Consider the following 72,089-nt stretch of genomic DNA (forward strand, 5'->3'; position numbering starts at 1 on the left):
TATTGGGATTTATAAATATATAATTTTTTTAAACTTCTGTTCAAAGTTGACAAAAGCATTAAACAGCATTTTGTTATTACTAAATGACTACTGCATGACTAATGATTGCTCTAATCTAATCTTGGACTTCAGCTACATTGTTCTCACTCAGATTTCTCTCTTTGATACAACAGTGCAAGACCACAGGGGACCTGACTGCACTTCAGCAGGATTTGGGTGACTAGATCGCTGATTGCAGCGTCCCTGGGATATTCAGCACAACATTAGATGAAATCCCTAGGATCTATACATATGTGGTGAAGCACTACATCTTCCTTAGGTAAACACATACACAAATGAAATGAGCTTTACTGTACAATACAATAGTAGTCAAAATAAAACATGTATTTACTGCATGCTATTAGCTGAAAATTTGTATAATGTAAGTATATACTATACTAGTGTCTAGTAATTGTTACATTTTGTTCACAAATGGATAAATATTGTGTCATCAAGGCATTGTGACTTGGTAACATTCAGAAATTTGTAGTCACTGAGAAATGTTTATGTATGTATTTGTTCATTTGGGACAGAGATTGATATTTTGAATCCCTCAATGCAGCACCAAATTGATCAAAAATAATAATGACAATGTTATGACAATTGCACCTGTCATAGGCATTTGTCAGACTATACACACATACTTTTCAACTTGCACAGGTTTCCGTCTGTGCTTTCTCTTGTTGTTCTGTACTAGTCATGGCTGCTGAGACCAGCAAGCCGTTGTAAACATATACATAAGAAACTGATTTCATCCAATAATAGTAATTTGTATTGTTATTATAATTGTATAATTATATGTACATGTTTTGTCTCTGTTGGTTTATAGAACGGCCAAGATGATCAATCAGTTCACAGACGGAATGAATAAGTTTGGGAAACTTTGGGACATCATTTAAGGCAATTCGGATAGCGTTCCTGCCATTATTTACTAACATGCAGGAACCACTATCCAAGGAGGCCTTTTTAAGGCCATCTTCCTCTACACCTACAAAAGCAGTGGAAGCAACAACCATGAGGCAGAGAAGGACACTCTCTACTGCTGGGAGATGCTCCTCAACATGATCGAAGGTACATTGTATTCTTTTGGGGAAATTGTGGTGGCAATAGTTAGGAAATCTTAAATAAAATAAAATAAATTACACAATACATAAACATAGAGGCACACTTGAAACGTACTATGAAAGATGGCAAATATTTATAGTGTTATTGTGGGAGTTTTTTCAGATTTTTAACAAGGCCAGTTATGTTACACCAATGTAGCCAAAGCCATTAGAGCAATGGCAACATTAAAGTTTTTATGTCATCAACTGTACCTTTTGTGTCAAACATGTAAAGCCCGTCATGTATATGAAGCCAGAATAAGACTGCAGGTCCCAACCACACTGCGTTGTGTTCTGGTGCACATTGACATGCTGGACACAGGGATATCTTGCTGAACTCAGGTTTATTCCTGGGATATAACCAAAGAAGCTAAAAGGCTGTCAGATGGATTTAGCTCTTCTCATCAACACTCCTCTCGCAGTCAAATACAGCGCAGACTGATGAGAGACTGGAACTGATGCCATACATACGCTTACCCTCAAAATAAAAGCTCAACCTTTTTGTCAAAAAATTACCTGACAAAAGTAAAGAAATGCAATTTATTTAATACTCCCAATACCAAGAAAAATAAACGTAAAAACAGTTAAACTGGTGAAGGATTTTGGTTTCAATTAATATACATTATAAAAGTAAACAAACCATAAGACACATTTTAATTACTGAGGTTACTTACTGTTACATTCACATAACATTGAGAAAGGTCTGGCATGAAATATAGTCTTGTTAGACAATGAATGCAAATGTTATTAAATTTTAATTTTTTTCATGGCAGACAAGGAAAGTGAACTCAAGTACGAAGACATCCTTATCTTCGTCACCGGAGCGGATGAGGTTCCAGCGCTGGGCTTTACCAACAAGCCCAACATTGATTTTTTTCCAGCAGGAGGCAGGCCAACGTCAGATGGCATATGCATCGAAGTGCATGTTGTGTCTCTACCTGCCGAGAGGCATCACCGAGGAGTAGGAACTCCACCAAATGCTTTTTCAGCCAATAAGAGACTCGATTGGCTTTGCCAAAGTTTAGTCCCTGTCAGACCTTATTGTTTCCATTTGTTTAGCATGTTAATGTGATCAAGTTTTGTGTGTGTTTGTTTCTTCGTACTTATTATGTTACATGTTATCAATGTTCTGTTCATTTATAAAGTTTTGAATCTCCCTTGCACACACCAGATACTTTTCCTTTAAATCTGTTGTTCCATCCATTGCATTCTGCATTTCCTGCTGTTGTTCAAAGCTTAGGTTATTGAGTGGTGGTTACACAATAACTGCTCGTTCAAGATCTTCACTATTTGCTTCTAACTGGGCAAGCTGTATGCCATGTCTTGCCAAGCAAGCTTCCAGATTTTCTTGGCTGTATGGGTCATCTCCAAAGATGTTGTTGAGAGCTGTAGAGTACAGCTCACTGTTGGCTTACATGCCCTCCATCCAAATTTGTGTTTTTGTATGGTTGTGAGCCGTTCTAAGTCTATGGTTGTTCCAAGCACTTCTGAAAAAATGTAGTCGTTTTTGGATTTCTGGCGCATACACTATTTGTAGTGCCATTATCTGAGTGTTACATTCAGGGTTCAATATTTGTTTATCTTCAAACGAATGGAAAAGGGTGTAGAAGTAGTGCACAACCTGCAGGAAAACATCCCTCCAAAGACGTTCAATACGTTGGTTGTGCACTGACCGGCCTGTAATGTGCCTTGCATGTCCAGCTTGTCCCTGCAGAAGGTTCATTAAAAGAGCAACCAGAGTGTTTTCCCCTCCGTGGTCCGATCTCACTCTGGAGGGTAACCCATAAAGAAAGGTGGCTCGAACAAAGTATGTCACAACTGTCAAAGCTGTCTTATCTGTGCTGCAGTTGAGGTAAGTTATTAGTCTGGAGTTCCCGTCACTACCAGCATGCGTCACAAACCCCCACCTGTAAAACAATGGGGGAAAAAAGGAATAATGGTTAACCTCATTACCTATAAACCATTATTACATTTTCACCAACAAATTCATAATGAATAAAAATGTTTTGGATGAGAAAAAGTATGAGATTAAAAAAGTGGAAGAGGAAGGTGATGAAAGACAGAACAAGGCTGGATTTGAAGAGGTCATATTACGTAAGATAGTTGTACTTTAAATGCATGCACAGTGAAATTGAGTCGTCACTAGCCATCCAATATGGCCCCTCATACTCCCAGCAGTAAAAGAAATACGAGAGCTTACCCCTGATTATCGAATTAGACGAGGAGGAACAGCCCAACATCCTTGCCATGGCTCTCGCTGTAAAGCCTTGAGTGAGAAGCAGCTCAATTTGCTCCCTTATAATGTCGAGGGCAGGTCTCCCTCGTCTTCCTAAAATAAGGAAATAAATCAATTGAGGAATATCATTAAATGAATGATCAATATAATAGGCTAATTTAATTAAACATGTCATGAAGCCCAGACAAACAAAGACAAAAGTTGGTTTGCTGCATGCCCTTCCTCTACCACAAATATTGTAATCATTCCACATCTTTTGTCTTCCCAAACAAAGGTAGGCCTAAAAAATTATCAGATTATAGGAATAATGTGTAGGTTACTAGTTGAAACCAGGGCGGTTACATGAATTTGTACCGTTTGGTGTATTTGCATGGCCGAGCTGATAACCTACACAGATTTTCATGTTACAAATCCGGGCTGCTGTCATTTTCCAAATGCTGATCAACTCAGATCTTCCGACCCACAAGCAACTATTTCCCTCAAGCCATTTAGTCGAATTAAACTTTTTAAACATGCATATGCCTACCCAATAAAAAATGTCAACTACAACTGAGTCACAGAATAAGAGTCTTGAAATCTACAAAATGCCAATTAAGGAGACCTAGATTTAACTGTCAAATCCACAAACAAATCAAGTGGATAGGCTCCAATTTTCACAGGTTCAGGTTTAATTCACAATATGTACTCTTTTAAAAGAACAGGTGATTAACAGAGGGGTCTATATAAGTATACCACTACAACAAAATAGCAATACAATGCACATGTCAGGATGAGGTATGTATTTCATTTTAGCATCCCTTTCTACTATAAAATCGAATGAGTCCATATCTGAAGAACAGAGACAGTGAAATATTTGTACATAAGTCAGCCTACCTGTATGCAAACGATGCGCTGCATGGAAACCAACACGGAATGGATTGGAAGCTGAAGGCGCAGCAATGATATCACTGATTCGTGAGATTCGTGAGACTCTGAAATATATCCTGCATAGCCTCAGGGCTAATATTAACTTCAACTCTTCTCAGGTTAGCAATAGAGTTGTCGATAGCATGCACTTCTCTGCGACCTGCAGATCCTTGGTGATATGCTTGTTCGATTGCAATACATCGACTTCTGATACGTCTCAAGACGTCATCCGCCATGTTAAAATCAGATTTTCTTTTAAAATTTAGGCAGGTTTGCCGGGGGCTCTTGCAGCGGGTGGTGGGGGTGTAAGAAGCAGAGTGAAAGTGATTAGCATATGATACAGTAAATGGTTGACATCCTTACATATGTGAAATAATGTTCTGGATGTTAACAAATGTGTAATTCCTGTGAGCAGTGAACACAGCATGTTATAACAAATTTAGTCATTGCCTTATTCCTTTGTATTTGGCAAGTTTTCATTTGAAAAGCAGTAAAGAAAAGCTACTCAGGTCATTTAGCACTACCACCTACTAGATTTTGCAGCAGATCAACATACACTGACCTCCAAACATAAGTCAGATTAGTTGTTCATAATATAATAGCATAACACCTTCAGTGGGCCTTCAATGGAATATTCATGTATTTGGATCATTTCTGCACCTTTTGATAATTTTTTTGTATGAATAAAATTGAAATAGACTTAACTGATGTGGGGTTTTCAAAGAGGAAGGTTTTGACCTCTGGCCACTCCTCAGACTCCCGAGTCCTGAGATTATAAAAAACTTGAAATATCAAAACATTCATGAAGGAGGGGGCTATATTTTGGCCCTATTGTTAGGTGTCTGTTAATATTCACGGACTGAAAACCCTGTCACCTAATAGATTGAATATAGATTATGACTTGAAGTGCTTTCTGTAAAGTACCACGATTTATTATATATTTAGATTAAGCTGTTAATAATGTTCATCTAGAGCTGAGATTTGACTTTTCTGTACATCTATTACAAATCTATTAAAAATAGAAATAAATGCTAAAACATTTTTACCTTTGTTTCATTGTTGTTCAAAACAAAAAATGAATCTGATGCACACACAAATGTACGTGTTTATTCTGTTTGGATAGTAAGCAAGGAGCTGCAGTTCACCGCAGTGAAACCTCATCAGGCTTTATAGGGTTAATATTTTGCTGGCTGGAGCTCTTGCTGAAGAGCCAATAGGAAGCTTCAAATTCAATCCCCTCATTAGCATGTGTGTCCAGAAGTGCCACTAGTAAGCTAGTAGGCATTTTGACTGCCACTAGCTTACTAGTAAGCCCTTTCAGCCTCAATAGTTTGCTAGTAAGGTCACAAAACACTGCAACTAGTAAACTAAGGCCCATTTCAAGCCCACTTACTTACTAGTAAACAGATTGCACCCCACTAGTTTGCTAGTAAGGTGCAAAATAGGTGTTTACTAGTAAACTAGTGTTTTTTTTTACCCCCACTAGTTTACTAGTACACATTTTGCACCTCACAAGTTTGCTAGTAAGGTCAAAATAGGCTTTTACTAGTAAACTAGTGGGTATTTCGGCTGCACTGGTTTACTAGTGTGCATTTGGGCTCCCACTAGTAAAATAGTGCAGAAAATTGGAGGCCACTAGTTTACTAAAGCTGAATCCATGTTTGACTAGCTTACATATCAGAGCTTTTGTAGCTAACTAGTAAGCTAGTAACACTTTCAGCATTACTAGTTAGGTCCAAAGGGCCACTAGTGCAGCAAAAAGCCCACTAGTAGAGACTTTGGCTCTTCTAGTGCGGCACAGAGTGTAACTAGTAAGGTTTCTGTTTTAACTAGTTGAACAAAGTGCCACTAGTTGCTGAAAAAGAGTGACTGGTAAGATTTTTTGTTCAACTAGTTCAGTAAAATGCCGAACTAGTGCGACCAAATGTCCAACTAGTGCTGACAATGACCGAACTAGTGGAGGGGACTGAAACTTGATATCAAGGATATGGAATAAATGCTCACTCAGCTTGCCATACTCCAGCATGGAACTGTCTGCCGATACAAACAGATCAGAGCAGCGTCTTGAGACAAACCTGCACCCAAATTATCCCCTTAATCTCTGTGTGGCAACCTGCTTAATGTTATTTCATGCATACATGCTGACTGATTTAAATACATTTAATTAAGACACACTTTGAACTCTACTCAATCATTAGAGATATCAACCAAATATACACATGAAATATACTGTAAACTAAATAATAACTAGATGTTTCTCCATCAAGGATAACTGAGGAATCATTTAAATCCAAAAGATGTAATTTCACATCTTTGCTTAAATATATACAAATCTAGTTTTAGAGTGCAATCAGGGAATTTTTCTACTTTTACCTTGACGGTGCAGATTAATCAAAACTGAAGATTTGATATGGTAAAATTCAAGGTCAGGAAACAAATCCTGTTTAGCAACGCCACAGCCTGATGGGAACCCTGAATTGAACCCTAAAACCCCCAAATAAGAAATATCAGGTTAAAAAAAACGAACAGAAGCATTCTGTCTGCTGGACACTCCTTGATCCATTTTTATACTGATATTAGGTGGTGGGGTGTTGGTGTACTCCATTTGGATTAGTCAATGAATGTCCCATTAACCTATTCATGAAGGGAGTGAAAACATCATGAAAACACTCTGCTTTAAAGGATAAAACATTTCTCACATGAATACAATCATCACAACACTTTGGTGTTCTGAGAAGCTGGATGAATTCCTGAGTCTTCTGCACACATCAGTTGTCTACAGGAACAATTTTTGAATCAGACCCACTCTGTCATGTACCATCTAAGTGTCAAGAGCTGATGACCACAGAGCTCTCCCTGCTGAAAGGGAAAATCATCTAACATTGCTGAAGCTGGGCTCACACTCACAAACTGATGCTGAATTCCTCCTGGCTCAGAGTCTACCTCCTCTGCAGGGGCACACCACTGGCCATATATTCACCACAGGTCAGCCTCATGCCGTCTGTGCTCACCCTGTGCACCTCTGCTTCATGAACTTCACAACTGCAGTGTTCTTACCCACAGACTCAGCTCCACTCTGAGGTTCATTGCTGTGGTATTGTGAAGGCAGACCTGCTACAATAAAACATGGTGTTTTTGTTTAACTTCAGAGAGAGATTTATAAAAATCCAGCTGTGGTAAAAATATGCCACTGTACAGGGCTCTGTACAGCAAACCTGCAATCATCATCACGCAGTGTGCCAAGCCCAAATTGTTTCAGCTTTAAGATTTATCCACTAAGGCTGGCACCCATAAACCCCTTTATAATTGGAGTGTTGACTGATCCAATCAGACTTGCTGGTCATGATGCCTGCAAATTAAAACACATCACAGCAGTCTTTCTAAATGGTCACAGTCTTTTGCACCACCTATCAAAGAACAAGCTAAGGCTGTTGTATTCAAGTGTCAATGATTAATCTGAGATCTTGCTTTACATAGAGTAGGATACATATAAATATTTGATTGGATAAATAATGACATTGATAGAATTTGCATATGTATGACCATAAAGAGGCTTTCATTTTTGTCCACGGCCATTGTTCAACTGCCTGTGCATTTTTGTGGCGTGAACTGCACAGCTTCCTGATTTGATTATGCTGGTAATACAGCATGCTAGTGGGTGTATGGGGCCTAAGTGATTATGCTAGCATGAGTGGGTATCATTTTGCACGCTCTCACATTTTGAGGCCTAGCAGGAAATTAGAAGCATACAACATGCCTCAACTTTACATCTTCATCCCCTGAAGATCTTGTACAGGCTCATACCAATTTGTTTAACGTTTTGCTGTCGCACACAAAAGTACTTTGTTTGTGCTACAAGACAAGAGTGACTAATTGTATCAGAAAACAGTAAGACAGAAAGTATGAGAGCTTCAACACTAAAATAAGTACAAATATGCAATATGGAAATAATGCTCCCATGGCTGGGAATACGCAAAAAAAGTCTTTTAATTTGTGCCTTCACTAAAGCTCAGAATGTGCCAGGGTTTATATATATCTGAAAAACTCCTCCTATCTGTATTATCCTGCTTGGTAACTGTGTGCTTAAGAATAATTGTCTTGGTTTTGTTTGAAGAGAGGGTTACTGTAACTGTTGCCACTAAATTACTGTAATATGTTGTAAAGGTTTCCAAATGTATATTTTGTATTTGTATATAGCACTACTGTGTAATCAGATAAGACTTTTATTTTGAAGCCCCTGCTGAGCTGCTTGTTTGAGAAGAAACACGAAGAGACATAGAGAAGCAGGCAGATGTAGTTACACACATGTCTAAGAGTTTGTTAATTAAGAGAAGATAAGAAGATTCCTTTTCAGAGCATGCAGCCAACAAGGTATTTTGTCTGTTTGTTATTGACTTTAACCTTGATTGTAATTATTTATACTGTGTTTGCTAACTAGCTAATGTTATATGTTATGTGTTTGTTACCGTGTATAACCTAGTTTTCACGGTCTGATGTGGAGAACATGCCCTGGTGGCAGTGCTGGCAGTTTCAGTGACGTTTGATAGTGAGACTGCTGGACATATATGCACTGTAAGTTAAGACTAGAAAAGCGATATATAAAAACCATTACAGAGTCGATTTGTTCAGGACTCACCTGAGCCAGCCGTAACAATAAACCTTATATAGCTATTTTTTAAGTCTATCTTCAATGATAGAACTACCAGGGATCGCTGTATACCTACACTGTAAAAAAGAAAAGTTGATTCAACTTAAAAAAGTAAAGCAACCAGCTGCAAGGCTTTTTTGAGTTGACCCAATTTAAGGGCTTTTTTGAGTTGACCCAACTTAAGGGCTTTTTTGAGTTGACCCAACTTAAGGGCTTTTTTGAGTTGACCCAACTTAAATAATTAAGTTCACTCAAAATGTTATTTGGAGTAGCTCTGAATGGTGATGTTCTGTTAGACTAACTTAACATCTCCATTCAGAGCTACTCAAATCTACAAGTTAGGAATACTAGATTATATGCTTGCTAATGAATTGAAAACATACATCAACAGAACTGGATAGTTTCAGTCGAGAGAACTTAAGCTTAAACTTGAAATGCTAAGTTAACTCAACTTTGCTGCCTATCAGTTGAGCTAACTCAAATTTACTCTATTCATACTGTTGTGGGAATTCAATAATAAGAGCAAAATTCTATAAAGAATCTGTTTATTAAGAACACAGGGTTTAACATTATAAACATCCAATAACTACAAAAAAGGCAACATTGAAATTGCAGCAGCAGGGATGCTTAAGTGAACTTGGTAACATTATACACTTATTTTCAAAGATAGAATATGTAAACACAAAGTGCAGAACCAGCTCTCAATACTTTAGCTATAATATAGAAAACAGTATGATTGACACTATGAATCAACAAACATTTGTCAGTCAGATACTTGAGGTAACCACTGGCCAAACCCAGCAGTGAAGAAAGTGCATCCATAAAAAAACTTGAAACAAGACACAATTGTGTTTAGTTGCAGAGATAACCAAATCAAGCAGTTAGTAAACATTAACTTGAAATGTGAACATGGCATTCGTAGCAACACTACACAAACTTGTGTAGCTACTACTGAACTTAAAAACATATTTTGAGGAATAAAGTGACATGTCTATAGAAAGTGCATCCATAATAACCGGTTACAAACGTGTTTAGTTGCAGAGATAACCAAATCCAGCAGTTCGTAAACACTAACTTCAAATGGGAACATGGGATTCATGACAACACTAAACAAACTTGTGTTGTTACTACTGAACTTAAAAGCATATTTTGATGAAGAAAGTGACATGTCTATGTGCGTGAGTGTTCATGGTAGCAGGCTTCTTTAACAAGTTTGTTTTCAGCGCCTGAACACGGGCAGAGCACTCTGTGCAGAGGTTCAAAAATCGAATATAAAAAAAAAAGTCTGGTGAAATGTATTGTACTAAGAATCACCTAATTTGTTAGTCACTGATACCTGAGGAAACCACTGGGCAAACCCAGCAGTGAAGAAATTGCTTCCATGAAAAACGTGTAACGCGACAAACTTGTTCAGTTTCGGTGTTTGGATAACCAAATCCAGCTGAGAGCAAATACTTATTACAAATAGGAACACGTGATTGGTAACACTACACAAACTTGTGTAGTTATCACTGAACTTAAAAACATGTTTTGATGAAGAAAGTGACATGTCAATGTGCGCAAATATGTGCATTGAACACATGTCTATGTGTTCATGGTAGCGGGCTACTTTAACAAGTGTTTTTTCAGAGCCTGAACACGGGCAGATCACTCTGTGCCAAGTTTCATAAAAATCTTTTGAAGGGCCTCAAAAGTGTATTTCAACCCTTTGGGGTAGTCCAGGTTGAGGTTGTAGATGCATCCAAAAAGAAGGACAATTGCTGTACTGATGTCAGAGATGTCATCCACAACAACCTTTTCCTCAATGACAAGGGCAATGTTGATTGTTCTGGGCATTGAGTGAGCACTCCCAACATCATCTTCAACAGTGGTGACTATGCCAAGTTGAACCACTGCAACGGACGTTTCCTCCGAGTCTGTATCCTAGAGAAAACAAACAGACATTATTTAAATTTTTAAGGATTTCATCACCACATTTATAAATAAATGATACGCCCCTGCCCATGAGTGCAGTGACATGCACCTTTATCAGTTAAACTTTGAGTGCATGTGACCACTGTTCAAAATATGAAGAAATTTCCTAACGACATATTTAAGATGCATTCAAAAATACATTTTGTAAGGCCACCAGATGTATTTTGACTACCCAGATGTCATCAGTTAATCTTTGTGAAGGGATAATTTGTGCGAAATCTGATTTTTTTTTCTCTAAAAGGTGCTTTTAAAAGTCAGCTGGTCTGCAGTTTAAAAGGTGTGGGATTCCATAAGTGTGAACAATCCAAAAAGGATGGACAATATCCCACCCTGACAGTGCATATAAAATCGGCCACAATCGAAACACGAAGACTTGCAGCAAAATTTACTGATTTAAGTTTTTTTTTAGGTCAACCCTCATAGATTACCTCTTGATAATGTGTTTTTACTTTTTTTGTTAAGGATATCAGCCTTAATTACTTATATTACATTAAAGGGAATATAAATAAGTTGTAAAATTGCATTTTATTGCATATTCCTATCAAATGAGTTTGCTCCCTAATCAGAGATGAACTGGCCATTTTTATATTTATATTGGCCCAGCTATTTAAAAAAATGTTTTCAATGTGAAAATGCACTGTCTCAGAAACCCTTAATTTATCTCCTACTTGCATTACCTGTTCATCAAGGTTGTCAAGGTTGTCAATATATCTAAGAGAGGAGAAATAACAGTATTAGTGTTGATACAGACTCGACAATTACAGAAGGTGCCCACATTGTAGTTATAAACTAAAAGGGTTTGCTACATCCGGAAGCTGAGCAGAATGGTGGATTTGGTAGAGCATTTAGGACATTACACATCATTAAAAAAAAGAAATCGTACCTGTTCACTGCACTCCTTTGTGGGATGTCCAAGCTAAATGAGCTAACTGTTTTAATATTCTGCACTGACAAGGGAGGTGAAAAGAGGCTTGGACCATCTAGGTAATGGGCCATTGTTAGCTGGTGCTTGTTTGCAAGTGTGAGCAGAATATTTTTGAAGTTGTGACATCATGCACAATCTTTTTGAAAGAACTGTGCTTGGCCTCAAATCTCATGGTCCATAAGTCTATTAATGGACCAAAGCATCGAATCAAGTGGGGATAGTGCTCCACAAAGTGGTGTTTTGGTCTTAATCTCAGGTCCGGAAAGGTCTCTCTGAACAACTCCCTTTGGTCAGTAATCTTCCTTTCAAGGAAAGCCAAGATGGCATCCGAAAAGTCTGCAAAGATTGTCCACTATAAAGCTTTCTTGGAAACCCGCTAAACCATGAGCTCCAAGGTTGTCAGCACATACACAGAAAACTGTTCCCCTTACATGTGAATTAAGGGATTTGACGAATACACCTTCTTGCTCTATACGGCCTATATCCTTGAGAAGTGGAGTGAAAAACTTTTCAAACCCAATTTCTTTCACGTCAACACTTTTCCCAAGCAGCGCAAGTTGTATTGATGGAAGAGTTGAACGGAATTTAGCAGGTAAGTTTTGGAGCACCCAGTATACTGCTGTTATCTTGTGTATTTTCCTTGAAGTACCTAGTGGATTACAGACTTCCAAGTCATCTATGTAAAGACCAAGAGAAAGGCAGTTTCTCTGGCCACCTAAAAGTTTGTTCAGTTTGTAATACTGCCCATTCCGAAAAGATCTATATTGTCCGGGTAGGCAGTCTTCGTCAAAAAACACTTTTTCCAAGACATCTGGTCTGTTGAGCAAAACTTCAAGGACTTCAAACAATGAAACATACACAAAAGTGTTCTGATGTTTTCTATCGTAAAGATACTCAACAGGATCTATAACTTTAAAATGTTCTTTAAAATATTTTATCCTTCGATATTCTGTTGAGAGAACGCCCTTTTCTGATGCTGCTAGAAGATAAGGGTTAGTGTTGTATATTGAGTCTGAAATGCGCTCTGTTAGTTCTTCTATAATAGACTCAGTACAACTTGGAAAGGTTTTAAGAACGTCTCTGATTGATTGCGTGGCTGTAAATTTGGAGAGTGACACAATATCAGTAAAACCACTTATAATTAGCTGAGTTGCACTTATTAAAATATGTAAAACAGTTTGCATGTAAATAAATAAGGATGCAAGTTTGTGTTCAACTGTAGAACTGTCTGCAGGTTCTACGTATGAGCTGCTTTCTACCTCAGAAGGATGCTGTAGAACATTGATCTCAGGTGGAAATTCTTCATCTGGTTCTGATGGATTAGTTGGTTGAGGTGTTGAGGATGGTTGAGGTGTTGAGGATGTTACAGATGCTCCAAAATCATTAAGGTTGTATGATTTATGCCTCCTGCTTATATGACTACTGAAGGTTGAAAGCACAGTACTTCTGAAAAGGACAATATACAGTCACATGCTGCCTCAAATGAGTCCTTAGATGGGCTATGTATTTCTTTGGGGCACAGATGTCCTTAAAGTCACACACTTGACAAAAAAAGGTGACTTCTACTTCAGTTTTCTGTACTGTGTGTGTACTCTTGAAAGGTGGCATTTTAACCCACCGCTTGTTTTGAAAGTACAGCAGCAGTCTGTGTACAGGCACGGCAGTGGCCAGAAGCGTCCCCGGTAGTGGCAAAGTCTGTAATGATGGAGGAGAGTATCCCGATTAGGGTGCGAGAATTTGCACTCCTTACACTTCATCCAAATCCTGTGAAACAAAGAAAACACATTTAGTTTGTGAGTTTAACACCACCCAAATGAACAAACTCAATTTGGCTACGGCAGGGGTAGGCAACCTTAACACCAAAAGCGCCATTTTGCACCCTCTTCGCCCAAATAAAATTTGTCTGGAGCTAAGAAACATATTTGATAAGAAAGCTAATAAAGTTTTATTTAAAGTTATACTATACTAAACTGTTTTGTTGCATTTATGAAATTATAAAACAAGAACTGTTGACTTTTAGCTATTTTTACCTGTAACAAAAGGAAAACACCAAACTCTTATGAAGAGAAGAAAAATACAGAGGAAAGTGTAGGTGTACTTTGAAATAAATTAAACACAGAACTATGTAGGGCTATTCGAGTTACATTTCCCCATTTTTGTGGGAAATGTATGAAATAATAAGTAGTTTTTTTGAAATAAATAACACCTGAACGAGCTCTGTATGAAAGCTCAATTGTTAAATTCACCGTTATGCTAAGATTCAAACAAGAAAAGACACCAACGGACGACACATACCCCATCATACACAAGGAGAAGATAATCAAAATTTACCATTATTTTATTGATAACTCAACGTAACACGTTGGTAGTTTATAAACGTAGCACGGTGGTTTGGTCTACAGGTGGCTTAAAGTTAGCCGGCACGTGGCTTGCATATATAGCTGAAAGTTAGCCAACACGTGGCTTTCACGGGTAGCTTATATGGATAGCTTACACATGTAGTTTTGTAAACGTTGTGAATATTTGCATTCGTAAGACAACGGATCGCAGAATAACCAGTAAAATAGCGGCAAGAGACTTACCTAGTTAGTGTTGGAAGAAAGTGAGGAGGACACGCAGCCGTGGGACATGCGGTCGGAGGACATCAGGGGACAAAACTTGCGGTTGGAGGATATCAGGCGGCGAAACTTGCGGTTGGAGGATATCAGGCGGCGAAACTTCCGATAGCAGGACGTGCATCCGATCAACTACACTCTAACATGTCCGGACAAGCCCAGCCTACCTGAGAGCGCTGGCGTCTCAAAACACGAGTGCCCAGTGACACTGACTACGTCACTACGTCGCCTTAACGCCGGGTTCACACCGGACGCGGAAGCCAATCTGAACCGCCCGGCAGCGCTAATAATATCACCCGTTGATCCGTGTTTCCTAATGTGATACATTCGACGCCGAAACGATCGCTGCACGGCTCGAGGCAGCTTTGGTCTCCAGCGTGACCCGCACCATGGTATAACATGGGAGTGGATGGGAGCCAGGTGTTTTTTAAGCCTTGGCGTCGCTTTCGCGTCGGTGTGAACCCGGCATTACGGGGCTGAACACCTAAATAAAGAAATCTGAACATGCTATATATATATATATATATATATATATTTTTTTTTTATATATGTGTGTGTATAATAATAATAAAAGACAAATATATATGTATATGTGTATAGACATGCATATGTATATATATATATATATATATATGTTTGTTTGTGTGTGTGTGTTTATATATACATATCTAAGTAGATATATTCCATATATAAATGCATTCATATCATTTAATCTGAATTTAGTTGCATCCCGGAGCTGGCTAAGCAATATTTGAAGTTCCTTCAACTTAAAATGTTCAGTTGACTGCACTACTTATTTGTAAACTTGAAACTTTGGGTGTGCTCAACATTTTAAAAAAATATTTGCTCACTCAACTTTTAAAAATAAGTTGGACCAATGATTTAGAAGTTGGGCTTTTTACAGTGTAAAACCTGCCAACAGGCTAAATTTACCCTTGGACCTTTTGCCGCAATTCTAGTAGAAGAAAATGTAATCTGTTATTGTATTAAGGCATTGTGTTCGCAAATGGTTGTCTCAAGTCATTAAATGAGTTTGTTTAAATATCACCTCTGAACCTTCTGTGATGATTCTGTGTTTGTTTTTTTGGTGTTCTCTCTCTCCCCCTCTCCTTACTGTTCTTCCCCTGCAGGTCGTATGTGTGGCAGGGGGTGTGGCTGGCTTCCCCGCTGCAGCTGACAAGGCACACCTGCCGACCTGCAGACCTCCTGTGTGCCTTGCTACTCATCTGCATTTTGTTTCCCCTTGCCGTGTCCTTCCTGTTCCTGGTTTTTCGTGTTTGGGTCTCCTTATGGATATTCCAGCCAGCCAGTAGCCTGGCCTGCCTTCTCGGCCTTTTTAAACAATAAACGCTGCTTAAGATCCGATCTGGTTTCCAGTGTCTGCTTCGGGTTCCAACTAAAAAATTAACACAATTATCTGGCCAAAATGGACCACACAGATGCTGATAAAATCAGACAGGCTTTGTCCAACCAAGGAGCTCATGTGGGGTAGCATGAGATGGCTCAACAAGAGGTTATTGAAGTTCTTCGCAACCTGTCCTCCAACGTGGCACAGATCGGGGGCCACATGGACCAGCTTTCCACTCCCCTAACCATGCTGACGGCTCCTGTCCACGCCCTGGCTCCAGCTCAGGCACCCCAACTACCAGCTCCCTCTATCTCTCATCCTACACAACCCCCCGGGAACACTTCATCCCCACGCTCGCCAAGTATTCAGGAGTGTTTGGGTCATTTGGACATTTACTTCACCAGTGTGGTCTCGTGTTCAACCAGCAGCCATTAACTTATTCTTCAGACAAGTAGTGGATAGCCTTTGTTATGAGTCTCCTGTCGGAGAGAGCCATGGCTTGGGCTGTTGCTGTTTCCCACAGTAATTAACCCATTTGCTACTCTTTTCAATCCTTCACAGCCAAATTTCTTTGACCATTGACCATCCCCTGCAAAGTAAGGAAGCCATTTGCTGGCTCCTCTCTTTGCCTCAAGGACATAACTCGGGGGCTACACATTCTATTGACTTCCGCATTCTCGCAGTCAAAACCGTGAGAGAGCGCTACAAGGGTTTTTTCTCCTCGGTCTTAGGGAGGAGCTAAAAGATGAGTTAGTTGCTCGGGATGAAACCACCTGCCTTCTACTTCTGTATGAATCATTTCTTCATGAGAATGGTGAGCCGTCTTTCTGTTAGCTGAACCCGAAGCCCAATGGTTCATGCAGCAAGACACCAACTCAAAATGGTCAAGCAGGAAACAAACTCAATTTAAAAGTTTTGAAATGACCAGGCACAAGGTCTAGATATTAGTCCAATTGAGATTCTCTAGCAGGAGCTGAGGCGAGTATTGAATGCTCAAAAAACATGTGTCTAAGCCCTTCAGCATGTAGGATGTGGCTACATATTTTCATTACAAACCCATTACCCCTTAACATTACTTTATAACTCATTTGGTACCCTTTAGCATACATTTTCAACACGCTAGGTGCATTACAGTTGGAAGTATATCGCAAAACGCTGCTAGTTAAAAATTATATTGAAGGGTACCAAGTGATGCCAAAGGGTCCTGTCCAAGTGGCCAATATAGATGCTAACATTCATCCACACTGAACACTCTCATAGGTCATCAGATGTGATCATTCTGCAAAACCTCAATGCATCTTGCTAAGAAATCATAACCCACCTCCTCTTTACAGTCCTTGTCCTTTCATTTTGCTGTAGGCTACCACTTGTTTGACTTGTTTTGTTTCTGTCCTGCTTAAGTGTCTTGACACTTTTAATAAAATAACTGAAGTGCACAGAGATCAAAAGGGAGAAAATGGCAAACACACTCTCTCTCTCTCTCTCTACACACACACACATACATGATACACACTGAAAGTGACTTGACTAAGGACCAGACAGCGAGAGACACTGACATTTGCAAACACCATGGGGCTGTTGATGTGGAGAGTGCGAGTTGATTTGATGAAGCCTGCAGCCTACAGTTTAAACTCTCACCTCAAAACCCTTGCTACTTTTTTGTTCCTTTTAGGCCCTCTTCCCACCTTGCAACAACATGCATCCGGGGGGATCCAATCACAAATGGATGGCTCGAGGCATGTCATTTCACACCTGACTTTAGAATGCATGGGCATCTTGAGTGACCACTTGTGATTGGATCTCACTCCCCCACTCTATATGCAAATACACACGCACATTGCAAATAATAAATGCTGTGTCTAAGAGAGATGGTCGAGGGAATCAATGCACTGGGCACAGTCATTGTTGATATTGGTCATGGGATATACTGATCATTTATCAAACACAGGTGGAAAGAGATGAACATGGCAAATCCACCCTGCAGAGTTCCCTGGTAAAATCTTAAAGGTAAGATTAAGGCCAAATTAGAGAACGAGTGACTTTACAGACTACTTGTCACTTTTGCTGACATTAGCCAGAAACTGGCTTATCACAGCCCTCACAAAAGAGAACATCCAGTTACAGACACAAATTGTTCACTGCCAATTAGTAGTCAATAAAAGAAAGCACTGTTTCAGAAAATGCATTTCAATCAGGAGAGACTTGATTTCCAATTAACAGATTTTATTCATTCTCTTTTTTACACGCACAGAAATGAGAATGTTAAACAGTCTTTGGCATTTTAGACCCCTGCGAGATGTCATCAGGATTTAGAAGGGGGTGTAGCAGAGCATCGAACAGGAATACCCCCCGGGGTCTAGACACTGGTGGTGGTTTATCGTCTAATGTAAGTTTGGAAGGCAAATCTAATGCTCGTAGTCCTATTGAACTCGCTAGTGTGGCATCCTCTGCCCTAAACCCTCACAAGGGTAAGGAAAAACTACAAAAACCTTGACAGGAAAAAAGTAGAAACCTCAGGAAGAGACGCATGCAAGGGATCCCTCTTCCAGGATGGACAGAAGTGCAATGAATGCCACTAGTAATCGTATCTTGATAGGCAGTTTTGAAAATTCTTTGTCCGCGATCAGCTGCCACCATGATTGGGCGCTGCTCTGATCCTTGATCCATTGGCGTAATCCGCGATCCGTTGAGGTCGGGGTCTGGATGAGGTGAATGTCCTCGAGCCGGGAGGAGAGTGGGGTGGAGGAGGGGTTTCGTGAGACGCTGAATGATGGCAGGCTGAGGGAGAGAGGAAAGGGACTTTTAAAGTTTGACAGCTGCTAAATGACTGGCTGACAGAGCCCGCGCCCGACCTGATTGGATGATAATGCACGCCCCCCAATCAGCTGATCAATAGGCAGGTTAAGACCTCCATTGGGCGTTCCTATGTCGCCGGACCAAGTTAAGCCACGGTGAGAGCAGGGCCTAGATGTGGAACTTAGTAAAAGGTCGCAGGGACCGAACTTAAATGAAAGGTCTATTGACCGAAAGGAAATTAAGGTCCGAGAACCAAATAAAATAAAATGACAACGGAAATGAGAACGATAACACATCTTTAGCTGCAAGGGAGGATTTTGTGATGTCACGAATATGCTATACGATTTTATTTACTATTTCAATTCGGACCGTGGGGCGCGGGGTGATTCAAGCATTTAGTTGGAGAGGGATGCGCCTGACCCTGGGGAACTTGAGAGGAATCACCCAGCAGATGAACTGCAGGACCTCTCAGGTACATGCATCTGACAATTTAAAATTAAGTCAGCTGTTGCACTTGCACCTTGGTCCAGTCAAGCCGTGCCTACTATCTCGCCACTGGAGACCGTTTGTATATAATGCATAAGAGAATGCGTCCATTATTATTTATTTTATGTAAACGATAATGTTTTTAATTTTAGAATTATTATTATTTATCTATATACATTTATTTATTTTTGAAATCGTAAAAGGTCGCAGGGACTTGACATAGTAGCAGACCATAGAGTGAAATACGAGGTACGCAAATGTGTTGTGTATGTTTGGTTTCTCTGGTCATAGCTGCTCGGCTCGGAGCAGAAAACTGCACTGGTTTGTGCCGAGAAGGAGTTTATATGTCCTCCTCCACTCGCTCTCACTTGAACTAATAACCACTCATCCCTAGTTACCAGGACCTAATCGGAACGTGAAGTAACTTATGTTATTTGAACTCGTTCAAGAGTTTAAGCGGAGTCAGCCTTTGAACGTCATTAAATTTGCACGATAATTGCACTCAATACAACACGTGACTCTCACAGTCAGTGAGAAAATGAGCAGAGTGACATGGATTCATGTATTTACCCATTAAACGGGAAACCCTAGCAACCATAACGAAATTGCTGAGAATTTGGCAACTTATTGGTGGTCTGCACCTGAAATCGGGTGCGTAATTCCCAGCGCCGCCAAGGATATATATATATATATATATATATATATATGAACTGACCTTATGTCTGCTTAAGGAGGCTAAGCGCCTTGACCTGCGAGTTTATTTGTTTATTTGCTTTGTCGACCGCCTAGGTCTCATTATTCCTCGTGTTGGAGATACGAGACCACAGAGGTGTTGGAGATCAACGCTTGTCTCCTGCATATGTAAAATCCGTCATGGGATCGAGCGCCCGACGAACTGACTGGGATGAGAGTCTTGTGGCTGTTAGGAACTAGCTGTTGGAATGTACAAACTCCAAAGTTCATTGATTTCAATTTGGGAACTAATTATGCAACTGGGCCTGTCGGTGCGCTGGGGACATGAGGGGAACAATTTGATGCTTGAATTGTTGTGTGCATCCTTGCCAACGTATTACACGTGTTTCCGGAGGATACCACTGGAGGGCACATCTAATAATTCGACTGTGTAGGACTCCTGGAATTGCATGACCTAAATAGCGTGCAACACGCTGGAGGAGGTTACTGTTTTGTTAATTTTTAAGATTTACGCAGAAAAGCCAGCGCGGCCTGTAGATTGTCAATGTGCCCATCCATCGAGTACACGTGACGGCAGTATTTTTCTATGTTCACTGATGCATGAATTTGATGAAATTCGCTACCAGTATTAATTTAATCATTTATTTTACATTTATTTATAGTATATATTTAAGTGCATATTGTGTCTGGCGTTCACCTAGCGTTAGTTTCTGAGGACGTGCACGGCTGACTTCCAATGGACTCGGAATGTGCGAGACAGCCATCGGGTGCATGCGCACCTGTACTCAATTAGAAGATATGTAATTCGGGCCAGTTCAGGTGTGCATAGCATGCTTTGTGCACGGCGCGGATTATGATTCTGAAAGTTGCATTGCTTCCGGTCTCGGATTAGATCGCTGAATACACCGATACGTAGAGTTGTTGACTCTACCGACGAAGCAAACTGTGTTCTCATTAATGCAGAAGCAACGAGGAACAGCTGAAATCTCCGTTTGAAAACGGGACACACTCGCTGAGTGCAACTTATTCGCAGTATAAGCTTCGCTGCGGCGTTCAAGTGTTTTTAAGACGAGTGTAAATGTACTGCTTAGTGAGGACCGTGGACTGGAAAGCGGTCTTCAGAATATTATCTAGGGCTAAAGTAGTAGCATGAGTGTTTAAAGGATGATAATATACTTAGCTTCGGTAGGGGCTTTAGAAGAGGTCGCTTGTTGAAACTTTTCCCGACCGCCACCGGCGGGGTCCGCTGGGGGGGGGGGGGGGTGACCCGCTGGATCGTGCTCCAGCCTGCGATCCGGTAGAATCTCGGATGGTTTACTTGAACCGCTGTGTCACGGAGCCGAAGAGAAGGTCTGAAGCTGGCAAGATGACGCGATGTGTGAAGCTTAGCGAGGAAGAAGTCGCCTCCCCGTGCGGACACGTCGGGTTCGCTCGGCGCAAGCTCCTGCGCCGGCGAACAGTAGAATTGAACGATCTTTTGGCTGATGGATCCGAACCTCTTCAGGAGTAATCCGTGTCAGGATCCGACGTCGAAATGAATGATGTGAATAAACTAGATGATCAACTACGCGCGTCACTGAGAGCCGCTGACGGTTTCGTGAGACGCTGAATGATGGCAGGCTGAGGGAGAGAGGAAAGGGACTTTTAAAGTTTGATAGATGCTAAATGACTGGCTGACAGAGCCCGCGCCCGACCTGATTGGATGATAATGCACGCCCCCCAATCAGCTGATCACTAGGCAGGTTAAGACCTCCATTGGGCGTTCCTATGTATAGGAACGCCCCTGATCAGCTGATCGTCTGCAGGTTAAGTCTACCTGACTGAACTTACGCTAGCTTCATGTTAAATTCATTTTTTCTCAAAGATGGTATCAGTCATTTTAGGTAGTTTTAATCACCTCCAATCATCTGGTCAGTGAGGATTATTTAAAAAAAAATATATTTATATAAGAAATTATTTAGTATAAGCACATGATATTCATAGACTTTAAAATGTACCCAATGGAGTCCTTGAGATGAGGTTTTTTGTAGAATACTACTTCGTACATTACGACTGAAGGTGCAGTTATTTTAATTATTCCCATCAATGTTCATCTTTATCATAATACCTCAATTTATGATGCCTGACTGATTCAGCTTTGTGTATTAACAGGGCCGGTCTTTCCTACAGGCGACATAGGCCGTTGCCTAGGGCGCCACTCAGAGGGGGGCGCCAAAAACTGCGCCGAGCAAAAAAAAAATCCCCAAAAAAACATTATTCTTTTTTTGCTAGGCAGGGTTTTTTGCGCCCCCTTCTATATGTGGTATGACCCAAAATATTGTATTTAATTACTTTAACAGTAATTTAAGTAGTTTCATTAGAGAAATCAGTAAATGATAGCAGCGCTCAGGAGGAACGTTTGGCACGGGAGCAGTTTCACCCTGTCCTGTCTCTTTGGGGGTTCCGTCCACATGCCAGGTGCAGTCTGGATGAGGAAGTGAATGCTCCGTGTCTTTACTGCTGCTGCATTCATCCTGTCTTCTACAGGTTAGTAGTGGGTGAGAGTCTCCTACGTTAGCTCCTAAAGCCTCGCTTGATCACCACGGGTGTCATTGAGACGTGTTGACTGGTAAAACTTAGAAACTCCGCTGGGCAGTGAGGGGAGACACTCGCGCACTAGGTGGGCGGGGCTACATTCGCGTGTATAGGTGTTTATTTTACCTGCACGTCGTCTTGCAGGCGGGTCGCGATAGTATATTGTTTACGTTACAGTGTGTAGTTCAGCTCCGACACACACAGACTCTGTTATTCATGTATTGTTATTGTGCCTTATAAAGACCAGTTATAAGCTAATGTTCAATAGGTCTTTATTGTAAATGTTTATATTTCTTTATGAATGATAATGTATATTAAGATGTTTGGAGTAAAGACACACCATAATAATTGAATGTATGTTTTATGCACTTTAAAATGCAGTCTCACTCAGAGAAATGCTTGTACTTGAAATTGTGTTTAATTTGAATAAGATGCAGTCTGGATGTGGAACTGAAGGCTCCGTGTTGTTATTGCTGCTGCATTCATTCTGTATTCTACAGATATATTATAATTTTGGGAGCTTATCATTACTTATATCTCCAACCAATATTTTGTCATAAAAAAAATGTATCTAACATTAGGGTAACATGATGCAAAAATCGAGGTACGTACCTCCTTGGTGTTGTCGGAACATGCTAGCACATTGAGGCTTATGGTTATAGTGTGTTTTCAAGCAACTTTGACGAAGAAAGAAATCAATTAATATTAAGTTTTCGTGGAAATCGTTTTGAAAAATATATTTTTTTTGGGGTTTGGGTTGGGGGGCGCCAGGAGTGAAGCTTGCCTAGAGCGACAAATGTGCTAGGGCCGGCCCTGTGTATTAATAAAGCACATTTGAATTGGTATTGAGTGAGAGGGAGTCGAGATGGAGAGAATGGAAGGGTAAATTAGGTTGACCGAGATTGTGTGTGTGTGTGTGTGTGTTCACGTTTAGAGAGACAGAAGAAGAGAGGAGCTTAATGTGGGAAAATATTTAAAAGCATCCCCCCCAGGATACACAATCAGTTCACATATTCGGCTCAGTTGAGCAAAGGATAACATACCATAAAAAGTTGTAGTATTTTTGTATAAGGAGCATGTATGCAGATTCAATAAGGTCAGAAGCAACATACACGCAACACACACACACACACACACACACACACACACACAATCATAACTTAACTTACTTCATACACATATTATATTGAAGTTAATAAAGAGATGGCAGGAGTCACTCAGAGTAAAAACAACCTCAATTCAACCTCCATCCCTTTAGTTATAAATCAGTACTACACACAAACAGTCGTGCACACATGCTAGGACATGCTGTACATATGCAATACACATGCACACACAGCAGCACATTCGGGTAAAGGTGTTCTACTCAGATTAAGATGACAAAGGCTGCTAACCCAGGGATGTTGGGAGGCTTGGGAGAGGCCCTAATGTACGTGTGTGTGTGCGTGCGTGCGTGCGTGCGTGTGTCTGTTTGCTTCAGAGAGCGAAGACTATGCTGAAATCCAGTGGACATACTTTCACACACAGAGAACAATAGCTCCTTACTTTATTTATGCATTTGCAAGCCTTTGATGCAGATGAAAACTGACAAACAAACCAAACAAAATAATTTCATCCTTCAGTTTTTCACATTTCCCATCTATAATTAATTGTTTGCAGTTCACAGAGAGATTTGACTTACATTGAATCATTTAAAATGGACTGTGTGTCATTAAAGTCACGGTTTTGAGCTATTGTAATGTAAAATACCCAGAATAATGTATTGATAAAATGACAAAAGCAAAACCTTACATGATCTGCTATTTGCTATTTAATTATTGAAAGCATTGTATTCCTCTTTTTATAAATACACTAAGACCATCAAAGTAGCCTTACCCCATTAATCCATTCATTCATAGTCAACGCTACTCATCCTCTTAAGTGTCAACGGGGAGTGGGGACTAATCCCAGCTGACATTGGGCAAGAGGCAGGGTACACCCCTTTGGATCAAAGGGCCGGAATTCTGAGAGACACACTGTCACATTCAGATAACATGCTTGCCTTATTATTATTGACTGTGGGAAGAAGCTGGTGAACCCAAAGAAAACCAATCCAGACATTTGGAAAAAACGCAGAAAGAAACGACAGAACCAGGATTCAAACTGAGTACCTTTTTGCTGTGAGGGTCGCAAGTATGCCTGGGCAGGAGAAAGAGTAAGTGGGTAACCATCTGCTTCAACTTGACCATTGGTGGGTCCAGTTAGTGTGTTAGTACAGCTCATCAAAGACGACATGAGGCTACATAGAAAAGCAACTTGAGGAAGGCCACCTCCTTTGTAGGCTGTATGGGCGGCTGTGGCTGAGGGTTAGAATTGTTCGTCCTCCAACCTGAAGGTCAGCAGTTTGATCCCCAGTCTGACCCATCTGCATGGCGAAGTGTCATTGGGGATGATGCTGAACCCTGAATAACAAAGTGCTGCGGATAGATGCACAGTATGAATGTGTATGTCAATGTAAAACTGTAATGTAAAGCGCTTTGAGTGGTCTAGACTAGAAAAGCACTATATAAATACAAAACCATTTAAAACCATATTTTTTAAAGGAGGAGGCCCCTGAATTGGAACACAGCTGGTGTTAGCTACTGTTTGGGGGTGACCTCTGGAGCCAGCTCCTGCTCCTGTTTGTTCAACTGGCACCGGAGCCTAAGGCTGTGTCTCAGTTCAAGGACAGCATCAATCAAAAGACGTGGTCTACCCTGCATAGAAAGACTTCCATCGTCGAGGGTTCTGCAGATCATGAGGCTGAACTGAACTGTTATTGTTGTTGCCTAGCTACAGAGCTGAAGATGGACATGACAAGAAAAGCTTGAATGGCCCCTTTTTTCATTTTTTTTTCATTTTTTTTACATTTGTACTGTAGGTTATTCAGTTGAGGTGACACCTGATAATCAAACTACGGATGTCTCATTGCCTGCCAGTGCCGTTACCTCTTTGAAAAATGGTTTGTTGCTGAAGGGCAAGGACTGTTGGGAAGGTTGGACCCAGAAGGAACCACTCATTGTAGCCTTCTTTTTTGTGGGTTGGAAGGATGCATTTGTTGGCCCCATTTGAACAAACCTTCAAATTGCGACAGCTTGGTTCAAATGCAGCCTTCAAAGGATGTAGCCACTGAATTGCTTCTCTGGGTTTTGCCTTTTTACAGCATTGATACTTTAAGGTATTTCTTATCTTTGACATTTCAATGGCTGTAGTTTAAGAACAATCAAAAAAACTACAAACTTTCACATGTTCCAAAATATCAATAATGATTGAGGCAGTTAAAGAAGAAACTACAAATGAAGAAACAAATGAATGGTTGGCACCAAATATGTCTGTTTAAATTGAAGCAAGACAAGTTTTTCCTGCTGAGGTAAATAAAGCCACTATTTCTAATGTATTTATAAAATAAAAAAAATCCAAAGACTGACATACCCATGCATTACTATCTCATGAGACAGTTCTTACCAAGGTTCATACATATTTTGACCAATGGATTTCCATGACTTTTCAATAACTTTAAACCAAATTTCCATGACCAAACATTTTGGGAAATATCGGTGTATACATGAAAAAGTGACAAAATTTAGTATCTAAGCTAACAATGAGAATTTCAAAGGATACAGTATACCTTCAATGACATAAATGAATGAGACAATAGTTGGATTGAGGTCTTTCTCTTTTGTTACCCATGGCATGTACTTTTCCATTTGTAGCCAAGCATAGTTAAATCTACACTTCCCTGGCATAGTGCATTATCCTGCCTGCTTCCCTACCGGAATTTTCATTTAGTATGAATATAACAAATTTCCAAGACAAAACTTTTGGGATTTAATTTTTTTGTCATGCACTTTTCCAGGCCTGGAAATAAACATTTAACAATTCTATGACTTTTCCAGGTGTTGGGTTCTTGAATCCTAACACCTTGACGTGGTTGAGACTGGTCAAACTGGGCTGCTCGTACAGTTGTGCAGTGAATCAGTGATTGTAAATAGTTTCAGGTGCCTCATATTTATACACAACAATGTGTAAAATTGAATATGTGTAGCTGAAAATATTAACCATATCTATTTTATTTTAAATAATTTAAATATCATTTGAAAAGGGACAAAATACATTAGTAACGTCTGTTCAGCATGTGTAGAACATGTGTATATATATATATACAATGGTATCTCAAAAGACAAATAATTAATAAGGAATTAACATTTAAAAAAGGAGAACGCAAAGGATAACATACAAATAAGAAAATATAACTCAGTGATGGTCAGGGCACTTCACATAAACATACTATTATAAAATGGATTTTTTGTTTATGTCATTAGCTGGCTTATTTTGCCCTCTCTTGGTTAACATAATAAAAAAAAATTGGCTTTGCAAATAACACAACCACATGGCTCAGAAATGTAGCATGTTTTATGTGGCCCCATTGCCTCTATTGTAAGCTTTCAATATTGCTAACTGTTAGTCTCATAGTTTAGCAATACCAGCAAGGATATAACCATATTTTTTTTTACAAATAACCATTCATAGTGTGTGTTCAGATGAGTGGATAAACTGGAGTGATCCTGTATGTCCACACTCCTGTCAAGGTGGAGCAGTCCATTTCTGCCACCACTTCGAGGAAACAGGGGATTGTAAACAATCTGTATAAATGTTTGGGAACCAGTGTCTTGTTTAAACAATAACAGCACTCCTTCAGAAGTAGGATGAGCCTTGGACTTGCTTAATAAATGACACCCAAGACATCACAATCTTAACTTTAGGGAAACTTTCCCGAAGACATGAACCTATTTCCAAGGCACCATTAACAGACCTAATGAGGCTGTAAAAGTTTTGCTATGTGCTCTTCTTTTTTAAAACTTCACAACCTTTATTTTCTGTCTGTCAACTTTAGTATTATGCTTCTTTGTTTTACGTCTTCACTATGGATATTGATACAGACCATAGCCAAAACATGATGGACTGAAATCAGAGTGACATTTGGAGAAAAAATAAATGTTCAATGATTAATGCTCGCCCTGGATATGGTATTTTGCTCACCTCAGTAGATTATGGTATCTGGTTGACATTTGGAGCCCATAATAGTTGAATCTGTTCCTCCTTCATCATATTAGTGTGGGTTTCTCTTTATTTTACTTTGTCAGCTTTTAAGTTTGCACACATTCAGGTATGGAGGTGAAAAGCAACTTTCCCTGATGAACAGGACAGTAGCTTTAAAGCATGTGTTGATTTGAGGGGGGGGGGGGCAATCATACAGGGGGGACATGGCAGACAGAAAGGAGAAAGTTCTTAAAGAAAGCACAAAAGCTGAGAGCGTGACATTTAAAGAGATTACATTATAATCGTTGACCTTCCAAATGCCTGCCAAAGGATGGTGTGTCATAAATGGTTCTGTCAATGTTGAAAAGCCAAACTTCAAAAATGGTCACAAATGCCTGTTCATGGTCTCTAAAATAAATTTGAGGCTGCCCTTGAACCACTTGGAGTGCATGCATGCTCTTGGTCTGTTTTGAAGGGCAATCTCAACAGTCAGAATCACTGTAATGTCAATGTGGAAGAGAGAGGGCTGGGAGAGCAGCGTGAGACACACAGGACCCTGGCTGATTCAGGAAGAGACCATAAGAGACTGAGCTGCTGATCCAATAAATATGTTAAAGTCAGAATGGTTCGTCTCTGGTTGCTGTGGTGAGAGCCCCGTGGCAAGGTCTACTGCCACAGTCAACTTTATTTATATGGCACATTTAAAACAACTTGGTTGACCAAAGTGCTTTACAAAGTAAAAGGTACAACAAGAAATATAAATATGTAATATGTAATACATTGAAATACTAATAAATTCAAAAAATTAACTAGAATAAAAACGTTCCCAGCTCATAAAAAAAGGCCAAAGAGAAATGTGCAACTGACATTCATTGAAGTGCGAGTTGACTGGAAGGAGCTTGGTGTTAAACCTCAGTGTTACACCTCAAAGTTGGATGTTGATTATAAACAGTAAATCCATCTCTTGGGCTTACTACCTACCTAAAGTTTTTGTATGGAACTTCAAAACCCCATCACATTATAGCGTGAACCTACCATAGACGTATTAAACTTATATTAAAACATAAAATCGTACGTCTTACAAGAACTTACGGGTGCTTCAAGAAATTTTTAACCTAGTGGTGTCTCCACAATAGTCAAGCTAATGCCTGTTTGTGAATGGGTGAGACTCAGAAGGCATTTTAACATCCAATGAGTGTACAGTATCAGCTGTCAGATGAGTTCTCCTCTGTAGTGTCTCCATTACATTGCTGTCTCTCTCCATTTCATTTAAAGAAGTAGAGAGAGCATAACGTGTATTCAGGCCCAGGATCCTGAGTCGTCATTTGGCTGTTACATGTGACACTTTGTCTGGTAGCTAAAATGACTGCCATACAGCATTTTCCTCAATACCTCAGCAATGAAAGGCTTCTGACACAGAGTGCCTACAAATATAAACCCTTTCAGATATAAGAAGTCTTGTCATGTGTAGCAAATGAGAGTGTATCTAATTTACTTTTCTGTCCTATAGTCTGTATTACCATCAGTTAGGATTACAATTGAAAAATGTATTTTTAAATTGGATGTACCATTTATATATATATGCTTCTTTAAATCCAGCGAAATTCAAAACCCTGCAGTGTTAATTAGAAATGCACTCCAACATGTTAATCCCGTACTATAAATACAGAGTCTTATTATATGGATGGGTTTTTTGTTCTTGTTTTAATTCTGTTAGTCATTATTCTAGTAGGATTTGTGTTTATTCAGTCTGCATTCGTATTTTTTTCTCTCTGTCACCGGTTGAGATTTAGGTTGGAAAATATCTTTAGATGATTGGATTGAAATCATATTAAGAAAACTGGTTACTTATACATTATAATCAGAATAAAAAAATCCTCAAATACCACAAGTGCAAAGTAACCAGGTGGTTTCCCTATCCTGTTTCTAGTTCTTTTGAAGTAGCCCTTGTATAAATAAATTCAATTAAGGTAGCTTTTGGTGCACAGTTTAGGTTGCTTCTCAGTTATGAGAAGCAACCTAAACATTTTAGAACATTTTAGTTCAGTGCCCATTCGTGACTGATAGCTTGGCCTGTCAGTCAGTATTTCATAATTACTCCTTGTCAGAACTTTTTTTTAATCAAATATGGTTTACAAATTCATATAATAATAAAGAATACAAAATATGAACCCATTTGGAAGTAATGACAATTTTATAACAATATTATAACTCCTTATTGTGGGCAAATGGAGCATCCCACCTGAGACGATTCAAAGTCACATGTATAGGGGCTTAAAGTTGGCCGGAATATCAAACCACACCTCTATCACAGCTGTTTGCAGGATTCATAGTGGTGAAGTAATGTTTATTCTCTTTCCATTCTGTTTCCTCTCCCTCTGCCTAACATACAACTTTCCAGCCTAAATATTTCCCGATGACAGACATTGAGAAACATTTGTAGAAAAAGCCAATTTTCTCCCTGATTGTCTCATTTACTGTAGTAGGTCATAAAGAGGCAGTAATGACACCCATAACCTCTTTGCACTACAATGTGTACACAATGTTAATTATTTATTTAGCCTACCTAAACAAATTTAATCTGTTAAATTAGCCATATTTAACAACAAAGGCCCCATACAGGTTACAATAAAGAATATTTAAAGAAATGCTGCCCTCTTTCTCTTATTTATATATACACACACACTTTTAATAGACCTTTTTTGAAGCAGGCATTTTTACATGTTACAGAGTATGACAATGGTCTATTGTCTGATGAAATGTATCAACACTAATATTAAGCAATGTCACTTGCTACCTGAAAAAACACTAATCTCCATTTAGGAAATTAGCTTTAACAACAAAAGACAAACCTTTTATTTCCAGTGCTTGAATGCTTAGAGAAGAATATCAAACATCAAGGTGAATGTGATGTTTGATATTAATGTATTGTGATCCTGAGCCAACACTCAACTTATCACACATCTTAACAGAGAGTGAGAGGGAGTTTAAACAATTTGGCTGTTTCACTCAAAGAACTGAGTGGTGCATTTTTTCTGAGTTGAGTCAAATCTGCAGCCTTCACCAGTCTCTGGTGATCAAGTTTAACTGGTGATCTTTGTATATGTTATGTCGCCAAATGTTGCTTCACTGTGTGTTAAGTCCCTATTTCTCAAATTTGAGACAATATAGACCAACAAAGAATTAAATTAAAGAAAAAAATTAAGTAAACACATGGAATTAGAATCACTCGTTGAAAATCGGGAAGATTGTGTTGTTGCATTACTTCCTGTTACCATGCATTCTTCCTGCAAGGATTTCAAGGGCAGCTGGTATTTACTGTATCCTTAGAGTGTGGTACTGCTTCAGCAGTCCCAAATATCTCCTAAAATGGCTGCTGACCTTCCTCTCTGAGGTCTTGACTACCGGGATTGGAACTCCATAGACAAGGAGGGACCACAGGATACTCTAAAGAATTCCATGCTGATACATCAAGGTTTTAAACATACAAGGTAGGCAAGACTCATCCACAGACGTCAGCCGGTGAATGTAAACTGGACAGATGTTGTGTTCATCAAGAGAGCTGTCAAAAACCTTGCCTTAGCTCTTGATTGGCTTCTCTGTGATAGTTGGGATGTCAATGCCAGCAATGTTGGAACAGAACTTGTCTTTGTCCTTCCCTTTCCTCAGCACCATTGATCTTGGGTAATGCAATACATAAATAATATCAGATATTCAAAAAAACCTTGAATCACAGGCGAGATGATTTGAATGAGGATGAGTAAGAGACAAATAGTAGGAAAGACAACAATATACCAAATTGGTCTGAGCTTACAGGCTTCCATTTTAAAAATGCATATTTCAAGCTCAATGTCTCAAGCTATAAGGCTGAAATTCAACTGAACCATCAGCTTCCTTGAAGTCATATCAGCTGACCCTTATACTAAATCAGACTAAAATTAACATCGCTTTGACTAAAAATGTATGCCGATCACAGTGCAAGTTCAAATTTCTTTTTAAATTTAAGTGTTATGTTATGACCAAAAATGTAATTTGTGTTGGCCTAAGAGGGTGGGACTTAACTTACGTCTGATAAGCTGGTGGGGCCTGCTTGTCCTGCCCACCCAATTTACCTTTTATTGGCTGGTGAGTTGTGCATGAATGAGTTCAAAAGAACGCATTCATTTTTATGAGAACAATAAACTGAACACAACCTAATGACAAATAATGAATTTGAACGGTGAACATGTTCTTATTGTAGCGTCCTCGCTAACAGACGACAGGAAACTTCTCTCTTTATGTGTAACTTTATTAAAGTCCAACGAACACAACACTTCTTGTTCGTAACTCCGACACTAACAATCACCACTGTATTCTTTACTCCCTTCCCTATTCACCCTTGACCAGCCAACTCATCAGCCAATGAGAGCCTGCCATCCCAAACAACCCCACAGCCATTGGTCTAGAACTTTCACGTGCCCCATCCCTCACTATTCACTGACCCTCAGGAAATCTTAATACTTATTTAACATGGTGAAGTTAGTTGAACATAAGTCATATCCAACACATAGCAGTCAAAGAGAACATAAACCCAACTACCAGTCCGTTACAATATTTTCTGAGGAATGTTTTACTTCTCCTGAGGAGAGTCTAAATCGATTGCTTGCACCATGTCGTTGATCAGTGCCCGTAAAATGTCCACGATGTAGCCTAACCTTAACCTACTAACTTGACTTCGCACTACGTTACCCAAGATCCATCGCACACAAATGAGACCAAACAAGTAACGTATTCCAAGTGTTTTAACTAATAAAGTAACTTGTAATCTAACTTAGTTACTTTTAAAATCAAGTGATCTGTAATGCAACTAAGTTACTTTTAAAATCAAGTAATCTGCAAAGTAACTAAGTTACTTTTTCAAAGTAACTTAGTAACTGTGGCAACACTGTACATTACATACTGCAAACTTTCCTTAAAGGGCCATGCCATACCTGCAACACAAGAAAACAGCTCTCGGTCTCATAAAAATGGCAAGAGAAAGCATGGGATTTTTACACACTGTCTGATAACGATTCCGACAGTAAAGGCAAGGGGTAGTCATACATTTTTCTTTAAAAAACAAGTCTTTCATTCTCACTTTCCACCTTAAAACTATGAAATTAACTGAACTATGAACTATGAACTAGTTCAGAATTTAAATGGTGAACTATGAACGTGAACTATTCATGTTTACTTGTATGAACTGAACTTTGTTGTCATGAGGAAGAGTGTGGTTTTGGGAATGTTGAGCATATAACTCAGAGCTGACTCACTCATGCCGGATTACTCATACATGCTACCTAAAGAGTAACTGACTGATAAAAAAAAAAAGAATAATAATTGTATTGAGGGGAAATTCAGTGTGTCATCATCCTGGATTTACTGCTTGTGGCTACAACAGCCAGTTATGGACTCTATGAAGGCTTTGAAACAGCCTCTTATCAGCTTGTATTGTACAGCAGTCAGTATGAACATGGGTTTTCATGCTATTGCTTAAACTGTATGAGTGAGCTATATATTTTACCATAAATATTTAGGACGCTCTATTTATTTTTTTTAGGGCCCACAAACAACGATGAAATCACTTTCTTCCACTGTGTCACTGACGCAACAGGAGGCAACTGCAATATGTCTGCAACTGAAGCCTTTGAGCTAGTTTGGTGCATCACTGCAAGACGACGGTGTGACGTGACGGTGACAAGAGGTGACAGTGCTGCTGTGACACAACACAGAGAACGACATGTTGCTCACAGTTCAACTGACACCAGTCAATCATGGTTTAAAGAGATGGAAGACAACAAGAGGAAAGTAAAATACTGAAGAAAAGAGACTAATCCTGACATCTGCCTTCTCCCTCTCAAGTGTCTGCACATATCCAGGGAAATTTACACCTCATTTCTGAAGGATCATGCCTCAATAATCTTATCATGTACCACTTTTAGGAAGAAATCCACATATTGAGCCGATTTGAGTCATGATTGTAGACAATACAGTAGTTCTGCAATCAGTTAACTATTGTTTTCCTTCTACCTTTGTCCCTCATGCTATCCACTGATCTACACCCATTCTCTACACCCACACTACAGGAAGCTTCCTAACAGCACTTCGATGCGCTTATTTTCTTCTTTATTAAACAAAGCCGTGTGATCACAGTCACACACACACACCTTCCTCAACTCAGCAGAGGCTGAGCCTGACAAAATTAAAAAGAATATCCTCCCTCCTCTCTGACCTTGTTTACACCCCTCATTTCCTCATATTAATTGTATGAGAATACACTGATATTTGATGCTTCAACTACATAGAATGATTATTTTTTTACTGTAAATGCTTTCTCAGCTTTTTAAGCCTCCAAAAATTGAGACTTTTGGACTTGGGGAAATGCTGCGGGCCCTGTTTTTATTTGAAAACTATGGGGTTGCATTTTAATTAAGTCGGGTAGGGACTGAGACTTTGGAAAATAATGATACCAACATTCTCTTTGTGTCAGACCCTTTTCCAGAAGACACAAACAGCATTAACCTAAAGTAACAGAGATGAAGGCAACATGGATATCAGAATATGAATGTTGGTACACTGTAAATAATTGACTGTAGAATTTACAGTAAATTACAAATAATTGTACTCTAATTTACAACATTACCTTGTATTCAAGGTAAAATTGCCAATAAATAACTGTTTATATGTCACAATACAATGTGTTGTTGTACAATTATTTTACAGTTATTTAATTTGTCAGCTTTGCAAATTATGCATATATGGAGCTATTTTGAACCAGACCAGGCATACTGTTAATCCAAAATTCATCAACATTGCATTAAAGTGTCTTTAAAGTGTCTTTACCTCTTAAGAAACGGGTAAAATTTGCCTAAAACGCCTGTTTTAGGACACCCAAATTAAATTGAACGCTGTTCTTGAACCATTTAGAGTATATGCATGGTCTTGGTCTCTTTTGAAAGGTAACTTTCCCCCTTAACAGTCATAATCACTCTAAGTACTACTGGCATTGAGAAATAGCAGTTGGCACACAGTGAAGTAGAAGGTTTTTATTTTCGCCTGAATATTTTTGGTAAACAAATGCCTGCTGATGAATCTAGCTGGGACTTATGAGCTGGAAACACAATGGGACCCTAGCAAGAAGCCTTGACTAGCCCAAGTTCAAATTTGATAACAATACTACAGAAAATGAATATTTGACAGATTTTTTCCTAAGGCCATGTCTAAACCTTTTTCCACAAAGGCCATTTGGAGACTCCAACGGACCCTCTTTAACCATGGTAACCAAACAGGCTAAAAAGGATAATTTTACACTTAAAATCACACTTTTATATAAAGGAGACAAAACCGGTCATATGGTTTATAATTTATACAAATAAACATCTTTCATATATTTTAGCAACATGTAGCAGTCACGACGGGGACGAAACACTGAAGCACGGCGTGGACCATCACATTTTTACGATGGAAATTTCATTGGCTAAACGATACGCCAGTCATCATAACAATCAGTAGCAATTGGCTCAGTCTTTTCACGTCAGATGAGGGGCAGGCTCTATCCATCAACGAGGTGCATCGTTGGCTCTTGTAGGCTGTGGACAGCCCATGCCAGCTCCTATTCGGTCAAGTTTAGATTGACAGCTCACTTAACCCATTAGGAGCTGCTAGACACCATTTGGAGAGCATTGTTTACAAGAACACATAGTTAGAGTGAGAGTACAACACGGAGATGCTGGCTGCACAGCAGACATCACCTGTGTAAACAGCAGACTGTGGCTATTCTTTGATGAAATAGTGCGTTATGGAATGATTATATTAGTGGATTGGATCGTCTGGACCTTTGGCGATGTACCAACACCGTTTTTGTTGGAATTTGATCGATCTGTGGATTAATATGATGATTCTCCGGTAAGTGGCGACCACTTTTTTCTAATTTCCGTTCCGACTGACGCTGAACTGAGACGTTGATTGTACCGGCTATGGCGATCGATATGTTGTATTAGTACCTAGCTGTACGACACAGTTCTTTAAATAAAAATGTTTGACGCTGATTGATAAAAAAACACACCTGGTGTGCTATCACGGCCCGAATACGGGCCGTGATAGCACAGGTGGTAAATAAAAACGGAGACAGAGCTGCAACAAAAATAAAACATTTATTAACACTAAAATCAGTTTCACAATGTTTTAAGAACATGGTGTCCTTGATTGAAAAAAAAAAAACACTTTAAATAAACCTGACTTGACTTATAACTGATGCAACAAGGTAAAAGTATCCATCAAAAACCTCAACCTCCTTTTCTTCAAATCAGAACCTGAGATAGAGAGTAAACTTACATTAACAGAACAGATGACAATATTTCAGGAAACAAGCCACTCACTGGAATTCACATTGACCATAATATCAACAAACATTATTGAACTGACAACATTCTTGGTAGAAATATATTAGGAAAGTAGAAGGTCACATTGTGTATAATGTAACTTTTAGCTAACTAGCTATAAAAGATAAAATTTTTCTGGTAATAAAATTAAAATAAAACAAGAACAATGTCCACTCACATAGTGAGGAAGAAAACATTAAACTTTTCGACACTCAAAGCCATTGAAAGTCCATTAATCCCTTGAGAATAGAGGAGACATGAGGACTGACGGAGTTGTTCCTCTTTACCCACACCTTTCCGCTTCTGTGGCTGAGCAGCTTTGTCGTCTTGGTGCTTTTGGTACGATTGATTCCCATGAAACATCTGAAATCACAAAATCACACGAAAAGAAACTTCATGAAAACACTGAGATAACAGTACCTATATAAGAGGGAGAATAATCCATCAGGTTGGGCAAGTCAAGATACTCACTTGCTCACCTAATATGAGCTGACCAGCAGTGATATAGTTGCATCAACATAACCTCAGGCTGCAGGTCATCTGATTGGAGACTTCCTGACCAGTTTGGCATGACAACAATAGCATTAAACAAAACACAACGACGTAACATGTTTTATATTCACAATTGAACCATATGTAGCATATTTTGCTGCTTCACAGTGCTCTTATATCACTCATTGTATTGGAACTATTTTGTTTATGAAACAGCCTGGATATGCACACAGGAGCCTTTTTACATATCACACCACTGCACAGCCACAAAATTGTTCCAAAGTAAGGAGTGGTCTTAGGGCACCATAAAATATTCATTTAATATGTATTATGTTTATTGTGGTTTAAAATGTTGTTTGTTAGTTGTGTCAGTTTGCTGATTGAAGGACTATATGCCCAGGGTTATGTCCATGCAACATGAGTCCAGTTCAAACCCAAATCCTTTTGCTAGTTGGTCCAAGTAAAAACGTATTGGACGATAATAATGAACCACAAAAATCCCACTTCAAGCTCAGTTACCTCTGAATGAATTCCAGTGTACAAGGTGCCTCCTCCTGGTAAACCAGATTAAAGATGTAGTAGCTTGCGAACAATGCTGCAATAACAGCCACAAAGTTGGGATGTGGGGGCACAACCACCTGACCCTCGATGCTCAGCATCCAATTGGCTGCTGTGAGCACATCACCTAAACATAAATAAAGGGTTAGGGTTTAACTGTTACTAATACATATCCTTCATATAGTCTCGGTCTGTGCAATGCTCAACAACAGAAAAAAACTGTATACACTACCTAAAACAATTAGTCTCAGAAAGCCAGGAAGCGGCAGTGTTCTCCCAATGTCAGCTGCTGTTGCTAACAGCTAAAAAAAAAAAAATAATGACATTAAAAAAATTGTCATTGTCCTCTGCTGAACTGTTGAGGGTAACAATATAATTTCAAAAGCTTCTAACTATAACAATTTCAGACTTACATCTGCTTGCGAAAGGAGTCCCTCAGGTTTCTCTTTGAAGTGTGCCATGAGCAGGAGGATCACTACTTGGCATTGATCACAGTTTTCTTCTGTGTTGTACTTCGAGAGGATGTGCTTTACCTCATCTGCATTAATCCCTGCTGGCTTCTGCTCGAAAAACTGAAGAATCAGCTTCCCCTTTTCTTCCATAGCCTCCTTCATTTTATCCAGGATGTCAATGTCTGTGAGTAATTTGAAGTGGCTGAACAGCTCTTTTGGTGAGAAAAGATATGGCCAGTCATTCTTCAGCTCGGTAATTGAAGTGGGTGGGATGGCATTGATGGTTTCTCTTTGTAGGTAGTAGGTTGTTTTCATTAACTGAGTCAAATGTCCTCTCTCTGCACCCACTGGCCCCTCAACACAGTAAAGGTCCATCTTTTCCCTCTGCTTCTCTTTGAGACGCTCTACAGTTTCCTCTACAGTCAGGCTGCCATGTCACGCAGCCATATTGGTCAGCTGGTCCGCTAGCTATGTCTGCAGGTGGATTTGAGAGAATTTTCGGCTCCCTTCGCCTGATAAGAACATTTCCATGATTAACATGTTCTACTCTGGTTTTAAGCTGAGTCAAAAGGGATCCCTAGCCACTACCAATTACAGTCTCATCTGTCATGATATCAGCCAAAATTTATGGGATGCTGCTTCACAATCATCTTTGCCACTGTCAGATACTGAGATTTTGATGGATGTTATTCAGTCAGCCTCATTTCATCAACGATAATCCTTAGCAGATGGATGGTTTTTATACCAGGAGACATTCTGTTCCAAGGAACATTGAAGTTTTCTGGCCAGGCACTTAAATTCACAGTCACTCTGAAGGTATTATCGCTTGACTGACTAGAATGGCTGGAGGTGGATTGGGAAGAAGAAGGATTCTATGTAGTTGTAGGGAAGTGATGTCCTGTCCGAAGGATCTACAGTAGTCAGAGTCACGCAAGTTGTTTTGTCTACAAGAAAAGGAAAAAAACATTGTATTAGCATCACTTCAGAGCTACAAACTAGGGATGCCTGTTTCAGTCAGCAATAAAAAAATCGGCCAATATTAACATACAATTAGCTTTTCTGTGGTGGAAGTGCTTTACAAACATTAATCTAACACATACCTTCAGTTTGCCAAGCGCTCCGAAGCCTCCGAGGACTGGATACGTGTGATGTCGGCCAGGAGATCCTCCTCTTTAATGAACTGCAGGTCACCTCTTGATTCCACTCCAATGCGTTCTAAGTTGTTCAGGAGGGACTGCAGTTTGTCCTCCTGTAGGCTGGGTAATACCAGCAACACAGCTTGTCTGATTTCCTCCCCGACAGCTGACATGTTAGTATATATCTAGGAGGGAGTGGTGAAATGTAATCACCGATGTGCCATTCAGCTTGTACCCCATTAATGGATAATAATCAAGGAGGTCTTCTTGCTTGACACACATGTAGCTTGAGTCCTGGACTACCTCTGTTAGACTGTGAATACCAAAATCAGGAATTTCCACAGCCAACTGCCTCCCCACAATAAAGTAGACAAAATCGCTACGATGTATCAAAATTACAATCTCACCCATGTGAAGGCCCTCATCATCTTGTCCTAGAACAACATGCATTCCTTTTTTGTAATGTGTCCCTTTGACAGTGAGAGCATTAGTGGCTACAGTGGTGTCATGTGTAAAGTTAAATGGTGCAGTTGCTACCTTGATTCTCTCATTATAATCACCAACATATAATTCAGTTCCTTTTTTAACCTGGATGACAGGAGGGAAAAGACTGCCAGCACCTAAGTATGCTTGAAGGAGCTGGTGTCGCTCTGCTAGAGTAGCACACATGTTCTTAAAGTTGTGCAGTTTTCTTGAACACTGAAGAAAGTATGCTTACTTTCAAATCTCAACGTCCAAAGACGGATAAGAGGTCCAAACTGAAGAATAAGCTCAGGATAGTGACAGAGATAATGGTGCTTGGGTTTAAGGCAATGGTGTGGAAACAGCTCCACTCTGGACTGGATGTATTCCTCAATGAGGACATTCAAGTGGGCAATCTGTTCAGCAGTAATTGCTGGTGCACATACATAAGCAACTATCTCTTTCATGAGCAAGATCAACCTCCAAACACCATCTTCGCAAGGGTTCTTGATCCTCTGCCTAATTAACAGAGGCAAAAATCTCACCAGGCACCAATTCTGGACAGCATGACCACTAAACTTCTCACTACCTGGCCTGAACACAGGAGGTTTGTCATCTGCTTCTTTACCAAGGTAGGTAAACTGAGTTATACTTCTGTTCAAATCTACATAAGAAAAGTGTTTTTTCTGGTTTACCAAATGGTTGATGCACAATGCCATATCAGCAGAAACGATACCCTCAAAAAGATCATGTCCGAGACATGGGGGAAGACCAAGCTGGCAAACATGAAAGTAACGTAGCTGGTTGAATATGGAGTAAAATTGTATGCCACACACTGAGTCTGTGTCTCTTGCTCCGGGTTATTGTACATGCTGCTGATATGACTGTTTGGTTGTCTTTGAACCAGTGGACAGTGGACTCAGACATGTTTGTCTGTCTATATCCTAAAACCTACAAAAAAAGGAACTCCTGCAGAAATTTTCCAGAAAGCCACCAATACTATGAGAACCAAGGTTATCTCCGGCTATGGAACATACAGAACCTCTAATAACTTTGCCATCCCTCAAAACAATACCACTGTCCTCTAGATCCTTGAGATCTTTTATGAGTGGACTGAAAACCACCTCCTGTCTGAAAAATTTGAAGTCTTGTTCCCTGCAGAGAAGAACAAGCTGCATGTGATCAATATTTGATCTGTTGTAGGGCAAAATGTTGACCAGTGTCAGATACACTGCCAGTACCTTGTGTTTTTTCCGGCCTGATCCTAGCGGATTGACGACCTCAAAAGCATCTTGATAAGGAATCAAGGCTAATGATGATGTTTCAGTTTTAAGTAATTCATTTTCAGTAGTACTGTGTCCATCCCATACATCCTCAAACACATCACGGGAAGAGAGTCAAGAATGGGCCTTTTCATAATGCTTTTTGAGAGTTTAATTTATTGGCACATATTGTGCAAAGCATTCTTTTCCTGACTCATTTGTACCTAGATACAAAGGCAGAGGTTCAACATAATTGAAGCTGTTTTTAAACGCTGACTTGCGACTTGCTGGTAAGAGTAGCTTAGCTTGAAGCTTCAAATAAAACATCTACAAGTCCCTAAAAAACATGTCGTCGTCCACACTATCATAAAGTTCACCTGTCTCCAGCTGTTCATCATTCTCAGTGGTAGAGGTTTTCAAACTGTGCTTCTTGGGATGGGTGTTGAAACACTGCCTCATGCATATGTACGCCAAACTGTTTTTGTGTATTCTCGAAATATGTCAGGACTGGCAGAATGGCAGGCGTGAACCCAAAAGCAACGACAATGAGGCAGAGTGCGAATTAGCAGAGTTCTTGGTTTATTGAACGAAGCAGGGGTCAGATATCAGGCAGTCAGTCTGATGCAAACAAATCCAAGAGGGAGCAGGCCAGAGATAATCCAGGGTAGACAGAGCAGGGGTCAGGAGCCAGGTAGTCAGTCCGAAGGAAACACAACCGACAAGGGGCAGGCAGAAGAGGAGTCCAAGGCAAAGGCAGGCAGGTCACGAAGGAGATCCGGCAGTAAAGGAATCAGGAAAGTACCGCTGGAACGAACAAACTAAACGATCTGGCACAGGACAAGGGGAACAGACACACACTGCACTTGTTTTAACCCGTGTATAGCTGCGATGTTACTAACCTTAACTGCTACTCTATTAAAGCATCCTGACAGGGTGTTACAGGCCACTGCTGCTGTGTGTTTTTAATTAACACGTGAATGCAGCCTTTCAATTTCAGTTTGGACATTATAGGTTTGTCACTTTAGTAACTGCAAACAATAGCATCGGTTATATTAAGATCTCAACAATTTCATTACAACATCACTAGAAAGTTGAAGCCCATATTAATTTTGTAAGAAATTAACATTCAACTTAATTTTTATGTAGTGGATGGTAGAGATGAGCCGGATACTCGGCTGAAACGAGTATCCGGTACGGATAAAGCACTTTTGCCGAGCACGAGTATTGTACGAGTAATACGAGTCACTATCAGTGCTCGGACTGAATGAAAATCCTCACACAGCGTCACAGCCCTCCTCCCCTTCACACACCGCTCTGCTCACTCACTCACAGAACAGCTCTCTGTCTCTCAGTCACTCAGGTTCGCGGGTCTTTAACTTTGTTTTTATTTCAGTTTGTACTTACTTATTAACCAGTATAGGTCTGTTAAACGTGGGTTCGTTCAGACGTGGTGTCAGTTGGCTCTAACCAGTTTTATTTTACTTCACGCACTGAGTGTCTGACACATTCTAGGTAGTAGTGGTATACAAAATATTACAAATTAAGCTACACACACACACACTCCCCCTCTCTCTCTCTGTCTCTCTCTCACTCATACGCACACTCACACACACACTCACACACACACTCCCGGGTTAAATCACACCCACTTCCGGGTTAGGCCCCGCCCACTCCGAGTACGGATACGGATACAGATAATTCATATGGTTAACAGATACAGATACAGATAATGCTGTACTCGCTCATCCCTAGTGGATGGACACAGGTGTTGCTCTTCTGCTACCATGCTCTCATGTCAGATCCTCTTTCAAATGGCCTTGTGGAGCGCAATCGATATCAACAGTATTTAACTGTAGCATGCACCATCTACAGTCAGAATACAACTTGCCTGTAATTTTACAATGTGTTATTGTAGAAAAATACAGTCAGGTACTGTAATTATTTTGGACCCATGATGCATTGCGATTTACAGATAAACTTTGTAAAATGACAAAACAAGAAGTTACTGTAAAATGTTACTGTAGAAACTACAGCAATTTGTTACAGTGCATCTCTTGAGGCTCATTGGAAATAACTCAATTCAAAAGGTTAGCAATTTGACACAAATCCAACAGCACCGTTTACAGACCTTGGGCACAGGTTTCAAATCCATGAGTACGGATTTGCTTGAGGCTCTTATTTTCCTCTGATGACCCCAGGGTCTCCGACAGCAGGGAAGGTTAAAAACTGTTTGAGTCACTCCCTGGGGTCTGGACTGAGTGTCTGTAATGCTGTTGCATCATCACAGAATCGTCATAATGTGTGCGCCTCTAAATACCTTAGATAAATAATCTCTAAATGAGAGAAGGAAAAAGTCACTGCTGTAAAAGTAAAACCATTAGTTTTCTCATTTATTCTTACTCATGCTCTTATCAGTTTTAGTCTAGATGGCATTAAGAATAATCTTGATACATATTATGAAAAATCAAATTGGAAATCTGGTGGATATAAAAATAGATATATCCAAGATAAACCCTTAATGTAAGAACACACCATGGCAGCCTTAACATACTTCATTCATGTAAAGCGGCAATCAGGCTGAATTTATGTCTCAAAGGGAAAATTGGTCATTTAAACATCACCTGTTCTAGTCACTGGGTTTAATCCTATCAAAAGAATGCATGTGGGCCATTTTGTACACCCACCCCAATGTGTTAGAGTTGCAATAACAGCACAAGTTGTTTTTTCTGAACTCCCCAGGTCCTGTAATTGAAATATAGTCCAGAGGAATGGACCAGTATTATATATGTTGTATGGGTAATTTTTTTTTATGAATATGAAGGTTTTGGCTATTTTGATAGATGGGTCCATATAGTTATAAAACCCCTGTGAATCCATGTACCCACCCAGAAAGAATGTTCTTCCACACAATACAATTGAGTGAATCCTAGCTTGGTTACTGACCTTGAACATTCCTGCAGAGTAGAGGAATAAAAATAAACATTTATTATAGGTACTGATGTTACACAGGTATGAAATCAAGTAAATAATCACTTGGCTTTAAAATCTTAAAGTCAAAATCTTTCTGCCAGGAACATTGTGGTTGCATGTCATGTAACACAAGTCGTCTACATTTACATCTACAGCGTTAAAGGAGCAATGTGGGCTCCTGATTGTGATGCAACACTTTCCACTGCACCTCTCCATTGTTTCATTACCCCGTACCCACACATGTCACTAGTGTGAAGTCATGCTTAAGGCTGCAAGGTAATTAGTGAAGTGTAAGGCTCTCATTGGTTTTATCATGACAGATACAGTAAGTCATATTACTGTAAGGGAAACTAAATTGTATCGCCATGATGATCCCTAATTGGTGCCAGTGTGACAGACAGGATGGGGAGAAGGGACCTGCTCTCATTCTGCAGAGAACATTCTAAGATGGTTGCTAAGAAACAGCTTCTCAGTAGTGTGTCTATATATATAATACATTTTGTGTGTGTGTGTGTCTATTATATATAAATATATCAGCAACCATCTTATTTATTTATATATATATATATATAACATACACCCACTCACACACAAAAAATATACCTGCATACTGTCAGACAGGATTTGATGACTACTATATTGCTGTGTGTGCTAATGTTCCTCTCTCTCGCAGGTCAGAAGACAGCGTAAAGCAGCAGCAGATCCCCGAAGCTCCTCTCACGTCAGGATACAGAGCGTCAACCTTCACTGTTTCCTTAAGTTCTGCTTCCTGTATTGTTTGTGGATCTTGATACAGTGTTCAGACACTTGTTTATAGTAAAAATAAATAGAAAAGCTCTTTAAAAAATATTGCAAAGTCGATCACTTTTTTGTTTATCCATATAATCCTGAAACATATTGCCAAGTTGAACACACAATCACTGTAAACATATTGTAATCTCACTTTGGCTAAATCTGCAAAAAAAGCTGGATAAATCAATAAGATAAAACATTATTGATCCACAAACCGGGGAAATTCAGTTGGTAAAGCAGCAGGCAAGTCAGAATGAGGTCAACAAGAGAATTTTTCTATGAAAACCACTTCCGCAGTGAATATATTATGTACAAACTCTGCATTTATTATTTAAATGTTATAGAATAAAGTGCAGTGGCAGTATAATTGTAAGGAGATATTGGGATTGACGTGTCTATATGTATGCAGGTCAGGCCATTTATACGTAAATTAGTTGATATGGTATACAAAAAGCAATGAATCAAATGACTCCATGTAATGCAAGCTCATGTGAAATGGTCAAAGTGACAAACTCAGATAATTATCACCCAGTTGTTTTGTTTCACTCACACAGGTGTCCAATAAATGTAAGACTAGCTGCAAGACATCTCATGTATTATTTATGCTCAAGGTTAGAGACATATACCGATACGGAGTGAGCCCTCTCTCTGCATTCATTCTATTGTTATTTGTACCAAGCCAACTGTTATGCATCAGTTAAATTTGACCATGATATCATTGTACATACTTCAGCAACTATACATCTAAAACAAAGTATGCCTGTGTCATAGCAAAGACACACTACGAACATAAGCATTACCAACCTGCGTCCATGCATGACTGACAAGAGCAGTGCATGAGTCAATGAACAATTGTGCATCTTCTGAGAAACAGAGCAGAATGACAGCAGAAAAGCCTCTTCAGTGCTGCTACTGACACATGGGTATGCAGATACATGTTAAGATGCATTTATTAGTCCCAAACACATGCACAGACATGCAAAGGCACACTCATGCAGGTAGGGAAATGTAACCTCTGCTTTTGACCCATCTGGTGCAGGACACACAGAGCAGTGAGCAGCCATGTACAGCGCTCGGGGAGCAGATGTTGGGGGAGTAAGGTGCCTTGCTCAGGGGCACTAGACAAGGTAGGGAGACTCTTGGATTTTTGGACAGATCAATCCAGGTTTGACTTTTGTTATCTCTCCGTGGAGTCGAACCAGAGACGAACCAGAGACCTTCTCTGCCCATAGTCCAAGTTTCTGCCACTAGACCACCGCCTCTCCAACATGTGCATGGGCAGTAAAGCGCCCATCAAACACAAATAAACATGTCATAATCTACAAAAGATTGATATTATTGCTTGTGATATGAGGACAATTAACCATATTTACGGTGCAAGAAGTCCATTTCTGATATGGAATGGAGATGGAAGACACATTGTTTGCCAAATTTTGGCAAAGTAGCATCAATAGTGCACATCATATTGTACACAACAAACAATAAACAAACATTGTTCCCACCACAGTCTCAAGCTAAAGAAAAACATTTATTATGGGAAGATAAGATACAAAAGTTATACCCTGAAGTTTAATGAAAGTCAAATAAGCTGTGACTGTGATTTTTTGCACCAACTGTACAAACTATTAAATAAGATCTGTATAATCTTAATATGTTTGTGAGTGATGACACACATAATTCCACAGTTGTTTGTCTTTTATATCAGTATGAAATATTAAGTTTGTGGATGCAGGAACAGACAGGCAGATGGACAGATGGATCCAAGCCATGTTCCAACCTCCATTTCATCAAGGCAGACAACCAGACAATAAAAGATAAGTAGCACAGGCACTCAGCAGCCATTACTCCCCAATGGGCTCTCAAGTAAATTTCACACTGAACCAGACTCCTGACAGCAAAAAGGCTAATGCCTGGTAAGCCTGGATGTAATTTAGGGGAAAAGCTTTATGTGTTGTAGATGCAGTTGGAGGATTACAGTATACAGTCCACTGCACTACAGCTACGTGTGAATACGGACAATTTTGTTCTACTTTCGATCCCTTTTGGAAGCAGAAGTTTCCATCCAATCTCAAAAGTACCTCTTACCTATCTTCTCTGTACCTCTTCCTCTTTCAGGCGCCCATCGATTTGCAGGAAGACGTTTCACGTGCAAGGAATTTTAAGCTGCCTGGTTCTTGGGTTATGATTTGAAATTGTCTGATAAACATGATTATTTCATCTGTCCAATTCAAGACTGAAGGTGGAACACAAAACTGCCATTATAAGGCAAATTAACATTTTAACTGTAGACTATAAGTTGTGGTTTACAGAGAATCACTCTCTCTACCTGTATATTACTATCACATTGTTGTAAATTTAATCTGTCAGATCTCATGTAAACTGGTTGAAAAATGTTGAATGAAAGTGGAAAGATGGACAAACCACTGACTGAATGGGTGTTGTGTCTTTTTGAAGGTATTCATGTTTTTGCCTTCAACGGATAAAGTGACCAAAATGTCATGGAACAAGTGTAGTTGATGCAATATTCATTTACTTTATTTCATACTGTAGTTTTGCTTACATTATTCCTAACCCAATTTACCCAAATATCTCTTTTTATATGTACTCCCAGTTTCCTATACCTATTACATTTTTTCAATAGACAGACTGTAGAGTTCATCCGGATTGAGCTCAAAGTAGAACTGTTGCTTCTTCACGTCAAAAGGGGAAGGTGACCTATGAATTAGAATGTATTGAGGCAGTTTTGGGTTGGACAAATAAACTGAAGCCAGTTTCAACAAAAACAACACAACACACAATATTTCATCCTGTAGCCTTCACAGCGAATACGGACATCATCTAGTCTGCATGTTTACAGTCTTTATTACAAAGAATTTTGAACTGATTTTAAACTAGAGGGACTGCTTATTTCTTTCAGTAAACGCAACCCCAAAATCCTGTTTGACAAGATTAATAACATTGTCTCTCCTGCACCTCCTGAGTTGCCTATATTATGAATTAGTGACTGCATACATTTTTGCTCCGTTTTTATAAATAAAATCACAAATGTTAGACCAGTTGGATATTTCTCTCCAAGTCTATCAATCCATGTCTGGCCTCTATTATCAATACCTCCCTGCAATCTGTTCGTGTCCTAGACTATTTTGAAAAAAATTTCACGTGTTCAGCCGCTCCTGGAAAAAAAAAATGTTGATCCATACCTCCCCAATAACTACAGGCATAAGCTGCCATTTAATTCTAAAATCCTAGAAAAGTTTTTTGCCAAACAGCTTACAGCTTACTGACAACTCACAAAACTTTGACAAGCTCCAATGGGGTTTCTTCCAGAAACTGAAACTGCACTTCTTAGTCACCAATGACATTATGATGTTTGCTTATAAGGGCGAAAGCTCCAGTTTGGTGCTGCTCGATCTCAGTACAGGTTTTGACCCAATGGATCACAGGATCATGATTGAAAGGCTTAGGCCAGGGGTGTCAAACATGCGGGCCGGATATGGCCTGCCAGGGGGTCCAGCTCGGCCCGCCAGATAACTTTGATAAGTGTGAAAATTACAGGAAGACATAAATTGCATTTTGATAAGAGTAGCTGCTATTCCTAATCAGTCCACTGGGGGTCGCCATTTATCAATAAGAGCATGCCACATAGACCATCGGTTCCCAAAGCAAGGGGTACGCAAAGTTGTCGAGGGGGTATGAAGTGGTGTGCAGGGACCCCCAGGGGGCTGGAATCCCACCTCAGCCGGCGCACGGCGGCCCTCACTTTCACTGTGCGCGTCAGACTCGTAGGTCTGTGTTCCAAGACGGACCCCCCCGTTTTTTTTTTTTCATGTTGGTATGCCCCTCCCTGAGCAACGCCGTCCAGGGCTGAGGGGCGTGGCGGCGGCGTTGAAAAGAGAGTAAGAGAGGCGATTTACACTTGGAACTACAACTAACCAGTCTTTTGCTGTCAAAAGCGTGACAGCCACAACCCGAAATACCTCTGTCAAAAAGAGAGAAGTAGACACAAAGTCCAAAGTTTTCCAAGACCAATGGACCACATATTAATTTGTGGTGTTGATAAGACTTGGTACCAATGACAGACAACACTACAGTGAAAGAACATTGTAGCGCTCTTGTTGAAGCGCTGCAGTGGCGCTACAGACGGCGCACCATCGATGATCGGGGGAAAAACAGGCGTTGTGAAGAAATTCAGGGCGATAGTACAAGCTGCAAAAGGAGGACAGAGTTTTTGGACTTTTCACTGTATTTTGCACCAGGAGTTATTGTGTTGCAAGGCGTTAAAAATGCCATGAAAGTGGTTGTCCAAACTGTTGACTTCATCCGAGCCAGAGGGCTGAATCACCCTCAGTTTGACAGCCTCCTCAGTCATTAAGACATCACCTGTGGCTTACCATACCACACTGAGGTAAGGTGGTTAAGCCGAGGTGCCATGCTGAAGCATTTTTTTGATCTACGAGAGGAAATTGGACAGTTCATGGAGAAAAAGAGCAAAGCAGTCCATGAATTAAAAAACCCATAATGGCTGCAGGACCTTGTATTTTTGGTGGATAGTAGTAGCCTAGAAACTCTCCAAAGTAAGACTGAATTCTGCGCACAAATCTCACAGGGAATGCTCTCTGACTTTTACGCACGGATCTAAAAAGCACCGCTCTCTTTTACGCACTGAGGCGAGATGCTCTGGGACGAGGTGTTCGCTGTTGTGCAGTGACTTGCTGGGTGTTGATAATTAGCTATCAGGTCGAGCAGGACATGTACCTGCTGGAAAATGTCATTGGCTAAACGATACGCCAGTCATAAGAACAATCAATTGCAATTGGCTGAGTCCTTACACTTCAGAAGAAGGGCGCGCACTGTCTGTCAACAAGGGGTATCGTTGGCTATTGTAGGCTGTGGACAACCCATGTCTTCTCCAATTGGGTCGAATGAGCTGTCCATCTAAAGTTCAGAGGGCAGCCACCATTTTGATATCCAGAGAGCTGCTTTTTTTACATGCTAACAGAAGTTAGAACGTAAAATAAGTCAAAGTTGGCACGTAGCTGCTGGCTACTCTCAGATTACGCAACAGTTGACTGTGGCTATTCTTTGATACAAAAGTGTGTTATGGAGTGATAATGTTGCTGGATTGGATCGTCTGGACCTTTGGCAATGTACCATAACTGTTTCTGTTGGAATATTATCGACCTGTGGATTAATAAAATGCTTCATAAGTGAGTGATGTTGAGTATCCTAATTCTTTTTTTTATGTAAGTTGACTGACTGTTACATTGATTGTACCGGCTGTGGTGATTGGATCTTGAAATGGTTTACATCAATGGAATCAGAAGAATCTTAGCTAGCGAACGATATGTTGCATTAGTACGTAGCTGCACAATGCAGTTCTGTAAATAACAATGTTTGACGCTGATCTGTAAAACAGCGCACCTGAAGGCGGCCCCGGGAGGATGATACCATAGGAGGTTAAGAAGAAAATGTATTTAGAATATTTTTCCCAAATCCCTGGGTTTGATTTTACTCATTATCTTTATAAAATTTCCATTCCGGCCCACTAGACAGATATTCTGTATCAGCCAAGCATGGAGACCTTAAGTTAATTTCTCTTCTTTGATGATTTTTTTTTCCTGCACATACACTTTTGATGGAGACTTCATCTAGGCGATGAAAGGGACTGAAGCATAGGGGGCTTCAAATCATTCTCAGCTTTAGTGGTTGCCACTTAGCATTATTATAGCATGGTGATATAATGGTGACTTCTGGTTTCAGTCTTGGCAACATTTTCATCTCAGTAACCCATTAATAACTTAACAGCCTGAATCAGTATGCAGCATGTGTTCTTTTGCAAGTGTAACTGTTCTTTATTACAGTGTGTGTGTGTGTGTGTGTGTTAGCCCAGGTTGAAACCCATTTATCATTGTCTATATGAATCATTCCAGCTCTTACACTACTCTAAATGCAATGTCAGTTGGGCCCAGATCTAGGAGTGGGCAATGCAAACACAAATTTAATTCTGTTCCATTTGAATCACGTTCATTTGTGTTCCTTCGCCTTGTAAGAATTTCCTGATGTCTGAGTTGCTGGTTGGTCTTAGGGCTAGGTCAGGGGTAGGCAACCTTTACTATCGAAAGAGCCATTTCGCCCCCTCTTCCCCCAAATTAAATCTGTCTGGAGCCGCACAATATTTGTAATGATACGGGTTATAAAGTTATATCTACAGTCCCTGACAAAAGTCTTGTCACTTATTCATTTTGAGGAAACAACAGATTATAACCTGACTTTTAATGTATCCATGTGTTTTAGAAATGGCTCATTTGAAAGCTAAAACCCTCCCAAATTATGCTTAATATACTAAAATAAATTTTCTTCACTGAAGAAAAATTGATCATTTAATGAACAAAGAAAGGTCAGATTTTGGCAAGACAAAAGTTTTGTCGCCTACAGAGAGTAATGTGAAAACTGAACAAATAATTTACTTCAAATACAAAAATATGTTGCATAACATCAGTCAATTAAGTAGTGGGTCTGTGAGATCCATAAATAATATCTTGTATGACTTCCATGAGCTTGAAGGACTGCATCCATGCGGTTCGACAATGATTCATACAATTTATTGATGAAGTCATCAGGAACAGCAAAGAAAGCAGTTTTACATGCCTCCCAGTGTTCATCAAGATTCTTTGGTTTCGTCTTCCATGCTTCCTCTTTCATTCTACCCCAGACATGCTCAATGATGTTCATGTCTGTTGACTGGGCTGGCCAGTCCTGAAGCACCTTGATATTCTTCACCTTGAGGAACTTTGATGTAAAGATGGAAGTATGCGATGGATCACCATCCTGCTGCAAAATTTGACCCCTTTTATGGTTGGGAATGTAAGAGGTAGCTAATACTTCTTGATATTTTAGGCTATTGATATTTCCTTCCACCCTGCAAATCTCTTGCACATCCCCATACTGGATGTAACCCCAGACCATGATTTTTCCGCCACCAAACTTACCTGTTTTCCGGGTGAATCTCGGATCCATGCGGGCTCCAGTAGGTCTCCGCAATATTTGCGGCGGCTGTGATGTAATTCAACCGAAGATTCATCTGAGAAATCCACCTTCTGCCACTTTTCCAGCGTCCATCCTTTTAGCAGGCTGTGGGCCTTGGCAAATGCCATACGTTTTTTTAATTGCCTTTTGTTTAGTGCTGGTTTCTGGGCACTGATTCATCCATGGAAGCCATTTCTAGACAGAATTCTACAAACTGTCCTGGTTGACACGCTGAACAAGGCCTCGTGGAGCTCTGCTGCAGTGGGAATGGGGCTGGCCTTAGATTTTCGAGCCAACAAACGGTCCTCCTGAGCAGTTGTCTTGCAGGGTCTGCCGGACCTGGGCTTGTCAAAAACATCTCCAGTCTCTTCAAATATTTTTCTTATTCTTTGTACTTGACGCTGAGACCCATTGAAGGTGTCAGCCACCTCAGCAGTGGATCTGGTCTTCAGCCTCTTTATAATCAACGCTTTGGTCTCAGGGTGAATCATAGGCATGTTGTCAGAGGTCAAGTTGCAGTTGATGTGAAGGTCTGGTGTGCTGGGGTTCTTTTTATACACACCCACTAATTGATCAATTATTGATCACAGGTGAGGCTGTAATCTAGGATTCGGTGCATCATATGACAAGCTGACAAGACTTTTGTCTTGTCACCTTGTCAGTGGGCTTTACCAAGCTGTGAACATTAGAATGCTTTTCAGCAGTTTCTATTAGTACCCAAGGGACAAGACTTTTGTCAGGGACTGTATATATATAGTTATACAATATATATAAAAACTATAGTTTGTTGCATTTATTTTATAATACAACGACAATAAAAAAAACTGTTGAAATTTAACTGTGTTGTGCAATAGCAGGAGTAGAATTGACGTTGGCTAATTATTAATAATCATGAAATATGATTATTAAAATAACAATTATTTCTTAAAAAAATTAAAAAATGATTAAGCTATTAATTAAGAATAGTAACGCATTTAATTAGAAATGATACGGTTATCCATTAATAAGTTAAAATAATTAATGCAAACAATAAAATTATCAATTAAGAATAATACAAATCTGTAATCATAGCTTATTGTCGCGGGGCACCACCGTGGTTACAGGGACCAACAATTCAATCTATAAAATATCAGTCTCAATGATATAAGTTATATTAATGATCTCAATATTTAGTATTAATGATTATATAATAAACAATGAAGGGTTTTAAGTTCGAGCACAGGCAATCATAATCCAGCTGCAATCACATACATATGCACAAATAATCACAGACTACAGATACTTTAACTACAAAAGCATTTATTAAAAAGGGGAAATAAAGTTATAATGTTATTCAATGATTCATCATTTTAACAAGCTCAAATATTTCAAAGATAAACACAGCAGCAGCACTTATCACAATTCAGAAAAAACATGTAAAACCGGCGGTCTACTTATATATGTCTGTCTCGGTGTGTGTGTGTGTCTGTGTCAAAGTGTCTCTCTGTGTGCGTGTGTCTATGTGTGTGCATGTGAAATAAAGTTAGTGTTATTTAATGATTCATCATTTTAACAAACTCCCATATTTCAAAGATAACAACAGCAGCCGCTTATCACAATTTAGAAAACACATGTATTCATCTATGTGTATCTGTCTGTGTCTATCAATGTGTCTCTGTGTCTGTGTGGGTGTGTGGGTGTGTGTGTGTGTGTGTGTGAGAGAGCGAGAGAGAGAAAAAGAAGAAGGGCGTGGCGATGACGCAGTCACGTGGTGACATCACATCTAAGATGGCGGCCGATCAAGATTCGTGGAATCAAGGCCTTAAAAATCTCAAAATGGCGGATTGACTACAAAACAAGATGGCGGAGCCGTTATGAATTTAGAGCCAGAATAGGAGGAGAGGGAGAGAGGAGGCGTGGTTTAACTTGCGTTATTCAAAATGGAGTTAATGTTAATGTTAATGACACCATGTGGCCGGAGCTCACACTGGTGGACGTCACATGAATTACACATAGGGATTTTCAGACAAAGACAATTCTTTGTCTCTGCTTTGGCGTTCGGCCGCATGGCTTCCAGATGTGTCCAGCCTCTCTGAATATAGATTTAACTATGTTACATGAACTGTATTCTAAATACAGATCGGATGTGTGTATAGGTCGGTTTGGAAGGAGAGAGAGAGAGAGAATACAAGGAGAGAGCAAAGCTCTTAAAAGCACCGTCAGAGACAAGTTATATTTACTTTACCACTCAGCACCCAAGTGGCGTTGTGTGCTGAGGTTTGACCGGTAAAGTGTCTTTAAAGTTGTTCAAACGGTCACAATGAGCTGGAGACGCTGCTCACGGCGCTTAAAAACTATGGCACAAGGCCGTAACCGGAAACCGGAAGTGGCGAATAGCCGCTAAAACACTGGAGACTCTGCGTTCTCATACAAAACAAATACATTCAAGTATTAAAACAATACGCTACGTATTAGATTAACATCTGCCCAGACAATAAAGCCTCTTACTGTACCACCCTCGCGGTGTGCGTGCGCGTCGGGCCAGTGAATCACGTGGTCTCTCAAGCGGTGAGCCGCCGCTGGACCGGACAAGCAGCGGATTTTCTCGTGCTGCCTCGACGGGATGAACATCGTCCTTCTTCAGGGATGTGGAGGTCGTGCTCCTCAGTGGAATGAATCTCGCGCTTCTGCAGGGGACGGCTGTGGAAGCCGTTTGTAGATCGTTGGGAAAAGAAAGTAAAGTCCGTGGGTAAAGTGAAACAGTCTGAGATTGTTCCGCGTGCAATTTCCGTGCAAAAATCCTGTTTGGTCTTTTCAAGTTAAAACAGCAAAAGTCCTTTTGAAAATAAAACGTCAACTGAAATAAAGGACAATGAAAGGAATGAAAGAAAATAACTCTGGTTGCCCCCTTTAGCAACTAAATCAGCTGGGAGGCCCCGAAGGGGCCTGGTGATGTCTTCAGAGCAGGGTAAAATGGCAGCGATTACTGATGTCTCAGTGATTTTATTCTTCCTGAGAGGTTCTGCCTCCTTGAGGTGCTGGTCATACGATGATGCTGGCTTTAAGCCAATTGAGTGTCAGAGTTGGACCTCAGTGGGCGGGGCTTGGAAGCGGGGGTCCTGAAGGCTCTTCAGGACATTTTCCAACCACCAGGGGGAGATTCTCAGGCCTGCTGGAGAATGTTTTCCCTCCAAATGTTTTACAATCCTTTGTACTCACCGTCGGCTCCAGGCTGTTTGAGGAAGGTGTTTACAACCCACTGGGGAGTCTACCCCAACAACTGCTATTTATACCTAAAAAATAGGAAAACACCAAACTCCTATGAATTGGAGAACAAAATACATGTGTGGACCTACTTTGGAATAAATTAAACACAGAACTCAACTTTTTTTGCTCATCTCCAGCTTGGTACTTTTCAGCAGATTCTGTGTGCTTGCAATGGAAATATCTTTCAACATTACATTTCTTATTGTTTGCTAATTCCTCGCCACATATCAAGCAAACATGTAAGACAGCATCGGTGGCAGTGAAAGCAAATTCATATGTCCACGCAGAATTAAACTCTATTTCCCTCCCAGACTTTTCTTTTCTGGGATTTATCCATGATTAGTTAACCGAGGCCGGGGGTTGGAACTATAGATTAGCGACCTGCAGGGAAGAACGCCGGGACGTAATAGGATGTGACGCGTATTCTAGTTGACGAAATATTAAAAGAAAACGTGAGAGCAGGTCAGACTGGAGGCCGACACAGAAACTGCAGATCGGTACAAACCACCTGCAGCTTTTGCTCTGATCAAGAAGCTTAGGCGCTGATCTCTGATCAGCTGAGACCAGAGAAACTCGTTGTTTTCACTGTTTCCACTGTTGAGAAGCAGCCGGTCAATCACTGAGAGGCTGTTCCATGTGAACGAGCTCCGATCTCACTGTGTCTCTCTGAGCGAGTGAACGGGGCTCAGGGCGGTGGGCGGAGCTCCGGCTCTGTGTGTGTGTCGGCTATCTGGGAGCGTGCACACATACACACACACATTCACCTGCTCCTGGTATTTCATGATGGCCTGATACGATGATTATTTAAAAAATGAACGTGAACGTGACGTTCACTCACGTTCATCATATGAAAGAACTGATTCGTTAAGTTCACCGTTCGCGAAAAATATGCGCAACATGCACTGCACAGGGAGCCACTGCAGAGGGGCTGAAGAGCCGCATGCTGCTCCGGAGCCGCAGGTTGCCGATCACTGGGCTAGGTTTATAAGACTATTAGCTTGTCTCATCTCATGGAGCGAGGCAGAGTGCTCACTCCATTTGATTAATTGTTTGGTTGTGTGTTATAATTTTACATCTAATTCAAATGACCGACTGTATATTCTTAAAGGACCCATTGTATGCCCATTTTACCACAGTTGATATGGTTCCAAATCGAGCTAACGCTAGCTGGGGAGCCGGACCCGGTGAGATGATGGTGGGGGGTGGTCCAAGGCCATGTAGCGAGACTATGACATATTTTCGGGTCGTAATTCCATTTGATGCCATCTAGCGTATTGTTTCTGACATAGAGGAACCACAACAAATCGCGGGAGTTGCTTTTTTCCAGAGTTTTTGGGACGGTAGACATGCCAGATACCCAAATTAACGTGTAGAAGCACTACAGAGGTGGGATTTTCATAATACGTCCCCTTTAAGAATGAACAGTTCAGTGCCATTTGTAAGGATTATTATTGTTATGCTATTTTATCATGTCATGGGTTTTGAAATAATGACTGTCTTTTATCACAATAGTTTCTGGGACAACTCTCAACAATATTTGTTATCTACCTTAATATTTAAGATTACGTACAAAGTTTCGGTGAGTTTATTGACACAGCTGAATTGAGTTGCCTAATCATCTCCTCCTTTAAAGGCACTAGCAGCTGGACTGAGAGAGGCTGCTGACTGACAGACTTACACACAAAAAAGCTACACGGACATTAATCATGGACATTAAAATGCAACGTGCTGCGGAGTGGTGAAGGATGTGTGAGTCTTAAATATTTTAAACGTTGCTCTGTTTCCCGTGTGCTCCATGCTGCCTTAACCCACGGTAGTAACCCCTGGTGTTACAGTCTCATCAATACATGTTACTGACTTGACTTCTTCCCCGGAGTCCCTATGCCTTATCATCCGCAGATCCAGGCCCGAAGCCAAATTGTGGATTATGGCTGATCGTGATAGTAATGGCGGATCCTGTATCGTGTTGGCATCTGATAGTGGTGGTGGACAATGATCAAGGTGGCAGCTGATGGTTGATCCTGATGGAGGGAGTGGATCATGATTGTGGACTATGGTGGCATCTGATTGAGATGGTGGATCATGATCGTGGTGGTTGCTGCTGTGGACTACAATTACAACAAGACTGCTTGATATGCAACATGTCTACTCACATACCATAATTCATGAATTAATTTATCTTCCATTGTGCTACAAAGTGTAGCTATTAATACCCTTATCTTTCTGATGTTCTCCATTAAAATGGCATCTATTGCACTTCTGTCCTTCACATTTGACTCTAAGTCTTCTACGTTCTTTTAACCCTGGTAAGTTATTTCTTTATTCTTTTTTTATTTTGTCCTTATTGTAGTTGAGGTTTAAAGTATGAGGATGTCAAACCATGTTGAAGCCCTGTAATACAAATTGTGATTTGTGAATATGGGCCATACAAATACAATTGATACTCTTCTGGACAATTTCACATATTTGCATTTCCATATTCCATGTTTTAACTATTTGTGATCTCTACATTAGGCTCTGTACTTATAGTCATGGTCCTCTCTCTTATTGAAATAATTGTTAAAATTATTGTTACACTACGGCTTGTTTGAATTTCCAATTGTTACTTATTCTTTAAATCTTGAGAAAATGTTATACACTAACTCCATTGTGTGAAAAGTTTCTAAAATTTCTAATTACTATTCCTCCCCCGCTGCTTTTCTGTATTCAGCTCTCCATTCCTCTCCGTTCACTTTGTAATATAAACTATAGAAATACTTGCCAGTTTCTTACAATGATGCCCCACTTATTACTGTTTGACAGATTCTCAGAGTCTGGTTATTCATCTTTTTTCTTATGTCAGTCTCCTGCTCTCTTCAATCAATACCAGTGCTTTAATTTAAGTTAAATCTCCCTGTTTGCTTCCTGCCTTCCCTTTATCTCTGTTTGGAAGATCCTGTTGAAGAAAACATGTAATGTAATTCTGAAATACACAGAGTAGAGATAACAATAACAGGTTTGCAGCTTTTCTTCTGCATAAATCTGCATTTTGATGCACCTTTTATGAATTGGCTAACCCGAACATGAATGCAATAGAAAAGAGCTGTTCTAATGAATCCATGCTGAAAAGTGTTGTTGGTGTTTGGTTTGATTTAGACAAGTGACAGAATATGGTGTAAGTGGTCCGAGTTCAGCGTTAGTTAAGGGTTTAGAGGCCTTTTGCAAACTTCTGAATATAGTTATTTACTTTGTGTAAAAGTTGTGATGCCTTCACAGCAACTGTTCGTGTCACACTAGTTTAGTCATGGTACCAGCACGGGGTTATGTGAGTAAACAAACCCAAAATATTCTCCTCTGGGAAAAGAGGACATGTGGCTGACTAAAAATGATGCGTTATACATGTGGGCAAGTAGAAGTGAGTATAATATTCTCCAGGTACTGTGTCGTGATGGATTATTGGTGCTACCTGATGCCAGTTGGATCATCTGCTAGCTTGGACCGATGCCAAGAATTTCGCCTTTGAGGACTCCATGTTGATTGGTTTTAGTGACATTGCATCACTCCTATTTTTTTGCTTAAGTTCATACTCTTTAATTGCATTAAGCACAAAACCGAGATCAGAGCCTAACATTGACCAATCAAGATAGATTCGGCTAGCTGGCCAATCAGAGTAGACAACCAAGTGTTTCAGACTGAAGCTGAAAAGAGGCTGCAGCAATGGGCAGTAGTGGGTGTAATGCTCAGACAACACATCAAACTAAAATTATGAACCAGAATAGGATAATTATGCCCCCTCAACCCGTTTGTTGTATTATTGTGTTTTTACAAAAAGTTGTAACAATGCTCAAGAATCCGAAAACAGTTAACTGGACATCACTTCTCCAAATGGAGAAGTTTACATAAGCCCATTTGACAGGGTATTAATTAGTATTCTGTACATTATGTTGTTACTGTGGGTCCAGTCAAACCTCAAACAGTTGTTGACAACCATGAGGAAATGATAGGATTTCTGTTTGTTGCATATATTAAGATAAGGAAGGTCAGTCTCATCGCTCCAGACACATCTGACAATTTAGTTTCCTTAGATGAACCTTGACTGGCATATAAGTCATGCTTCATGTAAATATTGTTCTCCTGCACTGTGACTTTTTGTGATATCCAGACTTTGAGGATTGTAGGATTTTTTATTCAATCATTTTGTTGACATACTTAGGCCATAGGTTTTTACAGAAGGGATTATACATTTGTCATCATTCCATAATCAAGGAAACAGTCAACGGCCATACAAAATAGTTTAATAAGAATTTACTTCAGAAAACAAATTTTATATAAATCATGGTTTGAATGACATGAAGAAACACCTTCCGAACATTGAGAGAAAGGTGAACCAAAGCGAAGATTGGTGGCTAAGAGTTTGAGAGAAATCGATTTCTAAAGGTGTCTCGTAGATTTTAATATATTTTTACTGTAAGTCATTACTTACACATACAATATTTAATGAAATTAATCTATTACTTTCAGTGCTTACATAACATAACTTGTCGCCCATGCCTGCTGAAGATCTAGGCCCCTCCTCTATAGTACCATTGAAAGTTAAACTAGGGTAATATGTGTTGCATCTAATTTATCACAATGTCATAAATCAACACAAGCCAATGGGATGTCATGTTCACAGCGAGAGAGAGTTAAAAAAAAAAAAATTCTATAAAAAAAACCACTATATTTGAATAAAACGAAAAAATACAAAAAAGAAAATTGTTGTATTGTTTTTATCTACTGTCATGATGACAAACACTGCCTCTTAAAAATGTACCTAAAAAGGAGTGTGGAAAATGTTGTCATCTCCAGCCACACAAAATATTGCATCCTTACAGCAACATTTTTCAATAAAATCATCAATCGTCGCTGTCCCCCAGAAGCAATTATACACTCCGCCAGTCGTGACTGGCAGGCAGACTGGCTTTAGTCTGTCACTAGAGGAGGGACCTCCTACTCTATATAAAACCGGATGTCACGTCATCGCCTTTAGTCTAAAACCTCTTCTCGCTCCTAGAATCATTACCTCAGACGGTGAAGCTAAAAAGGCTAACTAAATTGTTCACAGGGCGAGCTAACCACTCAGTCGACGAGCGTTACCTTAAAAACACTGTATAGCTGGCTGGGGTTAGTAGATTGTCACCATACTATCTTCTCGCCGCTTCCAATTTAATGGAAGAGATGGCAATGGTGGACAAATTTAAACGGGCCCCTTTGGTTAAAACGTGGAAAAAGTTAAATATATAACTAACTGGTGTATTGTTTGATGTGACCGTAATATTCTGTGTTTCTTTCAAGTGCCGCTGAGTTTTTCCGCTGGAGTTCCCCTCCACCCTTCAAGCCGAACAGGAGTTAGCTATTAAGCTACTAGCTAGCCACTTTCAGTCCAAGGGTAACTCTGGCATTACTCTGGAGGTTCAAGTTCAAACAACTTTATTTATCCCAAATAGTGTGCTGCGTGTTTGCACTCAGAGCCGATATCAGAGCAGAGGTGGACTTGGTCATGAAAAAATAATGTGTTAATGTAAGACAGGAGTAACAAAGTGATGGTACAAAGAATTGTTAAAACTCCTGTTAAACAGGCAACAGAGCCCGCTCCCTCCAGTCAACTCAAGTATGTTTTGCACAGACATGCGGAGCGAATTAACTGAAGAAGACGATCGTCAAATAAAAATAAATGTAAAGTTTTAGCTAACATTGAGTGTGTGGAATCAAAGTTTGTAATTCATTACTCTAGTTGATTTAGTATTATTATTGTTTAGTGCAAATTATTAACAACTCTTAAGTCAACACTTAAAATTCATGATAGAAAAAAATAATTTGTATCATGTCAGACAATCCATAATGGTCAGAATGTGGCATGTTATTTACAAAATCACTATCCTTTTTGCAAGTGCATTTAGTGCAACCATTCACATTTAACATTTTGAAAGTTTCAACAATTTAGGAACTAAATATATAAGTACTTTGGTTTCATTATTTTGAACATGCAATTTATTTTATTTTTTTCTGTTCACAGAAGTCAACAAGAATGTCCAGCTCATGAGTTGGAAATGTACGTTTTTCGCTTTCTCCTCCAATGGGCAAAGAATAATACTCCAGCGTTATTAAGAGCGTCACAGCCATCATCGTAGGTGTTCAGGCCTTGTCTGTATATATGAAGACGGTTTGAACACATTTCAAGCCCAAGCTGAACTTAAAAACCATTTGAAAGATCATGTAAAAAAAGATCACAAAATTGTGACCAATTATGCTGTGATTTGTGTACATTCTCAGAGCCTAGTAACATTAACAAATACTTTGCTCATCTCAAGACTAATTTGAGGAACAAAGAAACAGTTAAATGTCCATTTGCAGATTGCTCTTTCAAGTCCAGTGTACTGTCAACATTTACCGCGCATAGAAGTCGCTATCACAGGTTTTCCACCCTAAATAGTTTATGACCAGATCTTTTTGTACACCATACACTTACAAATGCAGTACTAGAAGAGGAATTTGTTTCTGATACTGAGGCATCACCTTCATATGATTCAGTACCTGAGGCTGAGGCTGAACCCAATCTTAAAAATGGTGAGGCAATTAAACGTCAGTTGGCATCTTTATTTCTCCGCATGCAAACAATTCTACATGTTTCTAATTCTGCACTACAGGAAGTAATTGAGTTATTTGACATTGGAGACTTTGCTTATAAAAATATTAAGACAATTGTAGAGAATGTTTTCAAGGAAAATAATTTTGCAGCTGATGCCTCTGTTGTAACATCATTGTCTGATGAAATTCAGTCTTTGAACCCACTCAAATGTCTTTCAAGGGCAGGGTGTTTGGGCACAGAGCGTAAAAGACAGTCATTTTACAGAAATAACTTTACAGTTGTTGAACCGGTTGAGTATGTGCTAAATGCACAAGAAAAAAAAACTTTAATTTGTGTATGTTCCTATTTTAGATTCATTAAGTAAGTTGTTGGAAAGAAGTGAGATTCTTCAAACATTACAGAGATCCAATGAACTGGAAGGTAATTGTAGTTAATTTCAAGATGGTGAATACTTTAAAGAAAATAAACTTCTCTCTGACAAATTAAGCATAGCTCTTGGCTTATACATTGATGACTTTGAAATTTGTAACCCATTGGGAACTTCAAAAAAGAAGCACAAAGTTTGTGGTATATATTGGGTGATACTCAACTTGCCCATAAGACTTAGATCAACATTGTCATCAATTTATCTAGCTGCATTGTGCAAAACTGTACATATAAAACAATATGGTTACAGCAAAGTTGTGGAGCCTCTGATTAGAGATAAACAATTAGAGGTAACAGGTGTATTTGTAAAAAGACTTGGGTCTTGTATCAAAGGTACTATTGTATATGTGTCAGCAGACAACTTGGGCGCACACTCCCTTGCATGATACCAAGAGTCTTTCAATGTTGAGAAATTTTGTAGATTTTGTTTGGCTAGCCTTAAAGATATTCAGCAGCATGATGTCAGAAGTGGGGCATTTATTTTGAGAACACCCAAACTGTTTGATGAAGCCATTAATGTACTAAACACAACTGATGCCTCATGTGTTGATGGTTTGAATAGAGTCTGTCCTTTAAGCAGACTTGCCCACTTTCATCCTGCAAAAGGGTTTCCACCTGATTTTCTTAATGATGTATTGGAAGGAATTGTACCTGTGGAGCAAATTTGCTTATGTATTTCAGATTTGATTGCTAAAAAGTATTTTACATTGAATGACCTTAATGATAGGATAGCATAATTTCCTTTTCAGTTTTCTGACAAAACTAACAGACCTAAGACGCTACAAACAAACTTCTAAAAAAAAAAGGAACTATTGGTGGCAACGGTCACGAGAACTGGGCCCTTCTAAGATTCCTCCCACTGTTGATTGGCCACCATGTTCCAGAGTGTGAAAAGACTTGGTCTGTGGTCCTTGAACTGAAAGACATTGTGGAACTGTTATCAAGCCCCTCCTTCACAACAGAAACCCTGTGCTACCTTCAAGCCAAAATCTCTGACCACAGACAGTTGCTTTTAGAAGTACTTCCTGGTACAAAATTACGTCCCAAACTTAATTTTTTTGAACATTATCCTGTTCTTATCAAGAAATTTGGACCATTATTTGAGTTCTGGACAATAAGATTCTAGGCCAGACATTCATTCTTTGAAAAAGTGGATCACAACACTGGCAACTTCAAAAATATTCTGCACACTTTGGCCACAAGACATCAACTTATGTTTTCATAGTATTTGGAGACGCCAACTGTTTTCAAGCCAAACATCGAGACGGAACGAGTATCAGCTGTGTCTGTGGCCATCTTAGATGCTGCCATCAGAGAAGCTATATGGAATAAGTTTGAAGGTCTGGACTCTGTTTCACTCACCTCCATTGCTTACATAAAGGGGACAAAGTATTCTAAAGGAATGGTGCTCTCAGTTGGACAGACATGTGGACTGCCAGATTTTGGGAGAGTATTAGAGATCTGTGTAGTGGGTCTACACCCCCCTTGCTGCATACCCTGTTGAAGGAAAGCTACTCATCACTCCAAGGACATTCATGTTACATTAAGGTAATCTTTGAATGGGGAGGATGTGGAACATTTAAACAGACACTCATTCTTTGGACCACATAACAGGATAGAGTTTTTAGTATTTTACCAAATGTTTTCTTGTTTGTTCTCTGTTTCAGTTACTGGTGCAACATCAGTGATGCTTCTCCGAGTCATTGTGTCACCTCAGGAAATAAGACGTGTCACCCTACAGGATGTTCCCCAATCAGTTGATGTGCTGTGTTCAGTACTGCGCAACACTCTGGGCCTCCGAGGGAACTTCCTATTACAGTTTGAAGATCCAGACTTTGGGAAGAAGCTCTGCAATTTGACAGACATGAAGGACCTGCCAACCAAACGAGCCACACTGAAAGTTCTTTTCACGTTTCTTGATCCGCTTTCTGACTCGACATTTGATACTTCAAGCCCTAGTTCCCAGAGTACTACAAGCCGTTGCCTGTCCAGCACTAGTACTACAAGTCCCAGTCCCCCCAGTAGTGGGGATTTAACAGAATGGCCTGATCAATTTGTTATTCCAGATTTCTCCCATGATGTTGAGTTTCAGCTCAGGGTAGCAAATGATGCTTATGCCAATGACGGAACTGTGATGGTCGTCTCAAAAAGTGTGAAGAGTGAAATACTGGACAGACTGGCTGATTGCATAACCAAAATCACTTCCTATCCAACTAAAACCAATGTAGAAAGTGTAGCCAAAGCTCTTGTTGTCAAGCACCCTTGCCTCAGGGAGCCAGGATCGGGTCAAGGATGGTATTGCTGGAAATTCAGCTTGGTATTCAAGATGGGCAATTACCGTCAGAGGATGATGGCAGCTGGATGCCCTGAAGTTCTTGAAAAAGAGGAAAAGAAAAGAGCAAGCCAGTCAACAAGTCAAAAAAGGGAGAGATCCACTACTTGCCACAGCCACCTGAGGGACAAACTGCAGTTAAATCAGATAAGGATCGTTAGACCATGCTTCTAGAGGCGCAAAATAGGGATCCAGATTTACAGGTCTTGGATGAATTGATGACTGCGACGTTCTCACAGCGAAGACAAGAGATAATTGTTGATGAACCGCTCATCTCTGCTGTCATGGACAGATGGTCTGCATTGTTCTGTGAGAGACAGGTAATTCTGTGCCAACTGAGTACAGCATAGAAATCCTATAATTTGTTATTCGAGCACGAATGTAGTCATAAAGCATGTTCTCTTTGTTGCAATAATATTTATTTATTTGTGTTTTTATTCCTACAGCTCTATACTGCTCTTATTTTTCCCTCACTCATGCCCTTTTCTGTTTTTTTTGTTGTCTATCTGCTTCAGTTAATCAGAGAGTTCCACAGAATTGTTGCCAAAGACCTGCTGAAGTCCTTTCTGGGTGGACTGGATGAGTTGGTGCCCAGTCTTCTACAACTGTACAAAGCAGCTGCTGCATCGGGCAGGAGGTTGGCCCTGAGCAGCATTCTGAATTGTCTTCAAAAGGAGGTATGTACTGTGTAGATAAATATTTCCTATCAAAGAGTACTAAGATACTAAGAGATTAGGATTCTATCTTGTGTATTGCATTCACCTACTATTACCTGTTTTTTTAGGACACAAACCAAAACCAAAGAACAGCTGCCCTACTTGGTCTCCCGCACTACTTTTCAGATGATTCCTCCAACATCATCAGGATGTGTGATGTAAGACACTATATTCACACAATTTATAGTACACTCTTTAGATTTAGTTTTAAATGTGGCTAAGGCAACATTTGTCTTATTCATAATTCATAATTTTCCTTACAATGTTCTTTCATTTCAAATCCAATGTATATAACATTTAATTCTTAAAACACAAACTATAACACTGTCAGGCGGTATTACATTGTTGAAAATACATTATTGGATCCTATCGGTATTACGTTATCAGCCAGGACATTTTATTACATTATTGGGTTTTATTACATTTGCAGGAGTTATTTTATTTATCATTGGGTGATATCACAGCCTTTCAGTCCCGTTATTTTCTCACTCACTCACTAGAGAGTTATAGCCTTTATTTATTAGAATGGCCATGATGTTTTAAACTTGGACATGTAAATTAAGATGTGTATGTCTTTATGTCTTCAGGCTCATGGCGAAACCCTCGATGTGATAATGGCAGGAATGTAAGTTGGACTACTGATTGGGCATTAAGGTCCTCTACAGGATGCATTTCCTTTGGATGTCTTTAATGTGGCTGTGGTAGCAGAGGAGAAGATCATCCTACATGACATCAGAGATGTGCCCACTGAGTCCATGGACTCGGAAATAAACTGCTTAGATATCGCCTGTGAACAAAAGGATGTGAAAAGTCTGTTCAATTAACACATGTGTTGTGGATGTTCACTGTTCAGCTTTTTTTCTTCATATTGAGGTTTTAATGTGTCATTGTATAACATGTGTCACATTTGCCTTATTGTACTCTCTCTCCCTGTCTCTCTCTGCCCCCCCCCCCCCCCCACCACACACACACTTGTCTAAGTTTGAAACTGGTAAACAGCTAGTTGGTAGTGTTCAGCATTTTTCCACCATATTGAGGGTTTTAATGAACCTGTTATCTCAGATTGTGTCATTGTCTGACTTTGACACTGTGGTTAACTGCTAGTTGGATGGCATGTTATGTTTGAGAACCCAATATATGAGAACCAAATGTATGTTGTATTTTTGGACAAATGGAAGAATTATGTGTGTTCTATCATGTACCATAAAAGTTATAACAAATTTAAATCCTCTTAACTTGAAATGAGAAGTTGTATAAACATAGTAAGTTATTTTAACTCAAAACTGTAAGTTACAATAATGCAGAAATGTGTGTTTGTTCAACTAGCTAAGGAAAGTTCTTGCAGCGCTGATGTTTAATATTTATTTGTTTTAACTTGCATTATTAAGTTGAAACAAGTAATTAACAGTTTTCTTATACTGATAGTGTGTAAGGATTTTGTTTTAACTCAAAGTATTAAGTTGAAACAGCAAGTGATAAAACAAACCCAACAAAATATATTAATAGTCAAACAAATGCACACAGTAAACAATTTCAGAAACATTGTGATCTCTATACAATAAAAATGTACTGTATTTTCAGTTCACATGGGAGATCTGTCATCTATTGGTTTTCATTAGGATAACTGATTGGTGTTAAAGTTGGGTAGACATTGATCACAAATTTGCATTAGAATGCAATCCTTTGGTGAATTAAGGCTATATCTACAGATTCAGACAGGTGTTTAAACCAGGACAATGACAGACGACACATTATGGAGGCTGAATAACCAGTTCTTAAACCATTGCCTGACTGTTGTTGGGTTGAGTTAAGATAGAAACTATAGATAATCTTTCATCAATTAGATCATTGATCCAGAGTGGGCGCAGATGTGTGTGTTTGGCCCACTGTCACATGTTGCTGGTTCGATATCACAATCCCACTGATAATCCTAGATGTGTGCAGAGAGAGTATGTGCATGCGTGTATGTTTAAGCAGCCATTTGCTGCTCACCTCTCTATTAGCATGAGGGCGGGAAGCAGAGGAAGATTGACAGCTCTGTACGAGAAAATGCAGAGCCTGTCTTGACAGACTGTCAAATGAGATTAGAATTCATTGTAGCATGAGGTGTAAATAGTTAACTTTCAAAATAATGACTGCCTGGTTCAGGTCATGGGAATAGCTCAACAATTGGTTGCCATGGAAACCTGAACAGTGTTATTCCTGATGTCTGCATACAATATAAACCCTTGGCTATGAACAACAATTGAATACGTTTTATACAGTGCCTATGGCAAGGACTTGACAATCATCATGTTTCACCCCTTCTCACCAGGGACTGCAGCGGATAGGAACATATAAAAAGCCAAACACTAAGTGGGGCTGCTGCTAAGAGGAAAACTTCCACTTGCTAATGGAGATGCTACAGATGTGTACAACTCCTGGTGTCTGTTAGGTGACAGGAATCTGTAGTTTAGATTAGTGGTTCCCAAAGAGGGGGTCCCGACCCCCGGGGGGTAGCGAGACGCCGTCCAAAGAACAAATACAATTTTTAAATAATTTAAAATGGATGTTTAACCCATGATTGTATAAATATATACATAAATATGAGTTAAAATTAGAATAAACCATACAAATAAAACAATTCCATAAGTTTTTCCCTTTTCTTTGTTGACCCCTGAGGTTATTACGACACGGATTAGCAAAAAGAGTTAGTTGTAAGGCCAAAATAAAGTCCTCACTAAACAATCGACAATCCCAGCCAAAGCTCAAAGGGCATCATATGAGGTGACATATTTAATTGCACAATGCAAAAAAGCCACACACAATCGGCGAAACATTAATTAAACCTGCTGCTGAAGCTATAAGTTGGGCCATGCATCGGGATAAATTAGAAAGGGAAATATGCTTTACATTTAGACATATTCACAGATATATCAACTCTGCCCAGCTGTTCATTTTGGTCAGATACAGTTTGGACCAAAAACCTAATGCTGTTTTGCTCCCCGCTGGAGTGGACGTCCACAGGTGAGGACATTTTTAAAAAACTAAAAGAGAAAATTGTATGAGTGTGTATGGATGGGGCTGGAGCGATGCTGGGGGAAAAAAGGACTGAAAGCGAGAGTCTTACAAGTGGCAAGCAAAACACTTGAACCACAACTTAAACATGTTCTTGACACTACGATAACAATGATGAACTACATACAAACACGTCCACTCAATATCAGACTTGCTCTCGCGGGGAAATGTGCTGAGCCGCCTGTATGAGCTACGGGACGAGGTGCGCATATTTCTGATGGAGCATGGATCCCAGCTCGCTGACCACCTCAGGTAAAATATTTTTTCTGAATTACATATATGTTGAAAGTCCACAGGATGCCCCAACATCAATCTATGTTCTATCTAACCGTGTTTTTAGCCTAAATGTCCTCTGAGATCCTCTTCTGGAGCCAGGTTCCCGTTTGCAGGCACACACTGCCAACAATCTAACAGCCAAAGGGTACGCGCACCATGCACATTCGTATCGCTACTTTTGGTAGCAGCCATTTAGGCTACAAAACAGTGTGCGGAAAAAAAAAAAAAGGTGTGAAACTTCTCACTTCTCATCCCTGTGGATTGTGTATTTTTGTGCTCCTAATTCACTAATGTCAAAGTGGTTACTGCTTGAAACCTTATCTGTAACTAATGACTTACTCAGCTATTTTGAGCATAACATTAGCAACAAATATATACCCATTCCAGAACTCTGCCCTCACCATATGAACAACTCAAAAGGTAATGATCCACCTAAGTAGTCTTGTACTCATGGAAGATGCTGGTACACCACATAGCAGAACTAATGCATTATAATTAACCTTTTTCACAGCAATCCTATTATAGTGTTTGTAAAAGTACACTCATCCTTAAAATGAAATACATTTTCAGTGTGGTTGAGTGGGAGGCAACACAGTAGGGAGCAGTGGCAGACGAAACAGAGGTGCCTGCAGGAGTTCCCTTTGAAATCCAACCATGTGGCGATCGTCCTCGAAGGTCAGGTTGCAAGTTCTCATAGATCTTGGACTGATTCACTGGTGATTTTGTTTGGAATGATCTATGCTCTACATTTGAACTACCCTGAGAAGCTGAGTGGCTTCTTTGAGTTCATCCAGGTTCTACTGTAAACTTTTGATGAGGGGAGAAAGCAGCTCAAACCTGACTGACAGGCCTTGAGAGATGAGCTTGAGTAGGCCTTAAGGCCGGCGCATGCTTCTGCAACTGCGTCGGCGGCTTTTCACGCAGCTGTGTCGCAGGACTCTGTCATTCATGCTTCCCCAAGCATTGCGCAGCTTACAAAGCAATTCCCCGCCAGAACACTAGCCGGAGTAATGTTTTTTTCGAAGACGACCTTAGAGATGCCTTCTTTCTTCTTCGTCGATTGTTTATTTACATAGCCACTGCGGCTCCCCGTAGCCTTTTTCTGGCGGACAAATCCGCCAGTCAGTGACAGGTTATACAAGTGATCATACTTTCGGATCTCTTCTGCCAAACGCTCTTCTATTTGGTCCATATTCGTTCTTCTAAATCTTCCGTTGTTTCTGCCGGTATTATGTGGCATGAAACCGGAAATGCGACTCCGGAAAGGATGTAGTTAGCAGACCAATCACATCTCTTGCGGGCTGCTGAAGGCTCGCAGAGCTTTGCCGTATAGTTAGAAAAAAAAAATCGGGCGACGCATGTAAGCACGTAAGGGGCCTGGAAGGGCTCTTGCGCTTGCGGGCCCGTGAAAACGCAGAAGCATGCGCCGGCCTTTACTGTTGAATGTCAGCATTATATTTTCATTAGTTTACCAGTATTTGGCTTGTATATACATATACAGTAATGAGACATGTATATACAGTAAACTGGCAACTCAGTTAAAAACATTGTAAATGAGGTAAATACTGCATGAGTTTATAATACTAATTAGTTTTAAGTTCAGGTCACTTATAGGAATTGGTAATATTAACTTTATATACCCAAGGTACCTCATCAATAAATATTTGAGTTACTTTTTCTTAATTCAAATCATTTGTAAGAATTAAATTGTTTGAGTTGAACAATTAAAGTCTTATTAACTCAGTTTTATCAAACTTTTTGAGTTGAACTAACTTGTGAGATTTTAGAGCGAACTGGTGTTCTCAATGTTCTGTCCTGCAACTTCCTCAAACTCAACAGTGATAAAACCACGGTTATCCTTATTGCCATCAAATCCACCTGATCTAACTCAGTCAGTTTTTCCTTCACTCATGTGAAACTAAGGAATTATCATATCAATATAAAAATTAATATTCAAAACATTGATGGCCTTTACTTGTTCCTCACACCAAACAACTACCAGTCTTGTTCACATCCTGGTGTCTTCCCTCATTGATTATAGTAACACTTTTTGGGGTCTCATACACAAATTCCTTTATAAACTTCAACTAGTCTAGAAAGCTGCTCGCATCATTTGCCGAATCTCCTCCGTTTATCACATTACTCCTTCAGCAGCTGAATTGGATCCCGGTCAAATACTGCATTGTTTTTAAGATTCTGCTCCTCACTGTCAGGCCTGGACTAGAAGGAGGACTCAGATGCAGAGAATTCACGTGCCAGCACACTTTATTGAGATCGGTTCCTCTATGCAGAGTGACAACAGATCAGGCTATGAAAAAAACTTGCTTAATCTAAAAAAACACTCACTAGGAAAAGGAGTTCGTAAAACAGAAATCAAACAAAAGGCTAGGGCAGGAAATCAAAAGCGCTCCCGAAGGAGGAAAACCAAACTATGAAAACGGGACAAAAGAAAAGGCTCACCTAAAAAGGAGGCTCAATAAACTAATCTCTCTAAAAAAGAAATCACAAGACAACCCTCACCGCGGTGTGACACTCACCTTTAAGGCCATCCATCATCTCGCTCCTCAAAACCGTTCTGAACTCCTGTACATCGACACACCAATTGTGTATTTTGGACATTATCTTTTCATTAGTCACAAGGCATATATGGTAAGAATTCTCATCTGATATTGAGTTTCTATTTACAAAGCGACAGTGCAATATTCTTGATGAAACAGGGTTGTGCAATACACCTGTCATATACCACTCAAAGTGGCGGAAAAAGTTTTGAGTTATAGAGGCATTGGTGCACAAATATTTCTGTATAGTGGAGATGGAATGATGACTCCCCAGTCATCAAAAAATGACTGGGGAGGCTTGAAGCACACCTTTACAAACATAATAAACAATTACTGATGCAAGCTGTTCAAATTCACATGCCAACTCTGCATATTGATAGGTCTTCACTCAATAGTACACACATGAAGCCTCCTCTTCCAATTAACCCCAGCATGTACTAATGCAGTAGGATGTTGGTGGAATAATGTTCTGCAGAAATTGAGAAGTATGAGCAAGTCTGTCCATCCATATCTTAATTATGTTATTTATATGCATGCATCTCTTACAAACAAGGGCGCTAAAAGTCAGCCCAATGTTTAACATACATTTTTCGAATTGGTGCAAACGGCTGTACCAATCACCTAGATCATATAAATGGTTCAACGGACATCTCTGTCTTAAAAGGAAAAATTCCATCTCTATTCTACATAAGTGTGCATGTTCAAGGCAAGGTCCCAGCTATCTGAAAAGATTGGTTTTATCAGTACATATATGTTAAACTTTTTTATTGCATTCCCTACCTGCAGATGAGGTATTTGGACCTTCCTGGTTAAATAAATGCAAAATCGACTTACCTATTTTGAGTAACTAAGGAATCCAACAACTCCACTGATAACAGTGTGTAACTTTATTGTCAAAAGCATATAGTCTTTTAGTATTATTCAAATGCTGCATATCTCAGAATGAAGCGCTCTTATTCAGTTGAATTGTAAGAGATAGGGTTGAGCCGAACACTTGGATGAAATGAGTGAGCGCTCCTCTCTCACTCACTCACAAACCCACATAATTAACATTGAGTTTAACTTTGTGTAAAATAAAAAATACAGCACCCCCTAAACAAAAAAGACAGGTAGTAAAACAAGTCCTGTGATCAGTCACACACACCAACATCAAACTGTTTAAAGGTTATTTAAAAATCCAAAAGTACTATGAAAAATAACATTTTGAGTATGAAAATTCATTGAGTCAAGTATGTTAAGTATGAAAACATGCATTATACTTAATACTGCATGTGTTGTCTCCATTGATTCACTGAAGTTTATAAAAAAACTGCTTCCGAATAGCTCGCTTACTCTTAGTATTGACCTGAAGCTCAAATATGAGGCTGTTCTGTAAATACTTTTTCTAATCAACAATAAATATAGCAACTTCTCTTCAACCCATATACATTTCAGGATGAAAATACCAGATTCCGGTTTAAGTCATAGTACGGATACAGCTCATTTAGTTGGTTGAACAGAGACATATAATGGTGTACTTGCGCATCCCTAGTAAGAGGCAATAATAAGTCTGTTTTTTTACATGGAGCATTTATTAACCAATCAGTGTTAATGTGTATTTTTAGCTGCCATATGGCAACACTGTACAGTACAGGTAAGAGTCAATTTTAAAGTTGTCTCCACTCACTTATCTTTTACATTTCCTGTACTCTTCTCTGGATTGATATAAAAAAATTTAAAAATCACATACAGTGGTTGGTTCTCAAGAAGAAAACAAAATAAAGCTTTTGTTTACCTCTCACACTCAAGTATAAAGTTAAGATCCAGGGGATAAAGTATATTGAGGTGAGAGTAGCCTTCAAACATTAAACAGAGAGATGGAGGTGGGGATTTGGTTTTTAGTCTAACCTTTGCCCTAAGCCACAGAAGAAGTTTCCTACGG

General features: G+C 39.7%; 1 pseudogene; it reads right to left on the bottom strand.

Annotated features, from left to right (window-relative positions):
- Nucleotides 1–10,579: 10,579 nt before the first annotated feature.
- On the bottom strand, nucleotides 10,580–38,057 carry LOC133958577 (uncharacterized; annotated as a pseudogene).
- Between the last annotated feature and the right edge of the window lie 34,032 nt (nucleotides 38,058–72,089).

Source organism: Platichthys flesus, chromosome 8 (assembly GCF_949316205.1).
Source record: "Platichthys flesus chromosome 8, fPlaFle2.1, whole genome shotgun sequence".
In the NCBI taxonomy this organism is placed as follows: Eukaryota; Metazoa; Chordata; class Actinopteri; order Pleuronectiformes; family Pleuronectidae; genus Platichthys; species Platichthys flesus.